The sequence below is a fragment of the Xenopus laevis genome, chromosome 4L (assembly GCF_017654675.1).
Source record: "Xenopus laevis strain J_2021 chromosome 4L, Xenopus_laevis_v10.1, whole genome shotgun sequence".
Taxonomy (NCBI): domain Eukaryota; kingdom Metazoa; phylum Chordata; class Amphibia; order Anura; family Pipidae; genus Xenopus; species Xenopus laevis.
The window spans coordinates 52,397,898-52,469,986 of NC_054377.1; the positions used below are offsets into that span (position 1 = coordinate 52,397,898).

At 41.0% G+C, this 72,089-nt stretch overlaps 3 protein-coding genes across 5 annotated transcripts in view; 1 reads left to right on the forward strand and 2 right to left on the reverse strand.

Annotated features, from left to right (window-relative positions):
• Positions 1 to 6,810: 6,810 nt before the first annotated feature.
• Positions 6,811 to 7,785, reverse strand: LOC121403149 (palmitoyltransferase ZDHHC20-A-like). Its single transcript, XM_041591042.1, has one exon. It carries the CDS (start codon positions 7,783 to 7,785, stop codon positions 6,811 to 6,813), a length of 975 nt encoding a protein of 324 aa, XP_041446976.1.
• LOC108705983 (zinc finger protein 276-like) lies at positions 7,700 to 22,867 on the reverse strand. The gene is made up of 8 exons (XM_041589547.1): positions 22,679 to 22,867; positions 18,086 to 18,272; positions 17,861 to 17,941; positions 17,365 to 17,433; positions 17,061 to 17,178; positions 16,885 to 16,955; positions 15,242 to 15,522; positions 7,700 to 7,794 (listed from the first exon to the last, which is right to left on the reverse strand). The coding sequence occupies exons 3-7, from the start codon at positions 17,873 to 17,875 to the stop codon at positions 15,259 to 15,261; spliced, it is 537 nt and encodes a 178-aa protein (XP_041445481.1). The 5' UTR covers positions 17,876 to 17,941; positions 18,086 to 18,272; positions 22,679 to 22,867; the 3' UTR covers positions 7,700 to 7,794; positions 15,242 to 15,258.
• Positions 22,868 to 69,926: 47,059 nt separating this feature from the next.
• The window catches only part of afg3l2.L (AFG3-like AAA ATPase 2 L homeolog), a 12,620-nt gene continuing 10,457 nt past the window's right edge, over positions 69,927 to 72,089 (forward strand). Inside the window, exons 1-4 of one of the 3 annotated variants that reach the window (XM_018242221.2) lie at positions 69,927 to 70,167; positions 71,246 to 71,333; positions 71,859 to 71,897; positions 71,999 to 72,089. The exon at positions 71,999 to 72,089 is cut by the window's right edge and continues 10 nt beyond it. In XM_018242221.2, the coding sequence (XP_018097710.1) occupies positions 70,069 to 70,167; positions 71,246 to 71,333; positions 71,859 to 71,897; positions 71,999 to 72,089 (317 nt within the window). In that variant the 5' untranslated portion in view covers positions 69,927 to 70,068. Of the gene's footprint in view, positions 70,168 to 71,245; positions 71,334 to 71,858; positions 71,922 to 71,998 lie in introns of all 3 variants that reach the window. The other 2 variants (XM_018242220.2, XM_018242219.2) reach the window with 2 other exon arrangements.

Below are 72,089 nucleotides of genomic sequence, written 5' to 3' on the forward strand. Positions count from 1 at the left end.
ATAAGAAGACTTGAAAATATAACAGAAGACAAGAAAAGGAAAAAGAGCATGAAAAAAAAGATCAGATCGCAATGGACTGCCCCCTGAGGAAGCCGTTCACACGGCGAAACGCATAGGGCAAGGCGGCATAGGTGGAGGATGGTGAGAGAAGCTCCTATTACTCCCAAAGTAGACAGGCAGGCGTTCTATGTGGGACTGGAAGGGAGTGGGGCAGTCCATTGCGATCTGCTACTGACTTGATTATCAAGCAAGGTGCCATTTAAGCCTAAATCTAGGATCTTACGAGGGTCCTGCCATCTGTCCACCTTTGCGTTGTTTTAATTAATTGTTTTTTATGGACACGGTCCAGCACTGTGTGCTTAAACGCAGTGAATTTGTCAGTGTGGTTGTGGGGTGTCACGAGGTTCATGCTTTATGAGTTTATACATTTGTATAATGGAATTATTAAAAGTTAAATTTTAGAATAGCCTGGTTTGTGCACTAGACTGGAGCAGGGGTTCTGAACTGGGTTGCAGAGGGACGGGGCCTGATGTACTTGGCCAGCTGGGTGCACGGCTCCAACCCTAATGTTTCTATTTAATATTGTTACTTTATATACAACCTTGCAGAACAGCCTAGCTCAAGTCTTGTGAAGGTGCACTCTCAATCTAAAGCAAACAACCACCTAGGTGCTGGTCAGAAACAATTATAAATAGATTACCAAAAAATAACAGCACTCCAAGGACTTCATAAGAAAAAATCAAACCATTTATTTCAACGTTTCGGCTCCATCACGCGGGCCGTCTTCAGGAACCAAACCATGAAACGTCGTATTTAGCATATTAAGTAATCGTACTACAATGTTTGTATCAAAAAAGTCGGAACCAAGTTCGTTTACAGAAGACAAACATATCACTGTGTATAGTTATTTAAACAATTTAATACAACGATAGAGGCATTTTAAGTACACTGCGTATGAAGCCAGTGCCGGGCCAAGCCGGCTGGGTGCCCTAGGCAACCCAGCCGGCTACGTTGCCCACTCCTCAAGCGATTGTGCGCATGCGCGGAAGCGCATAGGTGCGCACGCACGGAATCGCGTACGTGGGCTTGCACGGAAGCACACAGAGGATGCTACGGCTGTGGAGACTCAAGCGCACAAGCGTGTGTGGGCGGAAGAGAGCAGGTACGCGCCGAAGAGGAGGAACTGCCAGGGTCGGAGCTAGGGGAAGGCGGAAGAAGAGGTATGTGCCTGGAGCACCAAAACCTTTGCGCCCTAGGCACGTGCCTCTTCTGCCTACCCCTAGTTCCGGCCCTGTATGAAGCCATAGGAGTATGCGGTATACACCTAAACATCCATCAGGGAAATACCCGCTTTTAGGGTTGTTAGTAGGGTGGTGGTTATTAGAGAAGGACCGGGTAGTGAGAGGCTAGTCTTAAATGGTATAAACTGTACCTTTGTCGAGATGTAAGCTTTAAAGTGCATATCATAGCGATATGGAGTCTGCCGTGTTTAGAAGTCGGTCTGAACATCCTGGTGTTGCGATGCCTGTGTAATTACTCTGTGTGGCCAGTAGATGGTGCATCTAATGCTCAGTTAGTGCTCTAGTCCGTTGTTAAAGGACCAGTAACATCAAAAAAATGTTTTAAAAAAATTCGTTAGAATACATTGAAATATAAAGACTAACACAAATTAAACTTTTTAATTGCAAAGCCTTTATTAAAAAATAACTTACTGAAACTCTACTTCCGTTCTTCTTGAGAAAAGGTGACAGGGCGACCATCCATTCTGCAGCAGTTGATTTCTCCTCCCTGGCTATCTCTCCTGGCCGCTGTGCTCTGCCGGCAAGATGGGGCAGCATGGAGGCATGTTTTTTTCTTCCCGAACCCCCAGCCCCTGCACTGAGCTGCCCCGTCTCCCTCCTCCTGTGCTGCCCGATTTTTACAAGGAGATTGAAGTGAGCTGCTGCACCCAGTACTGTAACTCTGTTCTGAAGATTGTAGTTGCACACACAGAGCCAGACAGCGCCGGGCAATACACACAGAGCCAGAAAGTGCCGGGCAATACACACAGTGCCAGACAGCGCCGGGCAATACGCACAGAGCCAGACAGCGCCGGGCAATACATTAGCATAGCACTGGGAATTAGCACTTACCCCCGCAGCACCTACAAGCTCTACCTTCCTGCTGTCACCTTTGACACCTTTCTCCAGTGGCCCAAGATCAATCGGGTTCTCCGTACAAGTCCGCATAACTCTCGCTAAGCGCAGGCTCTTGTAAGCATTTACTCCACTGAATCGGTGTCGGTGTTTCTATTGGCGCATTGAGGCCCAGCGCTGGGAGAGTTATGCGGACTTGTACGGAGAACCCGATTGATCTTGGGCCACAGGAGAAAGGTATCAAAGGTGACAGCAGGAAGGTAGAGCTTGTAGGTGCTGCGGGGGTAAGTGCTAATTCCCAGTGCTATGCTAAGGTATTGCCCGGCACTTTCTGGCTCTGTGTGTATTGCCCAGCGCTGTCTGGCTCTGTGTGTGCAACAACAATCTTCAGAACAGATTTACAGTCCGGGGTGCAGCAGCGCACTTAGATCTCCTCGTAAAAAGCGATGAGCCTGGAGAGGATTTTGCAGGTTGCCCGACGTGGAGACGCTGAGAAGCTGCAATGCGCAGGGACAGATCGAAGGATTGCAGTATAATCACGGCTCCGCACACACTTCATAATCAGCAGGTTATTTATTGTTATTTTCACCACACATCAACGTTTCGGGGGGTTTTCACCACCCTTCATCAGGATAAAACACCCAAGTAACACAAACCCTTATAAGTGCAATGCTCCTCCTTCTATTCCCATGATGCAACTTCTGGTTAACCCTTTATATGGGTTAAAACTTTATACATTTCTATTAGTGATATTTACTCTTTTCCATCCTTATTCTCATATATCATCAGTGTTATACAATCGAAGGATCCCATGGCCGCCTCTGCAGTCCATCATGCTGCCTGAGGAGGAAACTCAACTGTTACTTGGTGGATGAGGCGCAACTGGTGGGCATCAGCAGGGCCAGAAACAAGGCCAACCCGGCTCACGAAGCTGAGGCCACCGGCAACTTGTCGTGCTTGCAATGGCCCGTGTATTGCCCGGCGCTGTCTGGCTGTCTGTGTTGGTCTTTATTTTTCAATGTATACTAACACATTTTTTTTTATTTTTTTTTGATGTTACTGGTCCTTTAAGCGACTAGACCCAGCAACCCATATGGAGGGATATATGCAGTATAGGACTGGCCCACCGGGAAACCAGGAAAACTCACGGTGGGCCCAGGTGTCAGTGGGCCCTTTGGCTTCTAACCATTTGGCCCATTTCATGGTCATTCTCTATTCTCTATAAAAGAGGCTTGATAATGGAAGAATAGAGTATAGTAAGGAGACATAAAAGACTAGGAGAATAAAGAGGTTAAGTGAGGAGAGGATGAATAATAGTTTGGAAAGTGGGCCCATGTTCTAAGGTTTTCTGGTGGGCCCCTGGTATCCCAGTCCGACACTGGATATATGTGAAAAATAGTTGGTAGCAATATAGGTTAACAGTTATTCGTTGCATTACTGTTGTCCGACTGCATGTGCATCCTCTTATGGAGAGCTGGTTAGTATTTACCCTGAGCTGCATATAATTATGGAAACTTAATCAGGTGTAGGAGTCATATACTCTTCTGATCCAGCACAATGGATGCTGAGCATCTGGTCTTTGTACTACAATCAAATTCACAGCACATGTGGATACTCCTGAACTCCCTTTTCTGGGCATTCTGCTAAAGAAACAGGGCACTCAGCTTACCACCACCATTTACCGTAAGGAGACTGACAGAAACACTTTATTACATCATACGTCTTGCCACCCGCCACATCTACTTAAAAGTATTTCATATTCCCAGATGATCCGGATTGTAAGGAACAACACGGACCTGAGCAGACTTCATCAACAACTAGACGAACATGGTTCGGTTCCAAGAATGTGGTCACCCCCAACACAAACTTCTTAATTGCCGTCTGCGAGCTACATGTTTTACACAAAATGAGTTACTGACCCTATTAAATACCAACACAACGACAAGTAATGTGGACTCCCTCACCACATACTCACCTAGTACCAGATCCTTCACTAGAGCTATCCACAACTATTGGTTGATTGTACAGAAGGATAAGACACTACCACCTTCCTTCAAGCTACCTCCACTTGTGGCCTATAAACAAGGATGACCAACTCGTAATCACAGATCCTGCACAATGTTATCAACCCCCTACACCAGGCATGTCCAAAGTTCGGCACGTGGGCCAATTGCGGCCCGTTTTTAAATTTACACCAGCCCTCAGCCTCAGTCATGAAATTAATAATAATGTGGCCTGCCAGCATAGTGCGATCAGGAATTGTGTATCCGTAATATTTGGGCACATTAGTGAACAGAACCCCTCAGTGACTTCTAATATCCTTATAATTTATAGTAGGGGACACATTATCCCATATAATACATGAGTGATACTTAGAGTTCCCTGTATAACTCAGCCTGCAGCTTTGTGCCTTTATATGGTCACAGAACCACTCAGTGACTTCTAATATCCTTATCATTTATAGTAGGGGGCACATTATCCCTTATAATACATGAGTGATACTCAGAGTTCCCTGTATAACTCAGCCTGCAGCCTTGTGCCTTTATATCAGGGGTGCCCAGACTTTGATACACTGGGATCTACTCTTGACACCTGGCCCCCATAAGGAGATCTACCTTGGTAACGTGCGGCAATTTTTTGACCACGCCCATTTTTTGACCACACCTCCTAATTACCATATTAAGTTTACAAAATTTGGCTGGTTATGAAAGTTTAAACACACTCCCTTTCCCTCCATGTTTGCTGCTCATCCCTCTCTTCCCCTCAGTGCTTGTTGCTGTCAGCCCCTCTTCTGTGTCACTGCTTGTTACTGTCAGCCCTCCTTCCGTGTCCCTGCTTGTTGCTCAGCCCTCCATCTGTGTCCCAGCCCTCCTTCTGTGTCCCTGTTTGTTGCTGTCAGCCCTCCTTCTGTGTCCCTGCTTGTTGCTGTCAGCCCTCCTTCTGTGTCACTGCTTGTTGCTGTCAGCCCCCTTCTGTGTCCCTGCTTGTTGCTCAGCTCAGCCCTCCATCTGCGTCCCTGGTTGTTGCTGTCAGCCCCCCTTCTGTGTCACTGCTTATTGCGGTAAGCCCCCTTTCTGTGTCCCTGTTTGTTGCTGTCAGCCCTCCTTCTGTGTCACTGCTTGTTGCTGTCAGCTCCCCTTCTGTGTCCATGTTTGTTGCTGTCAGCCCCCCTTCTGTGTCCATGTTAGTTGCTTAGCCCTACCTTCTGTGTCTGACGTGCTTGCTGCTCAATATCTCACCCTCCCTTCCTTCCATGTCCATGCTTGACTCTGCTCTCCGCCTCCTCCTCTGATCTCAGCCAGCCCCGCATTCCCTTCTCCTATGCTCTCTGCCTGCCCGTTCTCTGCCTGCTCTCCATTCTCCTCTCTCAGCCAGCCCTTGCTGCTCAGAGGAGAAAGGGAATGTTCCACCAAAGACTGTGAGTGGGGCTGTCCGGAGCGGGTTCTGCAGCTCTCACCCGCGTCGGTAAAATAAAGATGGCAGCTGGGCTGCAGCATTATGCTATCGCGAGACTTCGGACGTCACAACCAGGAAGTACGGTGGAAACGTCGGGCAGGTCACGGTCTACCAGGAAAATGATGGGGATCGACTGGTAGACCGCAATCGACGTCCTGGGCACCCCTGCATATGGTCACAGAACCCCTCAGTGACTTCTAATATCCTTATCATTTACAGTAGGGGGTACATTAACCCTTATAATACATGAGTGATACTCAGAGTTCCCTGTATAGCTCAGCCTGCAGCCGTTCGCCTTTACATGGTCACAGAACCCGACAGTGACATATAATATCCTTATCATTTACAGTAAGGGGAACATTAACCCCTATAATACATGAGTGATACTCACAGTTCCCTGTATAACTCGGCCTGCAGCCTTGCACCTTTACATGGTTATGGGACTCCTCAGTTACTTTTAATACTCTTATTAGGCTTGGGTGAATTTGGCCCATTTAGTTTCACCAAAAATTTGCCTCCGGCGCAATGTTGGCAACACACCATTAAAGTCTATGGGTGTCATTTCCATCGCAAAACGATGCGAAAAAATTCCCCCATCCCTAACCCTTATATTTTAAAATAGGGTGTGTTTTATACCCTTTTTACATTGTATTCGTTTATTTTTCACATATGTTTGAAGGGAAACATTGTAGGGCCCTCTCAAAAAGATCCTCAAAGCTGCCCAGCAAAGCTGACATGTGCTGCATTATTGTACAGGGACAGATATAGGGAGTAATGAAATCGACATTATTAAGAGGCTAAATGAGCCGCTATCCCATTATGAAGTTTAGACCTTTAACTGGATCTGTTTCTATTATTTTGGTAAGTGCAAATGTAATTGGTGTAGTTTTTCACCCTAGTTATCTGAGGTGCTGCCCCCTATAGGTACAAAAATGACAAATGATGCAACAATATCAGAGAAACATAAATATTTATTTCAAAAACAATTACAAAGGGGTTCTGTAACAAGACGTAGAATATGTAGCAAAGTTGCAAATTTGTGATGCTGTGACGCTATGAGTTAACGCCTACAAACTTCACTTCCTTCTAAATACTCTTAACACGTCTTGATAAGTTCCGGCTTTTCTCTCTCTTCAATTTGGAACTAAAATTCTGCATGAAATTCAAGCACCATGAACTTTTCTGCATGTTTTTCACTTCTGAGAGTTGTTTTTGGGACTCATTTAGGGGTTTGGCAGTCAATAGTCCCATTTTTCTCTATGTCCTCTGTGGCATCACCCAGTGGGAATGAGGAGCCATCTCCTAAACTGCTGAAGATTGGGATGAACCAATATCTCTTTTTATTGCCAAACACTTGTCTCCAGTTCTTTCTGTAGCCCAAGTCATAGGGATTATACTCACAATGTAAGCCTTCATTAAACTCTAAAAGAGTTTCATTCGTTACAACCAGTGAGTAATGGTCATAAATATACCGATAACAAAAGATTATACAGGAGAATGTACTCATGCAGAACAGCGCAATGGCTGAGCCTTTGGAATCCATGTTTGGCAGTTGATCAGTCCAGAACAGTATGGAGCAATAAAGGGACACTGCACTAGTGAATATAAGCAATAGGGGTACATAGAGCAGGAACAGGAGGAAGAACTTGTAGTTGGAAAATCCCACGCAGTTGTTTAGAAATACGCAATGATGATCCAGTTTCAGTATACAGATGTCACACACTGTACAATGATGGCACCTGTCTGGCTTTATGAATTGGCATTTTCTACAGTACTTAATTGGTGTTTTTGAATCTACATTATAATATAAAGGCAAGTTTTTGGCCGCACGGCTGAGGATTTGCTCCTGCACTTCTGGCCTCTCCTCACTCAGATACAGCTGCTTGTCAGACTCCGATAGGCGGAATGTTTCAGGAGGGACGGCAGGAGGCGTTATAACAACCCGAAGATAACTCCACATGCACAGGAGGAACAAAATGTGGAAAATCACCAGGAAGGTTGCCTTTAGCTCTTGTGATGGAACAGTAAATATGCACAGCTCCACCACAAATATGTAATAGCAGGTAGCAAGGAGCCCAATGATTAGTGTAATCATTACCCTGCTGATCCTCCTCCTACATGAATACATATCTTCTTTGTCCATTTTTTCTTCTTCTTCTATATCAATCTTACAATTTTCCTCTTGTTTTTCCATGATAATATTCTTCAAGTAACAATAAATTCAGTTATAAATAAATGATAAATAAATAAGTAATAAATAAATGATAAATAATAATAAATAAATTATAAATAAATGATAAATAATAATAAATAAACAAGTTATAAATAAATAATAAATAATAATAAATAAGTTATAAATAAATGATGAATAATAATAAATAAATAAGATATAAATAAATGATAAATAATAATAAATAAATAAGTTATAAATAAATGATAAATAATAATAAATAAATAAGTTATAAATAAATGATAAATAATCAATAAATAAATAAGTTATAAGTAAATTCAGTTATGAAAATAAAGGAAAGATCTAAATAGCGACAGAGTTGAAGATAGCTTCTTACTCCACCGCTACCAATCTGTGTAATGACCTTCACGTGTTTTTCCCACAGGTGTTTCTCTCTTGTGTATGACATCACAATGAGAGTAACCGTAGCAACCATTGTTTGGCTTTTCTGTGTATGACATCACAAAGAGCATAACCATGGCAACCAGACATTATCTCTCTTGTGTATAGCATCACAATGAGTGTAACCATAGCAACCATTGTCACACCTGTGTAAACATTAGCCTTCTAAAAGAGTGTATTCAAATAGACCTACTATCTCAGGGTGGTAAATTGCTGTGCGTTACAGTGGCTGACTTGGGTATTACATTTATAGATTCTTTCAATTTCCTACCCATGAGACTTAGTAAATTACCTGCAGCATTAGGTGTATGTACAGAGTGGAAGTAAAGACTTCTTTCCACATTATTTTAACACGGGTGAAAATCAGGGCTATATAGGTGCCATGCCAGCCATCGAATTTTATGGGGCTGATTATATGATGCCTGATGAGAAGGCTGAATTCATTACTTGGTACGGGCAAAACCACAGCTGTAAATTTCATTTTCAATTGCAACTTAAAAAATACTGCATTCAGAATTTTAAAATTCTGAAGGAGGCTTGTGCCTGCTATGGAAAAAACATTATAAACATGACTAATAAAACAGTCACTAAATATAACTCGAATGATGAGCCGGAGGTAATTACGTACACAATCGACCCTTTTGAGTACACCACCTTAGCCTCTGTGTGTATGGCAATGTACAGGTTAAAGTTTTTACCCAAAAACTGTATTGCAATCTTACTCCCTGACAATTACAATAAGAAATATAAACGTTTCTCAACACCGGCAATACAGTGGTCGATGTACATTGCGTACAAAGAGGGGATCTCTATACAACATGCCTGGCCGGTTATGCTTTTGTTAATGGCAAACATATAGCCTTTGAATTTCAAGGTTGCTTTTACCATGGATGCCGTGTTTGTTATTGTGAAGATGACTTTAATAGGGTAACTGGCACTTATTTCAGTCAACTGAACCACAAAACACAATTTTTTTAAAAATAAGGGGCTTTGAGGTCCGTGAACTCTGGGAACACGAATGGCATGCTATGTTGGAATCTGACAAGGACCTACAGTAAAGGCTACAGTTTCCCCAACCTTTGTCACCCTGTGATGCCCTCTATGGTGGCCGCACAAATGCTATAAAGCTCTACCATAAAGTGGCCCCGGTGAACACATTCACTATTACGATTTTACCAGTCTGTATCCCTATGTGAATAAAACAAAAATATAGCCAATTATATTTGAAAATTTTGAGTCTTTTGATTCTTACTTCGGCATCGCTAAAGTAAAAATATATCCCCCTAAAGACTTGTTTATTCCTGTCCTGCCTGTAAAGATGAACGGAAAACTAATGTTTCCATTGTGCCGTACTTGTGCCTCTACGCATCAAGATATGGACTGCTGTCACACGGATGCCGAACGTGTATTTTTTATAGCAAGAATGGTGACTTCAGGGATCCTCCAAGGAATCCTACATATGTGGGGCACCTGTCAGTTTTATGACCTAAGTAGGTACATACCACTCCCCTTTAATAAATCTGCCCCATACTGTCTGGTTCCTGGGAGGTGGCAAAGTGCCAGTTGAATTTCTGCACTGGCTCCAGAAAATGCTTCCTACGTTCTCATTTTAATTTGGCTATTTAACTGTATACAAATTGTCACCCCCCCATGCCTTTCTTTAATTGGACGAGGCTCATGGAAATCAGTATGGCAGTGCTTTTAAGCTGTAAGGAGTGTATGTCTCTCTCCGTTACAAATCTTTCTTTTACAGAGAATCAGAATTCCCAGGTTTTTAATGTATACATGTTTATTTCTGGAACATTAAAGTGAATTTGTCGCCTTCCATGTGAAACGTATTTGTGCCATGATAATCATATCTCCTGGCAATGGTATGTCTGTACCTCAGCAAACAAGAAATGCAATTGGCCCTTAGCTGCCACATTCCTAAGAATTTGTTGTGACAATATACTGGTTACTTTCTCACTGATCATATTATTTAACCCTTTCCCTGCCAGCCGTTTTGTCCTAGATGCGAACATCTACTGCCAAGCAGTTTTTAGATATTTTGCACTCTTTCACTTTAAGGGCCTTTCCTGGCCAATATATTGTTTTTTTCAGGACAACCTGAACTTTCAAAATATGCAAGAATTTTGGTGTAATTCTACTTCTGTAAAAAAATATAGGCTTCTAAGTGTCTAATAAAATGAAAAAAATCACGTTTCACAAAGAACAATCACATATCAGAAATATCATTTATTTAATGTACGAGAACACAGCCGATGTGGAAAGGTCTATGTCTCCTGAACACGGCAATACCAAATATGTATAGTTTTATTGAGATTTCTCACTTGTATAGCTAAAAATCTACAAGCAGTACACTACCAAATTTCCAAAGCACCGCTCCCCAAACGGCATACTTCTGATATCAAGGCCAAACATTCCGCTAACAGTAGGTTTACCCTAGAAAACTACCCATTATTAGAAAGAACAGATTCTGGTGAATCAAAAATGGGTAAATATATGTTTGCACTCCAAACTACCAAGTTGCAATTGTTTGCTAAAGTTATAATGTTTTATAGAAATTGGTGAATTTTTTGAAAAATGACCTTCAAAGCTCTACAGCATCATATCTCCCACACATCATTAGGTATCAATGTAAAACCCCCCGAATATGAAAGCCTGGGGTCCACTGAACAGTTTGATGCCCAATATGAATAGGTTTACCTAAGCATGTGGTATATAGGGGCCCTAAAATGTAGACGCCTCATTTGAGCTATCAGTTCTGTAATTCCAGATATTGGGGGGGGGCGGCAAAGTTAGAAAAAAGTACGTTCACCCCAGAAAACCATATATTTTCTAAAAGTACCCATTCCCCCGAATCCAAATTGGGTATGCATGTCTTTCTACTCCAAAGCACTAAGCCGCAAACCCTTCCTAAATCTGGCAATTTTGGTGCCATTTTCTAAAATCACCTCAAAACTTCGAACCTGCAACATCGTATTTCCCACATACTGTTAGGTATCAAGATAAATCACCCCAAATATGAAAGCCTAGGGTCCTCTGAACAGTTTGATGCCCAATATGTATAGGTCATTTCAGGTACTACAAAATCAACACATTTACATGTTTTGGGGGGGGGGGGCAAAAGTAGAAAAAAGTAAGTTCACCCCAGAAAACCTTATATTTTCGGAAAGTACACATGCCCACGAATCTATATTGGGTATGCATGTCTTTGTACTCCAAATTTGATTTTGGTGACATTTCCAAAAATCACCTCAAAATTTCCAGCCTGCAGCCCACATACTGTTAGGTATCAAGATAAATCACCCCAAATATGAAAGCTTAGGGTCCTCTGAACAGTTTGATGCACAATATGTATAGGTGTACCCAAGCACGTGGCATATATGGGCCCCAAAAGGAAGAGCCCCATATGGTCTGTCATTTCAGATACTGCAAAATCAACACATTTACATCGTTTTGAGGGGGGCAAAGTTAGAGAATGTCACCCCAGAACACCATATATTTTCGGAAAGTACACATTGCTACGAATCTAAATTGGGTATGCATGTCTTTGTACTCCAAAGTACCAAGACGCAAACCATTCCTAAATTTGGTGATTTTGGTGACATTTCCAAAAGTCACCTCAGAATTTCTACCCTGCAGCATCGTATTACCCACATACTTTTAGGTATCAAGACAAATCACCCCAAATATGAAAGGCTGGGGTCCTCTGAACAGTTTTATGCCCAATATGTATAGGTGTACCCAAGTACGTGGCATATAGGGGCCCTAAAATGAAGAACCCCCCCGTATGGTCTGTCATTTCAGGTACTGCAAAATCAACACATTTACATCGTTTGGGGGGGGGGGCAAAGGTAGAAAAAAGTAATTTTACCGCAAAAAAACATATATTTTTGGAAAGAACACATTCCCACGAATCTAAATTGGGTATGCATGACTTTGTACTACAAAGTACCAAGCCGCAAACCATTCCTAAATTTGGTGATTTTGGTCACATTTCCAAAAATCACTTCAAAATTTCCACCCTGCAGCATCGTATTACCCACATACTTTTAGGTATCGAGAGAAATTACCCCAAATATGAAAGCCTAGGGTCCTCTGAACAGTTTGATGCCCAATATGTATAGGTGTACCCAAACATGTGGCATATAGGGGCCCCAAAAGGAAGACCCCCATATGGTCTGTCATTTCAGGTACTGCAAAATCAACACATATACATAGTTTGGGGGGGGGGCAAAAGTAGAAAAAAGTACATTCACCCCAGAAAACCATATATTTTCGGAAAGTACACATTACCGCAAATCCAAATTGGGAATGCATGTCTTTCTACTCCAAAGCACCAAGTCGCAAGCCTTTCCTAAATTTGGCGATAAAAGCAACAGTTTTAACATTTCTGAAAATGTCCTAAAAATATTGCAATTGGCCGCATTTATCTCACCTAATTTCTTACATACAATTGTAAAACACCATAAATACTGATGCCAAGGGTCTACTGAATAGTTTGATGCCCAATATGCATTGATATACCAAGGCAGCTGGCATGTGCGGACCTCAAATGAAAATAGTGCATATGATTTTTCTCCGCTGCAGATTCGTCTTCTGTGAACATAGACCCTTGACTTCATATTATGTGCCTCAAGACCCTCCTAACAGCAAAGACCCCCCAAAACCATATATTTTTGGAAAGTACACATTTTGACGAATCCAACAAAGATAAAAAAGTCTTTCTACACCATACTACCAAACTGGAAAGCTTTTCTAAACGTAGAGGTTTTTACAACATTTCTGAAAATCGCCTAAAATTGTTACAGTTTGCTGCATTTATCGCACACAATGTTTTACGTATAAAGAAAAATCACCCTAAATATGGACGTCAGAGGTCTACTGAATAGTTTGATGCCCAATATGCATAGATTTACCAAAGTATGTGGTGTGTACGGACCCCCAAATGAAAAACATGCAAATTAATTTTCACGCTAGCCAACTAAGCTGCAGAAAAGAGAGCCCCAACTGTGCGTTATGTGCCGTAAGACCCCCAAACTGTAAAAAGACCCCCAGAAAACTATATATTTTTGGAAAGCATATATTCTGGCGAATCAAACTAAGTAAAATAAATCCTTCTATACCAAAGCACCAAACAGCAAAACTATACTAAAGATGCATAAGGAACAATAATACATGGATAAAATTGCAATAAAACCACAAAAATAGCGTAAATCAATGAAATAACAAAATAATTGATCCAACAGCGTAATTAGTGGCCGAAATCGATTATCCAATAGTCATGCTGTCAAAATAACATGTTTTTAGGCAAAACAAACGGTACAATGAATAAGTAAAAAAAAACAAAAAAAACCTGTTTGTGAGTTTTTCTGTATACATATTTCTGCACTAATAAAAGTTGAGTGTGCAAATACATGTAAATAACTGTACAAAAGGGACCAAGTGTGCTAAAATAAAAAAAAAATGAAAAATTCCAATCTTTACTAAAATGTTTGTGTAAGTGTATAAATGTACTGTAAGTATGTGTAAGTGCAGGTAAGTGTGTAAAAAAAACGTGCACTTACCGTTTTTGTAGCAGGAGGATCACTGGAAACAAAGGAGGCAGCCAGGACATTGTTTCTGCTGAGTCACTGCAGAGCAGGAAGTGTGTGGGCGGATGTGCGACAGAGAGCAGGTAAGAGAGCAGGTAAGAGAGCAGCAGCAGCGCTTTTGCAGCAGCGTTTGCCACTTTGAAGTCGGATCTGCGACAATCGTGTCGCAGATCCGACTTGACAGCCCCCCAGCCTCATTGCCCAGGGGGCTCTGAATGCTCAAGGGGAACCATAGTTTTGGGCAAAGCTAAAGTTTCCTGCATGGCCTCCAGATATTTACTGGTAATAGAGATGGGAACTGTATGAGCTGCAGCAGTTTAGGTAGGGTGATGTTTAATACCTCTGATTTGTCATTCTTAATAGGCCGAAATGTTGACAACATTAATGAATACTTATAATTATGGACAATTACTGGAGGATCTTTTTATCCTATTCCAGGGGGAGGATAGTTATTGAAGAGACAGAAGAGATTTGAGGGGTGAGTGATTCCCACCTCTAGATATTTAAGATGGGACTGCTGCTATATGTAGTCAGTTTCATTGAATCAGTTCAACCACACATAGATGGGTAAGTTGATGTTTAATACCTTTGATCTGTCATCAGCATCCCTTTTTTATCGCCTGGCGGGGGAGGATTCAGCCTTCAAATTGAAAGCCTTTACTGGCGGGGGAGGATTCAGCCTTCAAATTGAAAGCCTTTACTGGCGGGGGAGGATTCAGCCTTCAAATTGAAACCAATGCTCAACACACACTGAACACAGGTAATGCTATTATGCAGAGAAATTTTTCTTTTTAAAATAAGTTAGGGACCGCCATATGGGGTTTACCTTGACGTGGTATGGTGGCTTTTCAATTTTATGATCATAACTTTGGTAACTAAAAACCCCTGTTTTGTAAACATGCACTTGCATTTATACTGAATTGTTTGTGAGACAGGGGCCCAGGGAAGTGCATTGTAAGTAGCACTTCCATTATATTTAAATATATTTTGATTTAGCCTTGAGTGCTTCCACAATTTTCCCTCTAATATAACTTACTGGAGGATCTTTTTATCCTATTCCAGGGGGAGGATAGTTATTGAAGAGACAGAAGAGATTTGAGGGGTGAGTGATTCCCACCTGTGGTTGAACTGATTCAATGATTTCATTGAATCAGTTCAACCACACATAGATGGGTAAGTTGATGTTTAATACCTTTGATCTGTCATCAGCATCCCTTTTTTATCGCCTATTCTCTTTTCAGTATTCCTGTTTTACCACACGTTCCCTTCTGCTCTTCAAACACTATTTACTGACACAAGGTATTCTGCACAAAAAAGATATCCCCCAGTTTCCAATAAAGTTTGGAGTATTACAGCCAATATTAATATTACAATAAATAGGCACACAAACCTGTTTCCCGCCTTGCTGTTATGGTGCTTACCGGGTTGATGGTGGCGCTTATACTGTAGCTCTGGGGCTGAAGACCAGGGATGAAGCGAGACGCAAGGGACGTGCGGCTTCGGAGCAGAAGAGAAGTGTTCCTAGGTTGGCGGTCCCAGAAGAAATCAGACCTGTGGCCTGTAACGTGCAGCTGAGCCAAGATGAGTGGATCCAGGGAAAGAGTGTAGAATCTCCAAAGGGATAGAGATGGAGAGCCTGCCCTTTACGTCCGACAGCTGTGTCTCGGTTGACAGTAGGCATCGAAGCTTGTTCTTGTATAGACTGGAAACCATAGAGTGGCAACATTACTGAGAGTGGGACAATTCAACCTTATAAAGTAGAGAATAAAATATTTTGTTAAATTATTCCTGCTGATCAGAGAACATGTTTCTGATTGGGGGTATGTTTGTAATGAGCCCAAGTAAATCTAAACTAGAAAAAGTAAATATAGCAGCATTTAGTAGGTTTCAGTGTTTGGGGCTACTGTGTATGATTTTGAATTAACTTAGAAGTCTTTCCTTATTTGTCTGTAGTTTAGGATTGTAATTAAGGAAACACTTTATTACACACAGACCATGATTGTGCTGCATGGGCCCTTTATCTAGTGTGTTAAAAGTAAATGTATAAAGCCACAAATATGTTGTAATAAAGTCCCAATTGCAGTTATTTCGTGCTACTGTGAGGTTTATCACCTGGGCACCTTATTTGTGGCTTCTTTAGCTTTTGGTATTAAAGCAACAGTTTGCCAGCAGCAAGTTTGTACAAATTCTTATTTGTGTTCTTTCCCTCTATAAATATTCCCTTTCCTGATTCGGCTTAATACATAGGTGGGAAATTGGGCAAAAAATTCACCAAATGAGCAGTTCTTGCCACGCATGCTTACCTTTTGTCCACTCTGTTTTTTTTTCCCTTAGGTGTGACATTAGGCAACTACATACGAATTATGGCTTTTTAACTGTATGCGGGGTATCTCTACTTACCAGGGGCCATTGTGAACTTTTTTGCGGCTGGATTATGAATCCGACACAGATTGGTTCATGCTTTTCAGTCATTTTAAGACAGAAGGTAATGCCCATCAATGCATTTCATTTATTCAGCAAACTCTGGCCAGTTCTAATTATTCATTCTCTGTCTTATAAGTTGTCTTGTGTGTTGCTAATTTAAGTTTATGTAATGCAGACATGGAAATTCAGGTAAAATCAGCTGTTTTCTAATCTACCCACAAATCTATCCTTAGGGCTGCTTTCATAAAAGACATCCTATGTAAGGACTACATGTGTTTTTGTGATCTATGTTGGGCAAAATATGAAACATGAGGTAAGGTAACGTGAGTAACAGCTATGTGTGATCTCTTGCAACTGTAACTTCTCTTTTTGTTGTCCCAACAGCAAATTGCACAGTTCTACCACCAGTCCCTGTACAGGTAAAACAATGACATGTTCTCTTCACATTTAAATGCAGAACTGTGTGCTATAAACAACTTAAAATGCAAAATGACTCTTTAAGCTGAATCTGAGTTATGTAGAATTACATTTTCTTTTCATTGAGTACCTGGATTTAGGTTTAGTTCCTTTGTGTTTTCTCTAAGTAGTGGGATAAGAGTGACTGTACTTGCTGTAAAGGTTTTGCACCAGAGTGTCTCACCTGGTGCACAGAGAGGTGCTTCTGTTGCTTGAAAGCTCGTCTACACTGGTCACAAATGTGGTTTCTCTCCTCTGTAAATAAAAGTGAATGTATTCTCATGTTCCAACATTGCTGCAGCACTGGAGGAATCAATGGTATCCTGCTTGGATTTCACCAGAGACACTATTTCTGCTTACCTGTGTGAATGAGCTTGACATGCCTCTGTAGGTACTGATCTATCATAAATACTTTGTTGCAGCCAGGGTGTGGACATGGTTGCTCCCGCACCTCCTCATGATGTTCCTTAATGTGTTTCTGTGGGGTAGAATGGGGGGCTAAAACAAGAGTTTGTAATAATTTCATTTTGGTGCTTAAGCTGGGAGATATTTGAAGGAAAGTTTCTGTTGTTTCAGTGAAATGGTCATTTGCAAGTACATTTGACACACAGGCTAACAGACTTAACATTTTCCATTGGTATGACAAATGGTTTCCCCCTTTTACCTTCATATCGTCAGAACCTCTGTATACAGCTGTGCAGCCTTGGTAAGGAAACTTGTAGGCAGTTCCTCCCTGCAATTGGATGAAAGAAAAACCTTGTTAACATATCAAGCACAAATATTCAAGTGTCCCTGCCTGGAGTAGAGAATCCAAATACAGTTCCAGATTTATCAAACAGAGCTATACAGCCCTTACCTTTCACTCTTAATTTTCTTCACACAGTAACAAAAAGCGTATATAGTCTTTATATCAATAAAATACTCCCCCAACTCACACAATTTTTCTCTCTCTCAGGTTTGATAAATAAAAGTAATTCTAGTGATGCATTAATATTTCATATGCTCATTAAGTTGATGGTTAGCAAATAAGGTCAGATACAGAGCTATTTGATTGTCTGGTATGGAGCTTATGCAGGTATTCTACCAGAAAAATGAACTAATGCCTCTTTATTTACATGAATTACGACAGAACACAAGCAAGTGGAAACCACTAAAATTACCTCTTGTCTATGCATGGTTCAAAGGAGACCTCTGAGGAAGGCTGCTGTCTGGTTTCTTCTTTGTCCTGGCTCTGAAAATCTCTGTATGAAAGAAAGCAACACTTGGCAAACTCCTCAGCGAAAAAAGCTCTGCCCTTACTATGATTCCACATGCAGCTCAGTGAGTCGCTTGACTGTCATGGTGTATTCTGACAAGAACAGTCAGACGTGTGGGCATGCTCTCACCCATCTGAGAGGTCACTGCACTCTTTTTTTAAAAGGAGGTTATTGAAGGCAAGAGTAGAGTTCCTTCAGTGTTCACCTGAAGACCTCTTCACTCTCTTCAGTATAGGTGGGAAGGAGCAGCCTCCTCCATTTCTGTGGGTCCAACTCACCAGGCTATGTAGACATTCAGGAGTTGAGGTGATTAAATCTGTGAATGCAAGCAAAAGTAATCACAATTCTGGGTGTAATTGTGGGTAATGTGCTAGGCTAGCTCTGGGTTTACTGATTTTTGTGACAATAAAAAGCCCTGTAGACAAACTGGTTGCTCTTTTTTTTAAAATTGATCTCCAACTTGGGAATAGCACTGCTGGCATGCAAATGAAAGCATTCCCTGCAGCTTCATGATCTTACAGACTATATTCCAGCTTTGCGCAATGTGTTTAATGTTCAAATTGTTAAGAGCAAAGTTCATATAATTTATCAGAATGTATAAAATTCCTGTAAGTTTCCTTCCGCAAAAAATGTTTTAAGAGAGTATACTTATTTAGCTCATACAAACAAAGCAACTGAGTTCACTACAAATCACAGGTTATCTTAATGAAACATACTGCAGAGTGCTAGCAAGAGTATCCATATGCAGTTTAATTTTGGCACGGATAAACCCAGCTTTATAAAGGATAAGACGGACTTCAACAAATTTAACATTTTAACGTATGTGTTCAGGCCACAAAGTACAATATGACTGTTTGCAAGGGATCTGGCCCGACCCATACATAATTTCAGGCAAGAATCACCACTTGACAATACAATGAGCCATGTATATGCCATTTCCTATACAATATGTTGCAATGCATGGCAAGGTTTCCAATTTTTAAGCTTTCTAAGTTATTTAATTGAATAATAAAATATAAAATGTAAATAAAAGTCTCACTGAAGATAATCATATTCACCCAACTTTTCTGCTGTGGTGTGTGCCCTTGCAAGACACTGCTCTGCCAGTTTCAGCATCTTTTGGGAATCTAAACTCAGTAGGCCACTGCCAGCTGTCAGATAAAAAACAGATTCAACAGATTTATCAGGCTTTCCTTCCCTAAACTGATGGGTAGAGCAGCATGGCAGTTCCTACGATGTACATATTATGACATCCTCTTGCAGCTACATTGTCTCTACGTCATGCTAAATGTTCATTTAAACAACCCCTTAAAAGAACACATGGGACTATTGCAGGAGTATGTGAAAATATTTAAGTTTGAATGTCCTACACTACACTGGAGATCAGTATGTTCAGATAACCTCTCTGAATGGGAGATCAGTAAGTTCAGTTGCCCTCTTTGGATGGCAGTCAATAAGCACAGATGCCTTTTCTGCATAGGTGTTCAGATCTCCTGTCCTGCACTGAAGTGAATATGATCAGATGTCATCTTTGCGTTGGAAGAAGAGAGATCATTCAGGATCATTGTGAAGTTCTCTTCTACAGGAGTCAGACACAGTAACATGCACTGCAGACTGTTCATTTAGCAATTTAAAGAAACCGTATACACCAATTTTAACATTGATTCAAGGAATAGAGCTGGTGCTGAACATCATTTTTGCCTATTGGTTTAATAACAGAAAATCTTAGTTTTTTTGTTTCTTCAGTAAATTGAAGCTACACCATGTTTAGTCCTTGAAAGGCAGATAATTCGATTTCCAGATAATGGCAATACATTATGGCCTTTTGTTAACAAAACAAGTCACAACAAGGGTTATGGGAGTGGTGCATACAGGTAATAGAATTATCTGATGCTTTAAAGCAGAACTAAACCCTGAAAATGACATATTTCATATAATGACCTTATTGCATCAGCCTAAAGTTTCAGCTGCTCAATAGCAGCAATGACCAGAACTTCAAACTTGTCACAGGGGGTCACCATCTTGGAAAGTGTCTGTGACACTCACATGCTCAGTGGGCTCTGAGCAGCTGTTGAGAAGCTAAGCTTAGGGGTCGTCACAAATTATCAAGCAGAAAATGAGGTTGACCTGTAATATAAGCTGATGCTACAGGGCTGATTATTACATTATCATACTAGTTGCACTGGTTTCTGTGCTGCCATGTAGTAATTATCTGTATTAATTACTAATCAGCCTTATATTGTGACATTTCTATTCTATGTGTACTGCATATTGTGAGCCGGTCCCTAAGATCAGTAAGTGAATCAGCAGAAAAGAAGATGGCGAGCTACTGGGACATCTTTGGAGACATAGATCTTCCCTGCGAAAGGGCTGTGGTTGCCTTGGGCTGGTGCAAAAGCTCAAAACATAATGTGTAATATTTCTACCTTACTTCTTTCCTTAAAGGAGAATTAATAAAAAAAAAAATCCTCCCCCTGCCCTGGGTAGACCCCCTCCCTCTTCCCCAGCCTAACTGCCCCCTCCCCTGGGCAAATGCCCCTAATTTTTTACTCAATTTTCGTTACTTTCGGCACATGCGCAGTTGTTCGGGATCGGAAATTTACTCCAACTGCACATGCGCCCAATATGGCGTCAAGACACGAAGATTACTAGAGAAGAAGAAGATGGCTGCCGTGAACTCCGAGGCCAGAATCTGCACGGAGGGGGTGAGTAAAAAATGAGGGGCATATAATTGACACTCCTTATGTATTCCACATAGGCTCCCTAAGCAGCAAAAGGAAAAAAACGAATAAACCACGTATAACTTTGATAATCACAACTACAAAAAAAAAGGGAGAAGTTTATTTTGAAGATGAGGATATCGTTGCAAAAATCATTGTAAAGCAAGGGAGCAAGCGTAAAAAATATACTAGTTGCTAGAAAGACAGACAAGATGTTTAGACGTACATCACTTTTTGTGATGCAGTTTTCACATTAATTAACAAACACAAAAGGTATAGAAAAAAATCTTTTGCAGGTATGGGGCCTGTTATCCAGAATGCTTGGGACCTGGGGTTTTCTGGATAATGGATTTTTCCGTAATTTGGATCTTCATACCATACATCACTAGAAAATCATGTAAATATTAAATAAACCCAATAGGCTTGTTTTGTTCCCAGTAAGGATTAATTGTATCTTAGTTTGGATCAAGTATAAGGTACTGTTTTATTACAGATAAAATCAGTCATTTTAAAAAATTTGGATTATTTGGATAAAATGGAGTCTATGAAAGATGGCCTTACCATTATTCGCAGCTTTCTGGACAACGGGTTTCTGGATAATGAATCCCATACCTGTACTGCAATAAGGAAGATGTATTTTTCTTTTTTGACAAGAAAATGGGTTGCCCAGGTACAGAAAATGTGAGGTAGTAGAAAAATCCAAATGACTTTACTGGTTGCTATGGCTTAATGCTGCCTACACTTCAGTTACAGAAAATTTAGTTTTTCTATTTCAAAAAGTTAACATTAGCTCAACCCACCCATCACTGTCAAGCCACTATTTTTATTTGGCTTTCGTGTAAACCAGTGTCTCTTGAATGTCCAGATGTGCAAAATATAAAATTGAGACCACTGCCACCATTGAGGTGATTTTCTAATTTTAGTATTTAACCAAAATACATACATTTATAACTGGTTGGCTAGGCCAGTTTGTTAGGCTTCATTTAATCTCAGCTACAGTTGTGCTTCAGTTGTGAACCCTTTAATATTTTCTATATTTTTACATGAATGTGACCTAAAACATCATCTGATTTTTAAACAAGTCCTAAAAGTACATGAAGAAACCCTAGTTAAACAAATAAAACAAAAAATATTATATTTGGTCATGTATTTAATGAAAAACAATTAACCAATAAAAACCAACTTGCTATGCAATGGTTGGCATAGTGTATATTAAGACAAATCACCCTATGGAAATCCATAGGAAGAATTGCCATGATTTCTGGAAAAAGTACAAGTACACCTATCACAGAAAAACAGCTTCACCCATCAGAGGAGTGGGCTAACAGAGCTCACAATCCAGATCCATAAGAGCATCAGGTATTATTCTTACTGGACAGAGAAATGTCAATTAAACGCTTGTTATTAGGGTTCCCAATTGTGAGGCCTGGAGTAGTGACAGGTAACGCTCAGCATGAAGGCAAGTTAAAGTGAGGCTACGATTCACCTGGAATCTGTGGCGGTGAATAATTATTTCACATAGATATTGTGACATTAGGATGATATTGATCCAGTCGTGGGGTTTCTGTTACTAAATGGTTACATGACATAAGGTGTGGAAGTGCACTGGCATGGCTAACATGGCATTAGATGACAAGTGGCAATCCTACCAATTTCCAGCAGCAGCAGCAGCAGAGAAGCAATTGGTGACCCATGCAATGTATTAAAATAATAGCAAACACTCTGCATGGAATAGCACAGGGCCAGGCACATTCTAGCACCTCATCCACAAGTCAGGAGCACAATAAACAGGAGCGTGACTACATAAGGGCTGGATGTACCAAATATTCCATTTCTACAGAGACATACAGGAGACAACAGGGATCCACAGCGTCACTGACACTACAGACATCCAAGTTGACACTTTTATGGCTCCTGTCATTATGCTTCACGATCGGGACTATTCCTCCCCACCCCCGGAACTATTCACTTCCGCTTTCCCATCTCACTCGCTGCAGGTTACCGGTGTCCAGTTGAATTGCACGGTTCGCCAGCTTCATGGCTCTCTGGTGGGGCCTCAGAGCTACATCCCCGAATGAAGGAAGCCATCCGCGTAAACTACACATGTATGAGAAATCTCCCGGAACTGTCTGTCTCAGTGCACAATCCACCCGGTGTGTATAGAGAACACACCTACCTGGGAGGAATTAGGAAGCGCACACACAAGTAAAGTCACAGCGCCACCTGCTGGACATGACATAGATCGGCGACTTTAGATAAAGAAGGAAAGCTCGGGAAATGAACAGTGAATGCTCTCACAGTATATCTTCAGAGCTCTGCTTTGGTGCCCAGGTCAGACTACAGCCCACAGCATTCCCTTTCCTGAAGACCTGCCAGCACTAGCAGCAATAACAAAACTAAGTCTACTAAGACTAATATGTCTTATGTGTATTATGTGATGCATGTGGCTTGGCCCAAAACCTACAGGTCAGGCAGGTTCAGGCTGACCAAACATATGAAATAAAAGTGTGGGTTTTTGCAGGTACCTTCTGGTCTCTTCGTCCGCCAGTACAACTCTTGTGCCCGAAAGAAGAAAATGGAGTCTGTACCTGTTGCCAATGTGGGTGTTGCCAGTTTTATTGAAGGTGTGTAGTAGGTACAGACTCCATTTAATTCTTTTGGGCACATCAGGCTGACTAAATGTCTGCAGCAGGTCGCAGGTGGATGATGGGTCTTATTCGTCACCATCTGGTGGGCCCAGTTAAACCAGACCTGCTACTTGGCCTGCAGGGAGATCTGATTGTGGAGGCCACAGGCAGTGGCAAGAAAGTTAGTGGTGCAACTTGGAGATGTACATTGGGCAGGGGGATTTGTGCCAGTGTCTGTGGCTTCCATGGCTGGGGTTCAGGACCCTCGAGGTGGCAGCACCAGTGGGCCCTGAACACCCCAGTCCAACATTATTAGCCACCAGCCCAGACCCTTCCTGACCATCCCCACCATGTCTCAACCCCAAATATTGACATGATAACAAGATCCATTGTTATTTACTGTATATACTTGCCCACCTCTTCCAGTGCCATCAGAGAAGGGCAGGCACACGTATATAAGTCATCACAACAAGATGACCTGTATTGGGTTATGCTGGGTTAGGTCCGTGTGGGTCCAAACATTTTCTACCCCCACACATTAGTGATGCCAACAGAAAATGATCTCATAAAAGGAGCAATTTGCAATAATGCAAAAGACTTGGATGTTTGAGAGGTTATTGCTTTCCTTGTATCTCAATATTTTCTTCTTTATACTTGTTTACCTTACGTTTGCTTTTTTCTTAGCAATGATATATGCAGTGGCATAACTAGATTTTACTGGGCACGACAGCAAATTATTTTTCAGGTCCCCAACATGTCTAGAGGTTTTTTGACATTGTATATGAATTAGGGCCTTATGGGCCCCTATACCTCCTGGGCCCCCCTGCAACCGCAGGATTTGCTTATACTATGGGGAAGAAGGATTGCCTAGCAACGTAGGTTTCCCAAAGGCCGGCTAACTTGGCCAGATTGCTGGCAGGACAAGGCTTAAACTTTGTTCTCCTCTTTGCTTACTGATGGTTAGTTTCTCAAAGTTTGTCTGACTTCTGCCTAAACCCACTGTTGCTATAAAGTGAGAAGTATTTATGGAAGTATTTATTATGCAATGATGCCTTAGTATTGTAAGTAGATCACTTTTTGTAATTGAAAATTATGTTATGTTTAGTTATCACATGAACATAGGGTTTGATTTTACTGGGGTTGTTCCTATGTTATGTAGGAATGGGAATTTAAAGAGAAAATATACCCCCCTTTTTTTACATGCTTTCATTCAGTTGGGTTCAGTCTTTTACTGGAATGCCAGGGGCCCACCAGAAAACCTTAGGCTTAGGGTCCACTTTCCAAACTATTATTCCTTCTCTCCTCTCTCAACTTCTTTATTCTCCTAGTCTCTTTTCTCTACATACTATACTCTATTCTTCAATTTTAAGCCTCTTTGTTCCCATAAAGGAATAGGGAATGACCATGAAATAGGCCAATAACCACATGTTTAGAAGCAAGAGACCCACTGACACCTGGGCCCACTGGGAGTTTTGCTGGTATCCCGGTGGGCCAGTCCAACAGTGGTTGGTTTTATGTAAAAAAAAGGTACACAAACATTATCTGAACTTCTAGACAGAAATATAAATTTATTTTATTTACACAAACATACCTGATTCCACAGACTGAAGGACACCATGTGATAACTCCAACCAGCTTTATAAAACGTGGCATAAACAATTAAAACACTGTATTGAATACTAGAAAGAGCCAAGAAAAGCAGCAGGCATGTGACTGTATATCTTGTCTCGGGAAGCAGTATTTTAGATATGAGCAGGTGTTTTATGTGAAATTGCAGTAAGTACCTGACCTGTCCAATGGCTTATTATGTTTTATGTAGATCAGGGCACTGTAGCTTCACAAGAGGAAAAGCAACTTGCTGTGTCAAGAACAACTTCTAAATACAGTATGATCTGGCAGGGCCAGAATAAAAAACTATAAGGGTTCCATATTTATCGAAATAATTGGTGCTGCAGTGACAAGCACAGTGGGGCCCTTTGCAAGCACCATAGGGACCCTGATATTGCTCTGTCTGCATGGGAGGGAGAAAACCCCAGCTGCCATGTGTTAGGGCCCTAGCCAGACCCCAGATGACAGCCAGGACACATATATTGCTGCTGACAAATAATAAGACAAAGTGGTTGTTCACCTTCCAGACACTTTTTTTCAACTGATTTCAGATTGTTCCCCAGAAATAAAGACGTTTTTCAATTACTTTCCATTTTCACTGCTTTTGCAAAATCTAAGTTTAAAGTTGAATGTTCCTGTCTCTGGTGTTTCAGTCTGGCAGTTCAGTAATTCAGGAGCAGACTCTAAACTGCTACAATTTTGCAACAATACATTTTCAGCAGTAATCCTGGAGTATTAGCAACTATTGTATCAATTCTTACAGCTGCTCAGCAGGGCCAAAGGTAACAAATTTATCAACCAAATGTATCAATTTAGAACAGTTTACAGGGTCGGTGACCCCCCTCCCCCCAGAGCTGCTTTAGAAGGTAAAAAATGAAACTTACACTTAAATATTAGTAAAGCGGTCACACATAGAAAATAGTAAATAATTGGAAAAAGTCTTTATTTCTGGTGAACTATCTGAAACCAACTAAACTGAAAAAAGTGTTGGAAGGTGAACAACTCCTTTAACTGGCACAGAATGTCTGCCATAGACAGAGCTGTTCCTGTTTAGATAAACAGAAAGCACACGCAGTATTTTCATTTTAAAAAACATCTCCTTGATCACAGTGGCATCGCTACCATTCAGCAGACTGCACAACTAAGGGGGGAAGTTTGGGTGGCTGCAGGTTCTGCTGTCTGGTTCCTGCTCCCCTGGATGCTGCCTCCTGCCACTTACTGGAGGGAGGTGGGGTGCTGTGGTGTGAGGACCCTGGAAATCTTGATTTTAGTGGGGGAGCCTGGCTCACTATAGTTACACTACTGCTTATTTTGTTCAGTGCCGAAGAGCACTCCCGACAGACACAACACAGAACAGACTGAATCAGTTAACACTTGTATTGCCAAGCAGTGGAATGCACTAACACTCTACTGAACTTTACAAGTGTCGATAGATATCACTAATATTAGTGGGTTTTTATTGGTTTCTAATGGAATCCCAAAATGAATGAGTAAATAAGGAGTTAAAGGGATGGTTCACCTTTGCTGTAACTTATAGTATGTTATAGAATGTCAAAATCCTAGTAACTTTGCAATTGGTCTTCATTTTTTGTATTTTATAGTTTTTGAGCTATTTGCCTTTTCAAAGGGGGCTCATGGACCAATGCTTTTTAGGCTACAACCTACAATTGTATTGTTATTCCTACTTTTTATTCCCCATCTTTCTATTAAAGCCTCTCCTATTCATATCCCAGTCTCATTTTTAAATCAGTGCATGGTTGCTAGGGCAATATGGGCCCTAGCAATTGGATTGCTGAGATTGCAAACCAGGGAGCTGCTGATTAAAAATCTAAACTTAAAAACCACAAGTAATAAAAAATGAAAACCAATTGCAAATTTCTCAGAATATCACTCTCTATATCATCCTTAAAGGTAATTTAAAGGTGAACAGCCCCTTTAAGAGAGGAACTGGTGGTGGAGAATATGGAAATGGCCATCTTGGTATACAAAGAAAGACCTGTGAGGATGACAAATGAAAAGAGCTTTGCCCAATTTGGCCACCCATGAATCGATTTAACGCATTATTCTGGGAATCTGATATTTTGCTGCCAGAGAAAAATGGGCAGCACAAACAAAGGGGAGTGATGTTTTGTAGGAATCAGCCAAACAGACATCTGGAACGTGAGAACTGGCATCTAGCTGCATGGGTCATATGTATGTGCCACTTTATGTTGTTTAATTATGTTTTTATTATCTTTTCCCCACAATATGAGCCACACTGGATCCCGTACTGATCCTGAGCTTGGAGTAGGGCAAAGGTGCAGGAATTCCCCTAAGAGTGCAGCACACCCAGTCATTTCAAGCATCACCCACCAGATATGGCCTTTTTTACTAATTCTGCTTTTGATGAAGTGACCCAGAGGTCATGAAACGCATCGAGCTATGCTCCCCCCTGCCTGCTATTTGTGATTTTAATCAATACTTCAATAAAGCTATTTAAGCTTTATAATATTGGTTCCGATGTGGATTTTCTCCGGTTGAGTCCGTACCCCTTCATTTGGATTGTCTGTTTTGCCACGGCCAGAGCGGAATACTCGGACACACCGGTTTCTGCGGAGTAATGCTCCAGGCTCCATTTCTTCAGATATAACGTTACCTTTTCTTTGTTTTCACTAATTCTGTTTACACAGACTATGGCATAGACACCACTTACAAAGACCCACTGTCGGCTGAAATTCAGACTTAAAACTGCATCAGAAACCATTGTGCCCAATGCTGTTACTGATATTATTAGAATTATACTGGCACGTTTTTCCTCTATAGTCCCCTATGTAGCACATCAATCTCTTTATTTGTGTGTAATGATTATTCAGCATCTATTCATCGAATTGTTTTTTTTATTTGGAAGGGAAAATAGCAGGACCTGTTCTACTATCTATGAGAGAATCTCAAGCACCTAAACTCTCAGAATACTTCAGTTATTTATCATTATGTAAATGTTTGACACTGATATTTGTGAGCAATTAATAAATGTATGATTTGCCTTCTGTCTCCAGACTGTGACTCTTTCTGCATTTTGAATGACCTGCCCAGACGGCTGTCTTTTATTTACTTCTATTTACCCACAGAACACATAGCGAGATGGTGGTGCTGATTAGAGTAGTTTCTCTAAAGGTGGCCAGAGATGTTAAGTTTTTTTAAAAGATCTTTTGGTAGGACTTATGTAGGACCTGAAACGATCGTTTAAATGCACAATTTGTCCATCAACAAAAAAGACCAAGATTTCAAGCAATATCGTCTAGTTGAAGCTAGGAATCTGTGGGTAGCTCTCTGCTTGGCCCTGCAAATAATTGGACAATGGATACATTTCCCTGTAACTAATGAAATTTTTTTAACCTGACCGATCGATTTTCTGACCGATGTTGGACCAAAATTGTTAGATGCACGATCGTTTGGTACCAGCTAACCTCACGATAATTTGACAGATTGGTTTGTCAGATCACATGAAAATCAGTCAAACAATCTCAACGTCTGTGGCCAGAGATTTGTTAAAAAGGACACAATTGGGGGCCTAGAGCAAAGCAGCCTTAACTTACTGTGGGATTCTTAGACAGTAGATACATCACTGCACATTTATATTAACTTTTACTATGTTACAGAATGGCCAATTCTAAGCAATTTTTAAATTGGTCTTCATTATTTATTTTTTAGTTTTTAATTGTTTCCTACTTCGGACTCTTTCTAGAATTTAAATGGGGGTCACTGTAATGCTCTGTAAGGCTACACATTTATTGTTATAGCTACTTTTTATTACTCATCTTTCTATTCAGGCCTCTCCTATATTCATATTCCCGTCTCTTATTCAAATCAATGCATGGTTTCTAGGGTAATGTGGACCCTAGATTGCTGAAACTTCATACTTAACAGCTGCTGAATAAAAGTCTATAGAAATATGTCTTCAGTTTCTATTAATGCAAGGATTAACAGGCTGCATCACTATGTCACTTTCCTGACCCAAAATATATCTATCCAGCTCTCGCACACCACAATTCAATTAGATATCTGGTGCTCTGTGGTAGAGGTTCGGCAACCTCACAATCTGTTAGAAGTACAAAGTATCCACGGCACACAGCTTAGTGTAAGCAAGGATCTCCTTGCACGTTTATTGCGGTAGTGAGCAACGTTTCGGGGTCACACCCCTTTGTCAAGCCTGTGGTCATTAGTGCAATCAAACATAAATAGTCATACAATTACAATGATTGGTGCAACAATTAGTGCATAAAATACAATGATTGGTGTAATAAATACATAAAATTTTCATAGAGTTCAATATAAAATTTACATAGAAAATATTGCACAAGGTGAAACCATTCCTAATAAACCAAAGTCCAAAAAATCCTGAAAAGAAGTGAAAAATCCTGAAAAAAAGTGAAAAAAATTTTTTTTAAAAAAATTTTTTAAAGAATTGAAAAACTTGAAAATGAAAAATAGGAAAATGTCCTACATTGATAATAATTATTAAAAAATCCATGAATCTTACCCTACATGATGAAAAGCGCGGTGTTCATTACCTTTCCCTGTATTATATGGGAGGAAATTATCTGTAAAAAGGGGGAAAATAGCAAGATTAGTTATAAAAAGCAGGCAAGATTATATTCTTCATTTAACCCTTTAGGCTGTCTAGACTGCAAGAGCCAAATCCAGTAACACTCTCTTTGATGTAACAACTTCTTAATATCCTGTCCCTGCTTATTCTCCACTCTCTCCAGTATTTGCCAACGCAATTGCGCCACCCTGTGTCCATGAGCTGAAAAGTGTCTTGCCAGCAACATTTCTTTCTTCTCTTTTTTATCTTTTTTATCACTTCTCTCACCTTCCTTTTTAGCTAATTCAGTCACATTGCTTATAGGTTTAAAATTTCTTATTAGTGACTTGTGCTCGTTAAGACGAATTTTAATCGGTCTAGTGGTTTGGCCTACATAGGCCAAGCCACATGGGCATTTCAAGCAGTATATGACATTAGAGGAGTCACAAGTAAAGAAACCTTTTGTCTTATGTTTAGACCCTAGTGAAGGATGTGTTACTACATCACCTGGAATAATGCCATTGCAATGGCCACAATTACGACAGGGAAAGGTACCTTTAGATTTCACAGACTGATACTTATCCCTTTCAAATTTTGGTTTAGATTTAATTAAATCACCTATACTTCTTCCTCTTTTATACGAAAAGAGGGGTGGTGACTGAAAAAGGTGTCCGAATTTCGGGTCAGCCTTCAAGATACCCCAATATTTGAGAATGATCTTTCTGCATAATCTGGAATTAGAATCGTATGTGGAAATAAAGGGAATACGAGTTAATGTAGATTGATTCATAGTTTTACGTTTAAGGGTCTCTTCTCTAGGAATAACCTTAACCTCCTCCCTTACTGCACATAATTCCTTTGGGTCATAACCCTTTTCTGTAAATTTTTGTAAAATTTTAGATGATTCAGTATCAAACAGATCCTCTGTGGATGTAATGCGTTTAACGCGTAGCAACTGACTCTTAGGTAGACCTTTTAACAAACCTGGGGGATGAAAACTTGTGGCCCTCACCAGATTATTTTTATCTGTAGGTTTGGTGTAAAGAGAAGTCGTAAAGGAATTTCCCGTATAGTTAATCAGCACATCTAAAAAGTGTAGTTCACATGGGTGGGCCTCAAAAGTAAATTTAATTGTCCCATGTATACTATTCAGATAGGTGACAAAATCTTGGAGTTCCATAAGGGTGCCTGTCCAAATAAAGAATGTGTCGTCCACATACCTCATGTAAGATTGTATGTGTACGGCAAACTCTAGATTGGAGAAAATAAAGGTTTTTTCAAAAAAATCCATAAAAATATTGGCGTAAGCGGGCGCCATGTTGGCACCCATCGCACAACCTTGTAATTGAAGGAAAAATTCACCTTTGAATTGAAAATAATTTTTTGTAAGTACGCACTCAAGTAATGTACTTAAAAAATTAATCATAAAAGTAGGTAATGTCCCTTTTGAAAGGTAGGTACGGATACACTCAATGCCCTCATCATGTGGGATAGATGTGAATAAATCTTTCACATCTAAAGAACAAAGGAAGAAAGGTTTAGTAGGTATTATTATCTTATCAAGTCTGGAAAGGAATTCAGTTGTATCAGTTAACACTGGTTCCAAATTGGGTAATAGTTCCTGCAGATACATGTCGATATAAATTGCAAGGGGTTGCCAAATAGAGCCTACATTCGAAACAATGGGCCTTCCTGGTGGCTGCGTCAGGCTTTTATGTATTTTAGGCAAAAAATACACTTGCGGCACCTTGGGAAATTGTGTAAATAAAAGTTGTCCAATTTCCTCTGTTATAATTCCTTCCAAGGTTGCCTCATTTAAAAGTATGTTGATCTCGTTTTTATATTTAACGGTAGGATCACTATCAAGTTTTTTATAGTGTATACCGTTACTTAACTGCCGATCAGCCTCCTTGTCATAATCAATGGTATTAAGTACGACAATACCACCGCCTTTGTCAGCTTTTAAAATAGTAATTTTGTCGTTGGATTGTAAAGCCTTTACAGCACCCCTTTCAGCCATAGTAATGTTACATTGTTTCTTACTAGTCTTATTAGCCAGCATTTTAGACAATTCACATGAAACAACGGCTTCAAAAGTATCAATAGCCGCATAGTTACCTGGGGGAATGAAGTTACTTTTTTTACTTAACTTACTTTTCAACAGTGGCAACTTAGTATCCTTACTTGTACTGCCTGTTTTATCCGCAAAAAAAGCTTTAAGTTTTAAAGACCTGGTAAATTTAAACAGATCGATGGATTGAGTAAATGCAGGGGTGGTAAAGGAGGGAACAAAATTTAGCCCCTTATTAAGTACATTAAGTTCAGTGTCACTGAGTTCATGCGAAGAAAGATTAAACACCGGGTTTACCTGCGGTGCTGGCGTCCCCGCTTGCTGGTCGATGGTACTGGTGGGTCGGGGTTTCGATTTCCTGTGGCCCCTCCTGGTCGATGGCTTCCTTGTGCCGGGCTTACCCCTAAAAAAGCCGATGAGCCTTGTGATGATGTAGGGGAGCCATGCTCTGCATCGGAGGACTGTTGTGATCTTCTGTCGGGCGCCATCCATGCGGCCCCACGCTGTTTGCGGTACAAGCGCAATGGTTTCATGAATGGTTTCACCTTGTGCAATATTTTCTATGTAAATTTTATATTGAACTCTATGAAAATTTTATGTATTTATTACACCAATCATTGTATTTTATGCACTAATTGTTGCACCAATCATTGTAATTGTATGACTATTTATGTTTGATTGCACTAATGGCCGCAGGCTTGACAAAGGGGTGTGACCCCGAAACGTTGCTCACTACCGCAATAAACGTGCAAGGAGATCCTTGCTTACACTAAGCTGTGTGCCGTGGATACTTTGTACTTTCCTGACCCACTCTCAGGCCTGGACTAGGATTCAATATAGGCCCAGGCACATGCACAGAAGCCCAAACACCCCAATGAATAGTGGCCTGTCACGTTCGGCACCCTATATCCAGAAGCCAAGCTAAGCTCCCTGGTCTCGGCTCTCACTTCTGCCTTTAACCGCCGCCTTTCACCTCGGGAGGAGCCCTCGGCTAATCTGATGCCGCCGGGTCTTAATTGAGAGAGGAGCAAAGCTAAACGGTTCTGGACTAGCAAAGGGGCACCATCGTCTCACCAGAATACTGGAAGGAAGAAAACCACCAGGAACAGGCAGGCCGGGCGTAGCACAAGCAGAGAATCATAAGACAGGCCAGAATCTGGGTTGGAGAACGTAGAATAGTCGGAGGACAGGCTAAGGTTCAGGATTGGAAAGGTCAGAGTAGTCGCAGACAGGCAGGATCAGGATCAGAGTAATAAATAGACAGAGCAAGGGTCAAAACCAGAACATCAGTTAGAATTCACAATAGCAAGACACCACAGGAACTTAACAAATAGAACCTAAAAACAGGCAATCATATGCACATTGAATTCCCCTTTTATACTTTTGAAATTCACACCCTTACGCTTGACGTCATCATGCCGGCACATAAACCAAGAAGCGAGCCGGCGCGCACGCCATAGGGGAACCAGTACTGAAGGAGGCAGGACGCACGTGGCGGGTGTCCACGCCAGAGCTGCTGCGTGCATCCCTGCTAACCACTAGAGCACCAGGGAAGGCCACTGGACCACCAGGGTAAGCGTCTCTGTTTATTAAATGGCCTCTATGGCATTTTCCAGCAGCTCCTCAGGCATTTGCCAGAATTCATAGATTGCCAGTCAGGGCCTGCCCTCTCTCATAAGGTATCAGTCTGTTTTTGGATCACAGAACCTCAAATCATCTCTTCTTAATATGCTTGTGTCTATAATGTACTAACATTTTCAAAAAACATCTCACCCAGTTGTCTCTACTGTCCCTAAAGTAGGTTTCCTTTGTTGCACCAATGCTTCAAGGTGGTCAGGAGAGTGTCTGTGTTGAGGTGCTGCTTGTCTTTGTAGAACTATAGTGATATTGTACAAGCCTTCCTCTTACAGCCCCTTACAGTCTCTAGTATAGTGTTTAGTAATAAGTAATAGGGGGTTGAATCATGGGCCTTGAGTTGAAATATAATTATAAATTGGAAATTATTTTACATGCAAAATGTTCATAATAATATCATTGATACACTGAGGTAGAAATCACTCACCCCAACATAACAGAGCAAGACTTCAAATACTGAGCAAATGCAGATTGACCAGCATCTCCTGTGCAGCAAATCTCTTTCTGGTCCTCATCAAAACCAAGGAGGGATTTTGAGTTTACTCTTGCATGGCCTGTAGGGAAGAGTACCACGAGCTGAGTGATGTACCTGCTAAACATGTCTGCACTGACATGCCACCACCATGTTCTCACCTAAACAAGTACAGCAAGTCAGAGGGTGGAGAAGTTGAAATATATGAAAAATTCCGTTGCTGTAATAAAGAGTTGATGGGTCACTTTAATGAGTATGGATCAAACTGGAATCATGGGCACACACTGTTGCAAACACTTTAATACACACACCTTTTCCCATGAGCTTGAACCCTTTGTTACTGAAGTCACAGGCAGTGGAATTCACCTATACAAACATTCTAAGGCTTAATCATTCTGTTTGGAACTCAAGAATGAGAAGCAATCACAGGGCCGGAACTAGCAGTAGGCAAAAGAGGCACGTGCCTAGGGTGTAAAGGTGGAGGGGGCCAGTTTTGGCTTGTGAAAGCCAAAGCTCACTGGCGAGAAACAAGGGCCGTCAAGCCCTCCAAACAGCCCACCCTGTCCTTACTAATGAGAGGGGTTCTGAGGACTAGCTCTAGCTGTTTAGGGACATCAATAGGGATGGGCGAATTTTTTCGTCTCGTTTCGCCGAAAAAATGACGCCCATAGACTTGTACGGCGACGTGCGTCAAAAAAAATAAAAGACGCGCGTCAATTTTTTTTTGACGCCCATATACTTTAATGGGCGTCTGCGACATTTCGCCGGCGGCGAATTTTCGGCGAAACGAATTGGGTCAAATTCGCTCATCCCTAGACATCAACACCCTTTCCCTCCCTCCCTTCCATTCGTTCCCCTGTGAATTCTACCTATCTATGTGGGGAGCGAGTGGGAGCTAATCACCCGCCGCCCACCATTTTGCACCGATACCTCGGCTTCTTCAGGGGCATGGAATGGAAGGCAGGGAAAGGGTGTTGATGGTGACTTATTTCAGCGACTGAGCTGTGGTTGAAACTTTTTTACTACTATATGGTATATTTCTTACTACTACTTACTGGTGTTTGAGTCTGACAGCTCAGTAATTCAGGTGCAGACTCTAAACTGTTAACATTTTGCAACATTCAGTTGATACATTTCTCAGCAGCATCTCTGGAGTATTAGCAACTATTGTATCAATTCTAACAGCTGCTTGTAATGAAACCCAGTGATTCTGTTCAGCAGGGACAAAGATAATAAATGTATCAACTAAATGTATCCATGTAGAACAGTTTATAGGGTCGGCGACCACCCCTCCCAGGGCTGCTTCAGAAGCTGAAAAAAAGACACTTGACACTTCAATATTAGAAAAAAACGGTGACACATAGAAAATAGAAAGTCATTGGAAAAAGTCATTTCTGGTGATCTATCTGAAAACAACTAGTTGTTTGAAGGTGAACCACCCCTTTAACAGGACATTTGATCTCCTTTAATGGCCACTATGTGTGAAATATTTTAGGCAAATGTTTATGCTAATTTAGGCTTTATCATATTAACTGCAATCCTATGCAATTCTGTGTGGCAGTTTTGTAATCCATGGACCATAATAAGGTTTAGTCTGAGTATCACATACTTATGTTAGTCTTAATACAGTACCAGAAGCATTAACTGTTTGGGATTTTTTTCAGTGTGATGCTCAAATTCAAGGCTCTTAATTGCATTAAGCCCATATCGCCCTAAAATATTTATTCTCTGAATCATTACAGAATTGCTGAATAATGTAGCCATGAGATGTGTAAAAAAAAAAGTCTCCTTTGTCATTTGTCTCCCACTGCTGTAACATAGATTCCATGTAGATATTGACATATAAGGTGTCCATTCAGTGGGTGATACTCTTCAGGCCAGAGGACAGGACAGATACCATATGAGTAGTCACATACATGTATGGCCACCTTACATTGCTCCATTTGTTCTGGAGGACAAGCCAAATGATTGACACAGCTGGAAGTGAAGAAGAGCTGCCTATGAAGCTCTGCAGTATTTACTCCCACTACTACTAATCACTGGCTGAATCTGGCCATGCATGGACTGAGCTTCAAAATATTTAACCTATTGGCCTACAAGCTTATTTCAGAACAGTTTGGCCACATAGTGTGTAGTTTCCTGTGACCTCCTTTAAGACATTAAAATGTCATATGAATTCAATATACACATTTTGTTTGATGTACGATAAATTATTCTATTCAATGTAAATGTTGTTGATGCCAATATTTAGTGAGGGCTTATTAAATATGAGTAAGTAGGCCTTCCGGTCACAATACTGATATTTATATTTGTTTTGAGAGGTACTGGCCTTGGTATGCAGCTGATGAAACTGACTGGTGGCATTACCAATAAAAATAGATCATACTGGGTAATGATTGAGCTATCAGCACCAACAACAAGTCTCACCCTGTTGACGTTTACTAAATGTTAAAAAGTTTCAGCATCCAGACACCTGTCATTGTCTGTGTGGGAAGCATAATATATCTGTGGTTAGGGATGGATGAATTTGACCCATTTTGTTAAAACTTCGACGCTGGTGAAATGTCTCCGACGCCCATTAAAGTCTGTGGGTGTCAAAAAAATGTTTTGACGCACGGTGAAATTTTTATGACGCGCGTCTTTTTTTTTTTTTTGGACTGGACGCATGACTCCATACAAGTCTATAGGCGTAATTTCTGCGTTGAAACAAGGCGAAAAAATTTGCCCATCCCTATCTGTGGCTATTCTCCCAAATTATGGATATCAAGTTTACTAAATGTTAAAAAGTTTCAGCATCCAGACACCTGCCATCGTCTGTGTGGGAAGCATAATATATCTGTATGTGAGTTTTTTGTACATTTTTACTATATTTTGTATGTTTTTTGTCATTCCTGATTCTCTTTTTAGCTCAAACATAAAGATACCATCAAAGGATGCCAGCAATGATATCTCCCTGTATTAAGCTTAATTAGGCAGAAACAGCCCCTCACATTTGCCTATAGCCTGTACAGAGATAACCTGAACCAATGGCAGCATAGGTATCTCCCTTTACAAGACACAATTCAGAAAGGATGCTGAATAGCCACTAGAATTCAAAACTGAATTCGGTATGAGTTGAGGGAAAGGGTTTATGAACAGTATGGCAGAATCAATCCCTGATGCTGCTCGACTACTCCCATCAAGCTTTCAATTTTACATGGGAATTGTAGTACAGTAGCACCTGGGTATCCCACATTTTTAAGGTAATATGGAGGAGATACAGTCACTGAAGGGTACTGTGACCATATTAAAGCACAAGGCTGCAGGCTGTGTTATACAGGGAACTCTGGGTATCACAAGGAATAATGTATCACATGTATTATAAAGGATCATTTTCCCACAACTGTAAAATATAAGAATATTAGAGGTCATTGAAGGGTTCTGTGACAATATAAAGGCACAAGGCTGCAGGCTGAGTTTTAAAGTCCCTATTGTATTGGACCAGAATATCTGTGACTGTTTTATTTCATTACATTAACAGTGTACATAAAACTAATCTCTCATACCTTTTGCCAGCCGTTGTTCATCTGCATGTACCCCCTTTCGGAAGACATCTTGGGTTTGACGAGCCTCAGTCCTGCTAAGGTTTTCTCCACAGCTTCGAGTTGAAAAGATTTTCTAACCATACACCTACACTCCTAAAGGAAAGACAAAAGAAATGTAACATATGATCAGACTGATCCACCAGAACAGAGATCTGGGCTTAACACTGACCCTCACTTCAGAATTCATCAGCCGGCATATACACACTAAAGGAAGAGAGACAGATACAGGCTAACAGACAAGAGAACAAAAAGAAAACTAGATAAACATTGACATGCAGATTCAGGGTCAGCCTGGAGTAATGGGGGCCCACTGGGACTGCCACATGAAGACCCCTCCAGGCAGTCATGGGGGGCCCCCTCCCGGCTTCCCTCTGCGCAAATGCCGGTGTGGCGTGGGCCTGCGCGAATGCCTTTGCACAGCATGCTTGTGTAGAGGAAAGCAGCAACAAAAGTTTTTCTTAAGGGGGTGCCCGATCAGGGGAACATGGTTCGGCCGGCCCAGTCCGGCACTGTGTTCCGTTATGCTGGTGGTAGTTAAAGAAAAGAAACAAACCCTTAATAAAAAAAAACCCCTACCCTACATAGACCCCCCTCCCCCCAGCCTATCTGCCCCCCTGGCAAATGCCCCTTACTCTTTACTTACCCCTCCGTGCAGATTCTTTCCAGCGGAGTTCACAGGCACCATCTTCAGCTGCTTCAGTAATCGTTGGAATGAGACCAGCAATTCACCAATTTTCATGAGTTTCGGCGCATGCGCAGTTGTCGCCAAACAGAAATTTGCTCCAACTGCGCATGCACCATTTCACCAGTCTAATTACGAAGATTACTGAAGAGAAAAAGATGGCACCCGTGAACTCCGCTGGACAGAATCTGCATGGAGGGGTAAGTAAAGAGTTAGGGGAATTAGCCCAGGGGGGCAGCTAGTCTGGGGGGGGAGGTCTATGTAGGGTTGGGTTTTTTTTTTCATTAAGGGTTTGTTTCTCCTCTAATAAGTTTGGGGATAAAGCTGAAGATGTGCATCTAGGACAGGAAATATTTGTCTGGGATGCTGTACTGTTTCACTGGAAAGACGGACAAACAGATAGATGGATAGAGATACCTTGGAGTTGGGAAAGCTGTAAGTGCTGCAGAACGTGGGGCAGTAGATAACAATATACATACCCTGTTGTCATTGGGTGTGGGGAGCAGAAGCTTCTTTGAGGCTGCAAGGGAAACATATAGCAGCAGTAAGTTACAGAGAGACAAGTACAGGAATTGCTTAGTAATACCAGTAATTCAATCATGGGCTTCAAGTGAGATATTCCAGTGGGGATGCTGGGAGTTGAAATTCTACAGTTGAAATTTCACAGCATTTCATTAAAGAGCCCATCCCTGATGTAATAATTTGCATGTAATCAATACATTTAGGGATTTCTTTAAAATGAAAAGTTTCCATTACAATTAGCAAGTCACTGGACTTTAGTGAGTTGCATGTGTGAATGTGACAGGGACATTACATTGTAAGCTCTACTGGGGCAGGGACTGATGGGAATGATGTATAATCTCTGTTATGAGCTGCAGAATATATCATACTATATATACAGATTAACCTTGACCTGCATAAATTCTTCTAGATCATAGTCATAGAAACAGTGTTTGGGGATAAAGATGAAGGAAGGTTCACAAACTAATCTCTCCCATGGCCTCTGTACTTTCCTGTGTCCCCAGGGGTCTGCTGTCTGATTAAAGAGTCTCCCCAGCGCACAGTGATTGAATCCATGGCCGATGAATGAAAGGTCCCTACAGATATGGCAGCACAGTAACTGCACTGACTCAATAGGCCATAAATAAAAAGCAATGGTCTGCTTAAATAATAACCTATGTATATACTGCACATCTAAACAGAAATAACTGCCATATAAACCCCACTCATCAACAGGGTACACTTCCCCTTTAAGAGCAGGGAACAGAGGTGACTTTACAACTAGGTGTTTGACAGTTGGTTTAGTCCGTTGGTTGGCATTGCAGCGAGAGGTAAGTGTATATTTCCTCTGAGATTTTTTGTCAAATAATGCTCATTTTAGCTATAAAAAGAGGGAAAACAGTTTGGTGATGCCCCCCAGGCTAACAGGTACTGATACTCTCACCGATTTTAGGCAATTTGGAGAATTTTCCTCTAAAATGGACTTTGGAGATACATTTAATCTTAGCTCTGGTTGTGGGACACAGACCCAGGATTTGGCAGGTATGCAGGGCTGCCAGCAAATATACACTTTTTCTACAGCAACCCCATAAGTAGGTAACATTTGGGGACCCCTGTGCCTCACAATAAAATAATTTATTTTTATGCCCAGTATGGAATAAATAGCAATGCTTTTTCCTTTTACACAATAACTTGTATTAATAAGTCTCATGATTTAAGAGCAGGGATGAGAGGTGAATTTACACCTAAGGATTGACAGTTGGTTTAGTCTGTTGGTTGGCAGGGTGATGAGTGTACTTTCCCTCTGAGACATTTTTTTGCCAAATAAGCCATATTTTAGAGAAATAAAGATGGGAAATAGTTGGGTTATGCCCTCCCAGACGAACGAGTGTTGCTCCGATCACAGATTTTATAGAATTTTCCCCTAAAATGGGCTTATGAGATGCCTTTAATCTTAGTACTGGTTGGGAGACACAGACCCAGGATTTGGCAGTTATGCAGGGCTGACAGCAAATATACACTTTTCCCACTTGGAGTCCATAAACAGATAACATTTGGGGATACCTGTGCCTCCCCATAAATATTTTATATTTATGCCCAGTATTAACAGGCTCCTTAGAATTTTGTAGAGTTTTGTTCCTCTGTCCCTGGGTATCTGCCCTGTTTTGTACCAACCTTGCAACTGAATTTAATGGAATACATAGCAAAGTTTTTTCCTTTTACAGAGGGGGGGGCAACAAGGTACATGGTATTGAATACTAATGAATAATAATATTTGATTGCTAAATGTTTCCTATAGCAGGGGGGTAGGGGTGAACACTGGGCAATCTGCACCTGGACAGTGATCTTATGTAGCACCATGGTCCTAGAGGAACGTTGTTTCGTTTCACTGTGTAATGTACAGACGTATATGGATGAAATGACAATAAACTCACTCTTGAATTGACTCTTGATGTACTATGTATTCACTCTCACTGTACCAATGTTCATTTTTAATTGACTGCTATGAGGTATTATATTGTATAAACTGAGGGCCAGTACCTAGCCAGCCAAAAATAAGCAGATCATTGCCTTCCTCTGTATTTTATAGGAAATATTAAGTGCTACATGCATTATCTCTGAAGCTAATTTGTCAATTTATTCTTTTTCCTATACAGATTGCTACAGTGTGCGGATTGCTTATTTTTTTAGCAATTTATCAGTGATTTTGGATGGTTTTTTTTCTGGCATCTCCTTAATTCAGATTTTTACATTTGTCTGTGAACACATATAAGGAGAGCCACAATCTAAAGAGGGAGACCCTCCGGGGTTCCCCGGCCTTGTGCCGGCCCCTGTATTTTAGCCAAAAGCCAAAACATCTCAGGCTTTTGGTTTTTTTTTTGCTCATCTTCTGTCATCTGAAGAACTTCACTTACGAGGTAATCTTGAAAATTTGCTTTCAGGGTTCTTTTATACTACCTAATTCCCCATATTGACCTTATTCCCCTAATATCGCCTGACACCTATGTCCTTACTGAACACCTATTTTGTACTCGCGCTGCTTTCTAACCCAAATCACATGTGACTAATAGAAATGGGGAATGTTATTTTTGGAGGCTTTGCTGCCCACAAGAGAGGCTATTTCACCTTGCCATCACCTTAGAGGTACTTGGATCTGGAACCTATTCCCTTATAAGCCTTGTCGTTATTGTTCTAAGGCTAAATTAAAGGTACATGAGGAAATCTGTGCTGCCAGGCAGCAAATTTCTCAATAATGTTTTTCCCTTTACTAACATGTGGAATATGCTGTATCTTCCACATGAGGTGATCCACCAATATCGCTGGAAACTGCCTTCTGCCTTTGCCCTTTTGGTGTTTACGGTAGGTCGGTTTGCCAACAAATCCATGGTTTAGTAAGGGAACAAATGCCCCCATGTTCCACAGCCCTAAAGTGATGTACAACAATATATTTTTGATTAGAGGATTCCTTTTATCACTCATTCTTTCCTGAATTATTTGTGCTGTTTAGAATTAATTTCTTTATAATTCCTAAATATAAACATCTCTTTTTTTTTTCCATGTAGGAGTGAAAATGGGCGCTTTTCCCTGCAAAACTCAGTGTTTTGATATGGTAAGTGTGATGGAAATATTAAGCCTTTCATTTAATGTTTTGAGCATTGGGAGGAGGCTGCATTGGGGATACACGTGTAACTTACAATAACTGTTATATTCAGTTGGTGGGTATGTGAATATATAAGAAGCAACATGTGGCAGTCTTAGGTTACTGCTTAAGAGGAATGGGGGGAAGGAGCAATATTACTAGGATAATAAGTATTCTATTCAGACACTGCAGTTTGTGTGTCAATGGGATGCATAGGGATGTTACTTAAATTTTTTTTTTTTTTTTTTAATTCAGGTAGCTTTTATTGGCAAATTCAAAATTAGACAATGACACGAATGACATTTTAGACTGCACAGCAGTCACAAAAGCAGAAAAAAAGTGTTTCGTATTCAGTATTACAGATGTTTACAAACATATAAAACACAAAATTATAGTCAATATTAAATATGCTCCCGTTGCACACCTTTGTTATTAAGAGCAATTCGCTGCACACCCAACAGAATACCCACCACTAGCATCCTATTCATATAACAACGAAAGGCTGAATAAAACGCCCTATGTAGGACATATAATTGAACCATTCTCAATTTATAGCATACAGAGACTATTTTAGGAGACTCAAGGGCCTCTTGCCATTCCTCATCTAGAATAATATCCACTGCTGTTTCCCATTTAATCTGAAGAGTTTCCAATGGAGCATCATTACTAGCCTGCAATAACACTGCATATAAACTGGAAATTAAACCCCTAGTGGATGATCTATTTAAATAGGTGAGCAGCTTATTCTCATTGACCTGTATAGCCTTTAAATGATGCGTAGCCATAAGGGCTTGTCGCACTCCCAAATATTAAAGCCACCAATTTACTGGCAATCCGGTAGACTGTTGTAAGTCTCTAAACGTAAAGATGCCCCGTTCAGACCATATGTCCCCTTTTGTAACAAAGCCTTGTTACAACCAAACTTTCATATTACCCATTTGGGCCAAAAGTATAAATTATTCCATAATGGAGTGCGGGGATCTGTATGTTGCTCTTTAGTAATTTGTAGTGCCATTAACCATATCCGGGACATATAACGAATCATGGGATCAACAGGCGACTGTTTCACATTTTTGGGTACTTTTTGTAACATCCAAACTATAGGCTGGTCCTCCTTACCAGTTAGTAATGCCCATACATCTTTTAGAGTTTGGTGGTGTGTGTTATCTAGCCAAGTACTGAAATGAGACAGTTGAGCTGACAAATAATACAAAAACATTTCAGAAAAGGATATCCCGGCATTGGTCTTAGACCTCATTAAAGTTACTAATTTCAATCTACACCGAGAATTAGCCCATATCAGTTGTCTGAATTTGCATCTTCATGCACCAAATTTAAAATGACCCGTCCTAACCTGAGCGCTAATAACTTGGCAAAGATTTTTATATCTGCTGTCAGCAGGGAAATGGGTCTATAGGCATCACAGTATTTATTGTCCTTGAATGGTTTAGTAAGCAGCACTATTGTAGAATTATATAAGGAAGGTGGCAAAAGACCTGTAGCTATGGCTTTATTAAAAGGTTTCGGCAGATGGGGGACTAGAGCTTTATGGAATCTTTCATAGGGAGACCATCAGGTCCGGGAGCCTTATGGGAGGGAAAGAGCTTAATGGCCTCTATTTTAAGTTCTAATCCCTCATCATTATTTATAATGTCCAACCAAATAGGATTAAAGGACCATGTCTGAATCTGAGAATGCAAAGGGGTCCCATTATCCCAAATCACTTGCAATGGGGCATGGTGTGAAATTCCCCTTGGGAGGTAAATGGCCGTACGGATGTTAGGAAGTAAATCGCATTAGTTGAATAATACATTTGTCAGAATAGGGAGGTGGAAGATAAATATTAGTCAAAATAGTTGACTTCATGTTGAGATAGCAGTGAATAAAAACAAAACATCCTTGTGGATCTGAACGTACAGAAATGAGTCGAAAATTCGCTGTCTTTCTAATAAGTGTAGTTACTCCCCCATATATATGGAAACGGAGGAATGAAAGGCCCAACCAACCCACGGTCTTTTTAGAGTTAACACTTTACTCCCTATCAGGTAAGTTTCTTGTAACATAATTACCTCTGATGTATTTTTTTTGACAAAATCTAACACTACCTTTCCTTTCACACAGTCATTAAGACTCCGAACATTCCATGTTAAAATTGAAAGGGGTTTAGCCATAATCTATATTGTTCCCATGAGTTAAACAGCTTATCAGAAGTTTCATGACCATTACGTGTCTGTTGCCTGAGCTACCTGAGAAAAAAATAACAGAACTATTTACAGCCCAGCCCATGCTAACCGCCAAAATGATGGAAAACATTACCAACCTTTCTGCTCAGACCCAACTTTGAGCAGAATTAAACCCTAGAACCCAACAGTAGCAACAATAATGCTGTATTAAGCAATGGGAAGGCAAACCTGGGAAGGGACACCGTAAATGGCGTAGAGAAGGTAGAATCGTGAGGGTTGGGGCTCCGCTGCTCCGAACCACTATAACCAGAACCATTTAGATACACACATCGCCCAATATATACATACAGTATCAGCATTGTGAATACTCATTGGACCCAATACATATATATAGCAATAGCTAAATAATAAAAAAAAATTTAAATTTAAGCTGCCTTTCCCAGCACACTGACAAGTCCAAACAAGTCCCCATATACCACAAGGGATCCATAGTCAGAATAACTGAATATCGTTCATGGACGTAGAAAAGACAAGGAAACCCAATAACTTGTGGGGCAAGTAGACCATAGCAAAATGCTGTCAAAATAAGCACAGCTCTGTATAACAAATTGCAGCCTTTATCATAGAGAAGCTTCCATGTACATAACAAAGTATTAAGCAGTTCTGCGTAGACTTCTGCCCACAAGGTAGCACATACGTAGAACCGTTCATCAGCTGATATAATATAATAACTTTTAAAGGCAATTATGGCCATCCAATTGAGCAACTAGGCTTTCTAAAACAAGTTGTATAAACATGTAGCAGGTGGGCATCACTCCATTCAACCTGCCGATATAGGTTTAAACATTTGCTGCTTCCAGCCACGCAGAGGCATCTTGTGGCGTATTAAAGAAACGCGTAGTTCCATTCGCCTGAACCCTGAGGCGCATAGAGCATAGAGTAAACTATTTTTTGATCCCGAAGCTTTTGCTTGACTTCCTGGAATCTGGCCCGTTGTTTTTGTACTTCAAGCGAGAAGGTAGGGTAAATTGCAATTTTTGTGTTCTCATATAGTAGTTGCCCTTTAACTCTGGTCATTGAAAGTATTGCATCCCTATCCTTCGCATTCAGGATACGGGCTATCAGGGCTCTAGGAGGGGCCCCCGGAATAGGGGCCTTCATAGGAATACAATGCGCCCTCTCTATAATAAAAATAGAGGAGAGATTATTTACCGCAAAAGTTTCTTGCAGCCATTCCTCCACAAAGTGCTCAGCGTTGTCACCCTCGGGCCGTTCCGGAAAGCCGACTAGCCGCACATTATTACTCCTTAGGCGGTTCTCTAAGTCATCAGCTTTAGAATGCAACGGCGAAACTGTACGCTGTAAATCATGTATCTGCTGTGGAAGAGGATTGCAGACATTCTCCAACACGTTAATACGCTGCTCAGCTTCCACAGTGCGTTCACGCAGCCTTTGCATATCTTGCTTTAATATGGAGAACTCCACCTTCAACTCCTCCGTTTTCGCCGTAATAAGAGTTGTCTAAATATTCCTGTTGGCCTTAATTTCCGTTAGCAAATCTGTTAAGGAAGGTTCCAGATTACCGGCAAAATCCGTTAAGGAAGGTTCCGAATTACTGGTAGGGCCCTCGGAAGGTGACGAGTCTGAGGAAAGGGTGCGATGCGGAGCTGCGCCATCTTATGCATGCCTTTCTCCTCTGGCGAACTTTTCCAACTTAGCAGCAGTTTCCGTGGCTTTTTTTGGCCCCATATTGTAGACTTAAGACAGCCAAGCAAAAAGACATCCAAAAGCCCCCTGTTCAGCAGGTAGTTAGGCAAATAACATGAGAAAAAGGGTCCGGAGCAGCGGAGCCCCTCAAGAGAACGTCCGCTCACATAGACCAGGTAGTAAGGCGCAATTACTTAAATGTTTATGGGTTTCTCACAGGTTTTGTTTCACCTTTACAGGACGATTCTTATTCATCGCTTGACCAAGCTCATCACTGGTCAAGGCCAAATTCCCTGGATTTAAGAGAACATCTGGTTATGAAGATCCAGACAGCTGGGGCTGACAGACTCGATGAATCGACGAGCGGCAAGAAGATCTCAGCTCAAGCAAACAAGATCTGGAAGGAGTCAGGGAAGAAGCTTAAAAGGCTTTACTCTGCCCTTCAGAAACCAGATGAGGCGATTGCCCTGAGAGACAATGAGGAGAGCCCAGGTGAGATATGGAAGTTTGTTTTGCTTTGTCTCCTGCTGTCACCCCATGGGTAACACTGAACATAGCAGGGTGTCAAGTAATTTCAAAATTCAGAAATGTTATTACAGGGAAACATCACACTGAGTTGGGATAAAAAAATAAAATGGCCTTTCACTTTTGCAGATGTTACTGACAATCTGGAGAGTCCCTCACGTGGCCCTGTCACTTCATATCATAGTGACAAACTCCCAGCAGCGCAGGAGGCCACTGCAGCTGAAGTGCAAGAGATGTCACAGTGCTCCAGTGACTCTTCTTCACACGTAAGTAGATTGGCTTGTTTACAGATTCAGCTTTCCATTTCTGAAGAGGAACCAGTTCCTGATACCACCGAGGTGGAGCTGATCTCCAACAGGTATGTGGAATGTTTTAAGCCTTCCCAAACTTTTTCTTCTGATACAGATAATGTTATGACGGTAACAACTAATAATTGTTCTTTCTTTTATAATATAAGTGAGGAGCCTGCAGATGGCATGACTTCCCAGTCAGAAGAAGACACACCTCATGCTGAAGTATCTGAGACTGAGGACAAATGGTAAGGTCCATGTGGGAGTCCAAATCTTATATATAGCTATAAGGCCTTTTTTTACTATACAATTGAATTTATACATTTCCTTCTGTAGTGCTGCTAATTTCCCCTTCATACATATGGTACTAACAGGGATGAAAAACCTAAGATTCCAACTTAAAATATAAGTATTAAAAAAAATTAAACTTAAAATTTCTTTTATTTATCCTTATAGTGACTTACCATCAGATAATGTGCAGTCCAGCGAGGAGGGAGAAGCATCTCTTGAAATTCCAGTTGACCCCGCTGATGAGCTCAGCCCAAGGACAGAACATCCGGTACTAGAGCTGGAAGAAACAGAAGACATACGGTATGATACATATTCTTATACATAGAAAAGATCTTCTTTTTCTGTTCATTGGAACTTATGGAATTCCTTTTTACCCTGTGCTGTACCAATAACTTCTACTATTTGTATGTGACACTAAAATTGTGAAAATGAATATGTCCAAAAGCAATGACATTAACTTTGCCTTTATACTCATAGCGAGGTGTCTGTAGATGTAGAGGAAGCCCCATGTGAAACATCGAAGCAGTCATCCCCTGATGACCCCAGTGCTGCTCCAGAAGCAAGTAAGGTGCCAGAGGAACATCAAGAAGCAGAGCCCCCGATGGATGAGGCACAGGAACCAATGTAAGATGAAACAGCAAACACTTACAATACTGGAAGAACATTCTGTTTTATGAAGTGGGTCTAAATCTGCAATTTCCTTTTCAGAGACCTGGAATTCAGCGGTATTTGCCAGAAAGACCTCCGCCGCTGCGCCCTACTAGGCAAAGGTGGATTCGGAAAGGTAATTTTCTCAGTTCCTTAGAAGTATTGGTACATTTATTGTCTCATTCAGGCTAACTAAACGCTTTCTCTCATTCCAGGTTCTCCTTATTCAGCACAATCCCACAAAGAAATATTGTGCTGTAAAAGCCATGGCCAAAGGGAAGATCTACACCTCTGATGACATTGATGGGTTAGTTCTCAGGGAATGATCATTATTCCAACTATTTTGCACCGTGTTCTACTCTAATTTGTTCTTTAATAAATGCTAATGCCACATTTTCATGATTTTCTTTTTCAGAATCTTGACAGAGAAACGCGTCATGCAAATCACCAAGGAGAGCCTTTATAATGTCAATTTATACGCCACTTTCCATACAAAGAATATGCTCTTCTTTGTAATGGAGTTTGCTGCCGGTGGCAGTGTAAGGACCCACTTGCAGAAGGCTAGAACTTTTGACATACCGAGGGCTAGGTAAGCAGGAATGTACTTTCAGTGGGGTTCACATGGGGGCATTTGACGTAAGACAATCATTTCACCAGAGCAGAACCATTAATATTGCCCAGAGTTGTAACAGAAGGAAGTACATGGCTGGGTATCTCGATATTCCCACTCAAAGCTTCATTTGTGGGCTGCTCAGGTGACAGGATTGGCAGAACAAACAAAGTTGTTGCTAAATCAGACATTATCTGGTTATTTAGCCAACTGACTAAACTACTGGATAAACGTTTAATGACTTTGTATTTTCATTATTTTGTAGGTTCTACGCAGCCTGTATTACACTGGGTTTGGAGGAGTTACATGAAAAAGGCATTATACATAGGTAAGCAAAAAAAAGTGTTGGTTTCACAGCTTACGTCTTCATCTGACTAGCAGGAAATACATTGTCCTGTCACATACAGAATAAGATATTATATAACATTCTTTTGTATTTATTACAGAGACATGAAGCCTGACAACCTCCTCGTAGACAGCCGCGGTTATGTCAAAATTGCCGATTTCGGCCTCAGCATAGATGGTAAGTATAATCCACAGTTTCCTATACCATAAATGCACTTTAGAAATGTTCATTTCCAAATGAACCGATCTGACTGCGCTGGAATAGTAGTTCTGTTGTGCCCAGTTCTGCAGTCAGTATGTGTTACTGTTTATAAATAAGCTGTGACGGCCTTCACTTTACTTACCTTTCCTCTCGTGTTTTAGGACTTGCACCCAACGGCAGCATCAGTGGCGCAGTAGGAAGCCCTGCCTATATGGCTCCAGAAGTTGTCAACGGAGAGCATTACACCAAGGCTGTGGACTGGTGGGCTTTAGGGGTGATCTTATACGAGATGCTCCTAGGGAAGGTAAGCAGAGAGCTCAATAATTAGTTTGAATGAAAATGTAAAATTCAGTAAAAATAAGATCTTTCTGGAAGTGCCAGAGACTCTCCTCTTTTATTATTCATTATTTTCTCTGCTTATAAAAGTAACAGCGACGCAGGGATCAAACACATTGCAAACTCAATGACACCAGTACTTTGCACATATGCATCACTGAACCACTACTTTATACATTCTGCTATAAAAATGCTGATGTTCTGCCTTACAGAGACCCTTCACTGGAAAAGACCAGGAATGTCTATTTGATTCAATTATGGAACAGGAACCAGTGTACCCACCAACCCTGCACACAGATGCAAGAAGCCTAATATCAGAGGTAAGTTGTCCCAGTAACATCAATAGATTCAGATCAGCTAATTGTGACTTATTATCCCATATAGGCAGAACACTCCTGTGTGTGTAACACCACTTTTCTCTTTTTAGCTCTTAGAAAAGAATGTAGAAGATCGACTGGGCTCTGCTGTGGATGGGGCTTTTGATGTCTCGGCACATCCTTTCTTCAAAGTAAGTTTCGATTTATCATTACCAATATTTTGCCTTTCATTTCTCATTACAGTGACAAATATTCTAGGATCTATTGTGCTGTACGCACAGATAATAGCTGTATAGAAAGTTTGCGGCTACGGTCCCACCTTGTCTAGCAATGAAGAGTCATCTCCCCAGTTTCACATTAACATTAAGCAATATCATGCCTGGGATGATAATTCAACATTAAGTGCCTCTGAATTACATTTCTTATTGTCTACTTTGCAGGATTTCGACTGGAATGCTATGTTGGAGCAGAAAGCGCAGCCCCCTTTTGTTCCACAACTAAAAGGTCCAGAGGACCTGAAATATTTTGACGAGAGATTTACAAAGCTGGCTCCCAATATAACTCCACCCAAAGGCATCTGCGCTGAAATGGCAGAAGAAATCTCAGACGCCTTCTATGACTTTGCTTATGCAGCATGTTAGATGCAAATAGAAGATGGGAGTCCAAGAAGGAATAACATCATCTTGCCAGGCTAATGATGTAAAAGAACAAGACACCAACACAGCCTGGAACATGGAAGGCAGGATAAAGGGATCAAGTTAGTGGCTGCTCCACAAGTTTACTGTTTCTCCTTTTCCAGGTCTACAGACATCAACCTACCAGCAACCGGGAACTGGACTTTTGGCAATGCCTCCTACAGAGTGGCACATTTTTGAGGCAGTAGGCTGCCATTATGTACATATTGTTAAATAAGAACATACCCCTCACCATTTATCACCCTTACCTACTCCTTTTCTATAATTTTTCTTGTAAATAGTTAAAAAAGTTAAAACATGTTATATATATAAATCTTTACATACACACGCACACACAAACATCTGAATCACAGCTGCCAGAAGGGGCAAGCAGAACATACTGGGGACAGGGATATAGTTGAATACACATAAGCACATTTATGCCGCTCAGTAGACCCTGCATTCCTTTTCATGCCATCCCTCAGACTGTAGAAGCCGGGTTCTACAGGCTGCCTGGGGAGTCTAATGGAATGAAGAGGAATGCAGCATTCACCTAGCAGCTTAACGGTGCTCATGTATATGCTCCCATATTCCCCTTTGCTTCTTTTCCTTCTACCACAATTCCACCAGTGGTGCCTCCCCTTTTATTCAAAACATGGCTTTATATATAGGTGCACCCTTAAGCCACTCTGTAGCCCCTGCATTCCCTTTCACTCCATCCATCAGACTGCAGAAGCCAGGTCTGCAGACTGCCTCGGGTCTAGTAAAATGGAATGAAATGCATTGTTCACCTAGTAGCTTAAAGGCGCTCATGTATATGCTGCCATACTCCTTTCTATGTCCCTCACCCTTTTTGCCTTGATTAAATGTGGCATTGATCCTGGGAGCAAATCCGATTGCCGATAAGGAGTCAGGAAGGAATTTTTCCCTCTAGTGAAGCAAATTGGCCGAGCTTCCGAGGGTTTTTGCCTTCCTCAGGATCAAAAAGCCTAATTTATTACATCAATAAAGCTGTGATTTACACAGATTAACCACAAAGCCTCTCTGTGTGTTTGTCTTTATTCTGGGTATTAAGGGTTGGTTGTTCCTTAAAAAAGACAGGTTAATATGTACAGGGAGAGGCAAATGGAAGCGTGAAGCCAATAAACCCAATACCAATTGGGTTTAGAATCTGCCAATCTGTTTAGAATCTGCTGTGTCGTTGCAAGGGTCCCATTTGCCTTAGAAACCAGTCAGTGAAAGGTGATGAGATGAATACAAACTATTGCTGATGAAAAGGGGTAGTTAGAATATAACATTTGGTGTTGTGTGGCATAAAAATAGCATGTAATCATAAGGAGAATACAGAAGAGAGACTGAGAGTCTTTAGGGTCTGGTATTGTGAGAAGGGAAAGTTGTGCTCACCACTAATTTTTCAAAACATTAAGCAGGGGTACAATGAGGCTGTTACCATAAAATTCAAAGACAAATACAAAAGTCTATGGGCAACAATATTTTTTTGACGCACGGCAATATTTTTTCTCCCATTGGAGTCTATGGAAGTTATTTTTGTGGCGAAACCTGGCAAAAAATTCCGTTCATCACTAATTGGTAATTTTTACTGGTACATTTTGTCATGGGCTGGATAATTCACTGATAACCACTAGCTAAGGACTAGTATTATTCTCTGGCACCAGACTCAGCAGACGCTGGAAATTTAGTGATAGCACTGAACCTTATCTTTTTTAAGTCATTTCACTCTTTAATAACACTTGTTGTCAGTCTCTGAGAATTATTATTGTTCTACCTCTAACTCCAACTCAATAGTAGGAATTGGATCTAGATTTATTCAGAAGAACCTGGCCAAATCACAGTGAGATAGCTATGGCAAGTGCCCTCAATTGGGAATGACTTTAACAGGGGATTGGAAGTGTCAGGAGCAAAAGTCCTGTTTTGGTTTCATATCCCAAGATTGGAGTGCTATCACAGGTCTGTATCACCGGATTGGTGTGATAAAGGGCACAGTGGAGGCCCGAAACGTTGCCGTTTTTTTATGAGATGAATAAATACTAACCACTTTTTCAATTGCAACAGTTGTGCCGCAGGTCTCTTGTTTTGTGATACACTGTTTTGGTTTCATGGCATATTTTATTTTTACCATAAAACTTTTGCTTTGCACCTGTAGGAGTCTTTTTTTTTTTTTATTTGCAGGTAAACCTGGCGAGAAACTCCAGTCATCAATAGAAGCTAGCAGTTTTCCCTACAGTTAGGACCTACACTTACACTTCTGGAAGCTAGTCTCTCTCAATAAAAGCTAGCCTCACTGTTACAGGCTTAGCATTTTATGCCATCCTAACAAACTTAAAAATTGTTTTTAGCACCTGGGATTTTATCTTTATATCTAACATATTCCTACATGCTCCTCCCCTCTATTCCCTTTCTTCCATTTGCTTCTCTCACACCATTTCTTCCAGTACCAAAGTGTCTGCCCCACTTTTCTGTTCTCCTCTCACAACTTTCTCTATATATCCCCTCTATGATGCTTTTCCCTTTTTTCCTCCAATATCTATTACCACTCATTTTAACCTCCCCTTTCAGCGGCATACCTTGAAACCCCCCCCTTACAACAATTGTTTGGGTGGCCCAGTGTATACCCTTACAACAATTGTTTGGGTGGCCCAGTGTATACCCTTAGGCCCCCTCCCACCCGCAGAAAACACACGGCAGCAAAGCACAGAGTGCAGAATCGGCTGGGGAGGAGGAACCATTCAGCAGATGCTGCAATCTGGGCTCTCTTGTCCACCAGGCCCCCACATGACCAAGGGATCTGCTATACTATAGTTAAGCCCCTTCCCATTTTAGCCCTTTTCTCTTCTGTTTTAACTGATCCCCATCCTCTTATTTCTTCTCTTACTTTCCACTCTTTTGTCCCCTTTCATGTTATCTTATACTCTCCTACTTTCTCCTCTTGCTCGTCCCGCTTTCTCTTCTTTTTTCCCTTAATCCCTTTGCCTTATTCCACATCTGTTCCCATTTTTCCATTCCACTGCCTGTTACGAATGGTATCACTAACCCAGAAGAAACCCCAAGGTCCTGGCCTCACCTCACGTTTCTGCCTATAACAGCCGCCTTTCACTTTGGGAGCAGCCCTCCGCTACTCGGATGCTGCTAGGTCTTAAAGTGAGAGGACCAGGGAGAAAGTTCTGGGCAGAAAAGGGAACCAAACATTTACTGAAGGAATGGGAAACAAGGAGTGTGGTCAATGGAGGGGGCTGAGTCAATACCAATCAGGCAGAGCAGTACAGATTCACAGGTCGGGTCAGAAGCACCAGTATCGCAGTACAGTAACAGGTTCCAAGAGAGTAGTCAGAGATCAGGCAAAGGTCAGGACAGTCAGCAAAGTAGACAAAGTCAAGGACAGGCAGGGTCAAGAACAGGAGAATCAGACTTGAATTCGCACCCAGGAACCATAGAAAATAGACCTACGTTGGGCAGTGTGCAATTGAGCATGGGCCCTTTAAATATTTGGATTTCACGCCAATGATGATGTCACGAGTGGCGTGCCCAAACCAAAAAGACATCAGAAAAAGAAGCAGCGCGTATTGGCACGCATGGAAGGAGAAGACTGCGGGTGTCCCTGCCTCACAGTTGTACCACCAGGTATTCTCACACTGGCTTTTTATTGGGCCCCATGTTAGATGTGCTTGATAAACAGGAATAGAATCTATTATACAAAATACTCAGGACCTGGGGTTTTTAGGATAAGGGATCTTTCCGTTGTTTGGATCTCCATACCTTAAGTCTGCTAAAAACAAATAAACTTTAAAGAAAGCCAAAAGAACTCTTTTGCCACCAATATGGATTCATGCATCATAGTCCCCATCTAGTACAAGACACTATTGTATTTTTATAGTATTATTATACAAAAAATTAAATCATTTTTAAAAATTTGAATTCTGGATAAGGGATCCTATACCTGTAAAAAATATCTTCTTCATTTGGAAGTTCTTACTATCTCTTACATAAAGCATTCTCTCCCTCTCTCTGCCGATCCCCCTCAAATTCAGAGGTGTGATTTGGTAACCAGGTGAATGTTATGTCCCAGTTCAGTAACCCATAGCAACCAATGAGCAGTTAGCTATTTCTGGTCTAGTGCAGTTGGGATAATGAAAGGTAACTTATGGTTGCTGGCTTTGCCTTATTCAGTTTAAATTCCAAAGAAGTTTTGTCTGTAAAGAGCGCAGCCACCTAAAAATGTAGTTGTTCAGACTACTAACATCTATAAACAAACAGAAGAAAAGGGGGAGCTACCATACAGGAATGCCCAGTGTGTGACAACCAATAACAACAGAAAGGCAGCCAAACATTTAGGTATGTATATATGTACAGAGCCCCTCGTATGGTATTCCTTATCAGTCAGAAACTACTCAGGGTCTGCCCATGTATGGATTCCTTTTGCAAAATACCAAAACCAGATTGTTGCTACAGGTTCCTATTCCAGAGTATATTTTATACCCATCTGCAAATTAAAGGGGAGTTGACTTAGAAATAACGTTTGATGGGGGAATGTGGCCAGACATAGCATGTAGACAGAAGCTCCTCTGTAAAGCTCCCACAGATAAACTCTAATTCATTTCCCTGGGGTTGATGAGCACAGCAAGCAACAAAACACTGCACAGCTTGCTAAGAACCCCATGATCGTGGGCAATAGCAAAAAGCAAAATAAAACAGCACTTTGTACAACTCACCACATTCTTTGGATCACATTCTAGAAAGGGAACATCTGAAAAAATCCATGTTGCTCCAACAAGTCCTCTTCAGAAGCTTCATCCCCAACCTAATAAAGAAAGCAGGACAGCCACGTATACCAACAATAAAGCCAACCTGTTTTAGAAAACTTTTGGTCCAACTTAGAACTAACATACTTTATGGCACCGAATAATTGATCAAAGAGTTTGAAGCAAAAATAGAAGAACTGGGAGACCAGCCATTTGGAGAACAAAATGGTCAAACTAGTAACAACTTGGCAGATAAATCTAACACCAAAGTTAAACAAATAAAAATAGTACAAGAGAAATAAAGAGGCTTGGAAAAATGCTATAGAAGGAGGTTAAACCGGATCAGTTGAGGGGATTTATACAATCCTTTATATTAAAGATCTTCCCTGAGATGCCCTCTAATCATATGATAACTGCCTGTATCTCTCACAAATGGGGATTACCCGCTAAAAAAAAATCATTAATAAACACAGAACCACCACCATTATCAACAGCCTATAGCAACATTACCCTCCAGCCACCTCAGCATGTAGAAACCAAAAGCAAGTAGCAATGGAACTGTCACAACCAGCTGCAGCAATGACTGAACAAACTGTGCTACTACCCCTTAGACTGCAATTCAGTTTAAAGGAGACCTAACTGCCTCAATAAGAAAAACCCCACCCACTACCCTAGATAGTGCTCCCTCTCTGCTTTCTCCCTGCATAGTACATTATTCTAAAAAGGGTACCTGCAGTTGTTTTGTCTCACCAAGCGAATGGCTCAGCATAGGAGGGCGAACTCTACAGGGCAAAATTCAGCTGTCTTTCTACACTTAAAAGACAAGGGACACTCCTTTGAAGATTGCAAGGTCCAAATCTTGGATAAAGAAGACCGCTGGTTTGAACGAGGTGTGAAAGAGGCGATTAATGTCAAGGTGGAAAAACCATCCCTGAACAGAGGCGGGGGCCTTCGACACCACCTGTCTGCTACATACAATGCTGTTCTAACATCTGTACCCCGGCGGTTTCATAACACTTCACACGTCCATTCATGCAACTCTCACAAGTTACACCTCTTTCTAGGAGTTGAATGACACACTGGATAATCTTATCACTGTATCTACACAGAATCTACACCTCTGTGAATTTCTTCAGATGTCACCTCTCTGAAGAGTTACAATGTGCTATTGTGATTGGATTAGTGGAAGAGTTCATATGCCGAAAACTTCCCACACCAGTCAGTTGAACTGAAGAAGCTGCTCGGATGAGTAGTGAAAGGTCTTCATTGATTACTCAGCAAGTGCAGCCTGCTCTAGAGCTTTTCCAGATGATTAAAATGAGGAGTCTGCCATCTCTGCAGGATGCTTCCTTCAAAAGTTATAGCAAATGACAAGTCTGCTGATGGGCCCCTGTCCTGACCCTTTTGCCCATTTATGAAAATGATCCTGCTACAGTGAATATTATTCAAGTACCAAGGTAAGAAATCATAATAACTTTTATTAATATTTTAGTGGCCTTTTAGGTGTTGTTCTTACTGTGCTGTGAGATGGAATAGCCACGACCAGAATAAATCTCGTTTGGGAAGGAATATTACTGACCGTTTGGAAAACATTGTGCACAGGGCTGCCATCAGGGGGGCACAGCAGGTACAGCTGTACCTGGCCCGGCAGTCATGGAAGCGTGAAGGGGGGCTCGGTGGTTCTAAACTTCCTGGTTTGCCAGGCCCCTTAAGTCGTGAATATTTGCAAGCCTCTGCCACCACCGCAAAGACCTGAAGCCGTCGGAAAGACCAAACGCTGCCGGAAAGACCAGAAGCCGTCGGAAAGACCCGAACCCGCCAGAAGGACTGAAGCTGTTGGAAGGATGCAAAAGGACTCGAAGCGGACAAATCGAGCCAAAGAAGAGGAGAAGGAGCAGAATGAAGAAGACCTTTAAAAGGTAAGTTCCACTAAACACCAATGGGTTTTTGTTTTTTTTTTACTTTCATGGGGGACCAAGGCCAACAATGTTTTTTTTAAACTTAAGGGGGGCTCTGGCCAACAGTGTTTCTTTTTTTTAAGTTAAGGGGGGGCCCTGGCCACCAATGTTTTGTTTTTCTAACTTATGGGGAGCCCTGGCCACCAATGGGGTTTTTTTTAACTTAAGGGGGGCTGTCTTGCTACAAGTTTTCTTGGCAGACTTGTCACAAACTAAATGTCTAACTGAGCACTTCCCCCAGCAGACTTATCAAATAAAACACACACACACTTATCATCATTAAAGAAGAATAATATATTGTAAGAAAAGTAATACAATACCGATTGAAGACAACGCAACGTCTAGCCGAGCTTCCCTTGGCAGACTTCTCAGAGGAACATCAGCTGGGGGACCCCGGGCCCAAATCAAATACATCCCAGAGCACATCAATCAGCCAATGGTCCTTACAAGACCAACTATTCTACACAACACGTCTGCTTGTAGATGAAGTCCCGAAGCCCCCCCAGCTGAGTTCCTTTTTATATTGGTACAATAACAAAGTAATAGATCATTACACATAGACATATATAATAATAATAATGGCTACATGCCCATGAGAATGACCATGAAAATGGAAATAACCATGCAAATGAAAATAATTGCTGTGTATAATTGCTGTGTATAATTGCTGTGTATTTTGATTATAACTATGTGAACAAGATATGAGCTTCCTTAAAGGAAATCTATACCCCCAAAATGAACACTTAAGCAACAGATAGTTCATATCATATTAAGTGGCATATTAAAGAATCTTACCAAACTGGAATATATCTCTTGCCTTGAGCCACCATTTCATGATGGTCTCTGTGCTGTCTCAGAGATCACCTGACCAGAAATACTTCAACTGTAACTGTAACAGGAAGAAGTGTGGAAGCAAAAGACACAACTCTGTCTTTTAATTGGCTCATGTGACCTAACATGTATGGTTTGTTGGTATGTTTGTGAGTGCAGTGAATCCTACGATCCCAGGGGGCGGCCCGTATATTTTAAAATGGCAATTTTCTATTTATGATTACCCAATGGCACATACTACTAGAAAAGTATATTATTATGAAAATGGTTTATTTACATGAAGCAGGGTTTTACATATGAGCTGTTTTATGCAATATCTTTTTATAGAGACCTACATTGTTTGGGGGGTATAGTTTTTCTTTGATAAACATATTTATATGTTTATGAGTCTATTACCTTAACTTCTACTATTCCCTGTTCTCCTGCTAATGATTGAATAACAACTCCAGTTGTTCCCTGGTCTCCTATTAATACTACTCCGGTTGTTCCCTGGTCTCCTGCTAATATCAGTAGATCCATTTTACAACTAAGGAGCCATATTGAATGCACTTGATCACACTCACATTCATACATGGCCTGCCATGTCACATTTGTATCACAGGGGCCCTGGCCACCAATATGTTTTTTTAAGCTTTAGGGAGGCCCTAGGCACCAATGGTTTTTTTTTAACTTGTAGGGACGCCTTGACCACAAATGGCTTTTTAAAACTTTTTTTTATAACTTTTTGTGGGGGGGGGGGGTGTTTTAGCTCAGATGAATGTGTGGCTTTTTAAATGTGGTGTGGGGTGGGATCTGGGATGTGGCTTTGGGTTGTGCTGGGGCGGGGACAAGGGGGGCCAGAAAATTATGTTGTACGGGGCCCCGTGATTTTTGATGGCGGCCCTGTGCAGGGCTAAGCAGTACTTCACTATCAGTGTTCTTATATTTCCAGTGTTGGGGACTTCGGGAGACGCACTGAGGAATACAGAAGAGGATCTATGAGTAGGGATGGGCGAATTTGACCCTTTTCGTTTCACAAAAAATTAGTTGCCGACGCCCATTAAAGTCTAAATAATTTTTTTTGACGCGCGACACCGTACAAGTCTTTTTGCAGCAAAACAAGGCAAAAAAAATTGCCCATCCCTGTCTATGAGAGACTACCTTAGTGATATGCAGTGAATATGATTCTGCCCTGTAAGTAGCCCATATGGATGCGCAATAGGGAATCTAAATGGCAATTCGCTATTAACACTCTCCTCTCTTACAGGAGCAACAGGGATCCCAATATTAAAGTGATGCTACTAATTATACCAACAAACAGACAGCCAGTGAGCTCTTACCAGATAGTACTAACACACTCTGAATACTGGAGGTGTGTGGAGCACAGTCCTCTTGGGGTTTGACAACACTCTACCCAATGCTCTTAAGAGCCTGTATCAAGAAGACATCCCAAGTACCACTGCAAACCAAGATTTTGAGACAACTTTCAGACCATCATTTGTCATCATTTTAAGCTATGAATTGTAATATAAGAGGAAAAATAAATGTGTCAAAAAGTAACATGGGAAGAGTCTTATGTGTTTCGATATTAGGAATACCAGATGGAGTTAGAAGGTGCCCATATGCTGTGCAGCTCTGAGTAACAGGGAAACACACACAGAGACGGAAGCACATTTACACCCAGTGATACTGAGGAAAGAATAGCTAATTCTATGTTACAGCCACAGTTACTGCTTTTTCTTCTTCCACTCATAGCTAAATAAACGCCTCAGGCTAGAGTCCTGCATTGATCCAATTTCTGAAACAAAGACCAAACTAGGACATAGAATTCTGGTTAAAATGGCATGTAGGCACATGGTCTAAATAGTGGCATCTGTGAGAGCTGTGGCAGTGTGTATTAGCTCCACGTTCATGTTAACAGTGTCATGATTGTATTACAAATGTGATTATTACAGTGGACCTTCTCAGGAATTCATAATCGTATGTTTTAGAGTTCATATGGATAAAGTACATTTGTTCCAACATTTACAAATGTAAAGAGGGTACCTTACCAGTTCTTTTTAAAGGGAAAGAATCCTCAGACATATCTGCACCCCTTTTAAAACAGCTCAAAAGCTTGGGTGCTCATGCAGCTGTTGACTAAAGACAAGATTATTATCCACAAGTCCACCTGATCACTACAATAAAGAATTTTTGTTGTTTATTAGGCCTTTGCAGTTTGGATGTCTCCGCTTGGATACATCTCAAAACATTGGCTTCACCAAGGCCCAGTGACCCAGCTATACCAGATTGCCTGCATCTACTTGTATATTATTTGTAAGCTAAGTAGTACCCTGGATTCCACGATTGAAAACAGAGGGAAATACTTTTATACTACTCTGCCTTCCAATGCAAGAAAAATGTAGAATGACACTGAGCACACTAATTGAATGCTGAAAATAAAATAATGGCATTTTTAAGTCTGTAAAACGACTATTATTTGGCTGTATAATTGTATTTAGAGTTGAGAGTGGTTGATAGGACTATGCACTAGTATTATTATCTTCAATCTAATGCTGCTACACATAAAAACCTTCTGCATATAAATGAGTGCTTACCAACTGGCCAAACAAAAGACTTACATGTGTGCAGCCTTTTTGGAGAAAGAAAAGGCACAATCTCTAATTAGTGACTGGTTACTACAACGTATCAAGTGAACAGGAGGTAAAAAAAAAGTGCACTGCTTCAACTGTGATTTCCTATAAAGTGCCATGAAGCTCATTTCCAATATAGGTATATAAAGCAGTATATGTCTTGCGCAAAAATAACACACTGGATGCGCAAGATACAGAGGGATTCCACCTCTAAAATAATGTTGAAGTATTTGTTTTGTATGTGCTTCCGTTTACAAATAAAATACACCAACTTTTGCATCCCCCAAATGTCTCAATAGTCCCTGTATTGTGCAGAGATCCGGAGCCAAAAAGGATCTGTCCGAATGTTATATTCACAATCCCTGTATCCAGCGATTGTTTCTTATCTTAAAAATACAAAAGAGACAAAGGCACACCAATGTGGAATATCGTAAAAGCCGGTATCAGAGACCTGCTTAGTTGGTACTTACAGGACCTCCTGGACACGGCTGCAAATTAGGGTAGACCCGCAGTGTGGTATAGCTGAAAACTTTCCTTACACGCCGTGTCGCCGCTCTCCTTACGATTCCGCATATGTTGTACTCGCTCTCCTTGCGATCCTGCTCACAGATGCATTAGTTGCCTCGTGTCTCACAGTCTCGGCGTCTTTTCATTTACTTCCTGGTTCAACCGTGGTGAAATTCTCTCGGGGTCAGTCAGCAGGTTAAAGATACTTCGTACTGGGGAATCATACGTGCAGCAAAGGGAAACTCAAATATTTGAATATTTCTAATTGCAAAACATAGTAATCACTTACACTTCAGATTAGAATACTCTGCCTAACGCATTTCGTGAATAAATCACTTCATCAGATATAAGCCAGTTGAGCACTAAGGAAAATATCTTGTAATAGTATATTTGAGACAAATAACAGTGACAATGCTGACAATGCTGAGAAATGAAACTCAAGGAAATGTTCCAGTGATACGTACGTGGCAGAACTTTTGCTTGCAGTCTTTCCATCTCTGATGGGAATTCTTCCAACAATGACAGATGAGTTCTTAGTGATAAGTGTCTGTGTATTCTATTGGGAGTCAGAAGATAATCAAATATCAGGTTTGCTCATAAACAATTCCACAAATATAAATAAGGTAAAAAGGAACTCAAGATTTAGACACATCTCTCTACAAGGGTATCCTGCTCCTAAAACACTGAGCAAGGGTATCCTGCTCCCAAAACACTGAGCACACTAAGCATTGTGTTAAATGCCTTCATTTTTGCCATCTTTCCCAGCAAGAGAGGACTGGGTTTTTAATGTACTAAAGCTTAAAATACTGAAAATAAGAATTCACTGAAACCTCAGTAAGTACCAAAGTGGAGTGCTGCTACCAGTGTTACCTGTTTGGTGTCGGGTGCCTCTGGGTGTCTGGCCCCAAAAACTGCCAAGGGCCCAAAATCAATATCCACGAATAAAACACCAATGGCACATCCAATACTTGTGAAACCAGTTGTGGGTTTATTAATTCAGCTCATAAATGGCAAAGTTTCTGGCCACTACACGACCCTTTAGCAAGCCCGTTCCCCATGTTACATATTATAAATATTCGGCACAGGAGTGACAAAACATCCTATGTGTTATTCCCCTAATGGCACCGTAGCATCAAAAAACCCAGCTGTCACTAGCAGTATTCAAATCAATTACTTGAAGCACAGGCAGCAACAAGTGTCTGTTTCTGCCAGTGAAAAAAAACGTGTACGCCACTATCCTAAGAGAACAAATGGAACTGGATCCAGCTGAGTTTGGGCTATAATCACAGCACTGAAAGAATTCCGGTCTGTGTGTATTTGGATATATACATGCAATACCAAGCTATAAATTAGAGCACAACAACTCAACTATTTTTAAACTTATCTATGCACAATCTATCAAAAACATTGTTATATTATAATCCTTTTAAACAGCCATGAATGTACCGATAAATAATGTGTAAAAATTTTGTGTGAGATTCAGTAAGTGTATGTTGGTCTGACGATCCCAAGAGATACCCATGTACTATGGAGATCTGGAGAGTTGGAAAATGCAGTTTGCTAATGCACCCTGTCTGCCAGTGTATAGTGTATCAAAGGGAAAGCTTTGCTCACCACTAAAATTTAAACCATTAGGTGAGGGTACAAGGCAGCCATTTAAGCTCCTTCATAAAGTATCCTTTTGTTCGCCCAATGAGCCAACTGGTCAGGTGCCATAAGGGGTTGGCACACATAGCCAGAAATACAGGCACAAAGGAGAGGCTCAACATAGGTCACATTGTTGGGTAGCGTCGCTGCCTGCCCTCCAAGAGTAAGTAATCCCTACTGACAAAAAAAAGAAAATCACTGTTCAACAGTTCTGAGTGCGGGGGTCCGTGTCTCAGTTGGTATAGCCTGTACAACTAAGTTCCCTGCTGCAAAACTCTAGCCTGAAACCCAGGGGGGGGGACTAACGGTTCTCCCTCGCATCATCAGTGTCATACCCAAGTCTGGCAGCAGTGCACAATACCTGTGTAAAGCCTAGCAAAAAGGAAAATCAATTCATACTCACCGAGATTTTCTTTTCCTGGACTGAAGCATGGCAGTGGGCACTAATGGGTTAATCCCTCTCGACACCTGAAGGACAGGAAATGAGCTAATAAATTCCATGCCTCCCCCCCTCACCTCCATTCTCCACACTGTACGAGACGAAGTTCCCCAAAATTTTTAGGGAGGGAAACATGTGCCCACTGCCATGCTTCAGTCCAGGAAAAGAAAATCTCGGTGAGTATGAATTGATTTTCCTTTTTCCTGTACTTCACATGGCAGTGGACACTAATGGGAAATACCCAAGCAATGACAAAAAAGGGTGGGTAATATAAGTTTATTTAATCAGCAAAGCAGCCTGAAGGACCGAATTTCCAAAGGAATCTCGATCAGCAGCATGAAGATCAAGCTGATAATTTTTTACAAAGGTATTGGCAGAAGACCAAACCGCTGCTCTGCAAACTTCATCGGTTGATGTCTGGGCCCGGCATGCCCAAGACGCAGCAATAGCCCTGGTAGAGTGAGCCTTAATAGATTGAGGACAAGGAACTGCACTGACCCTGTAGGCTTCTGAAATACATGATTTGATCCAGGATGAAACTGTTGATTTAGCCACCTGAGAGCCTAATCTTGGACCTGAAGATAGAATCAGTAGATTATCTGATTTTCTTATTGATTCAGTCCTTTCAAGGTAGGTTTTAACACCGCAAACAACATCCAGAGTATGCCATGATCTTTCTTCCTCTGAATTAGGATTCGGATAAAAGGCAGGTAAGGCTATTTCTTGATAGATATGGAATTCAGATATCACTTTTGGGCGAAAGTCTTGAGGTAAACGAAAAATCAATTTATTCTGACAGAAAAACATGCAGTTATGATTAATCTTCAGAGCTTGGATCTCTCCTACTCTGCGGGCTGTTGTGATAGCTAACAAAAAGGCAATCTTCCAAGAAAGGAATTTGAACGAAATTGATTCCAGAGGTTCAAAGGGAGGCTTGGTAAGGGCAAGCAATACCAAATTAAGATCCCATGGAGGAGCTTTAGATATGATCCTAGGTTTTAATTTCTTTAACGCCAAGAAGAATCTTGCCACTAATGGAGAGGATGCCCAAGCAACTCCCGAAATGGCAGAAAGAGCAGAGACTTGGTTCTTCAAAGTTGCTGGACTGAGCTCCTTCTCAAATCCGGACTGCAAAAATTCCACAATATGTTCTTCTGTAATTTCAACAGATGATCTGTTAGATAAAGAACACCATTCCAAAAATTTGTTCCAATATTTGGAGTATTTCAAAGAAGTGGCAGGCTTCCTAGAGGCCAAGAGTGTTTGAACAGTGTTAGAAGATAGACCTCTTCCCATCATCCTCTGCCTTTCAACTTCCAAACAGTCAATTTGAAGTGGCCTGGATCCGGATGAAATAGACAATCCTGCCTTAGAAGTTGAGGCTGGATTGGGAGTCTGAACGGTCTCCTCACTGCCATCTGGAATAATTGAGGAAACCAAAACCTCCTGGGCCACCAAGGTAGAATTATCAGAACAGATGACTTCTCTTCTCTGATTTTCCTCAGACACCTGGCAATTAAAGGAAAATGTGGAAACAGGTAAGCCAATTTGAAATTCCATTGGATACTGAAGGCATCCACCTGGTCTGCTAGGGGATCCTGATTCTTGGAACAAAATCTCGGTAACTTCCGATTGTGCCTCATAGCCATGAGATCTATCTGTGGAATCCCGAATTTCTTCACAATTAATCTGTATATTTCTGGATTCAATTCCCATTCCCCTGGATGAGGCTGGAACCTGCTCAAACGATCGGCTAGAACATTCATCACTCCTGGCACATGGACTGCAGTCAGATCCTGCAGATGAAATTCTGCCCATACAAGAATCTCCTCCGTCAACTTCATGAGTTTTATACTCCTTGTTCCTCCTTGCTTCTTTATATATTTGACAGTTGTGGAATTGTCTGATTGAATCATCACCGACTTGGACCTGATCACTTCCAGAAAGTGAATTAGTGCGAGGTGAACAGCCTTCAATTCCTTCCAATTGGAGGACTGACTTGTCTCCCATATATTCCATTTGCCCCATACTGACAGATGAAGTAGATGGGCTCCCCAACCTGAGCCACTTGCATCGGTGGTCAACCTGATCCACTGGGGGGAGAAAAGAGAAATACCTTTCTGAAGATACTGTGTCTGAAGCCACCATCTCAACCTCTCGAGAACCGGAGGACTCACCAGAATGTACTGATCGGGTGAACGTTCTTTGCGCCATTGGGTCAGAAATGACAACTGGAGAGGCCTGATGTGAGCCATGGCCCATGGAACAGCGTCTATCGTGGCTGTTAGTTTGCCCAGGACTATTTGACAGAATAGAGCTGTAGTTATCGGAAAACTGAGAAGTTTCTGTACATGGTTTTGAACATCTAAGATTCTTTCTCGAGGGAGAAATATTCGAAAAAGAGTTGAATCGAAAGTGACTCCTAGAAAGTTGATAACTTGAGTCGGAGACAGACAAGATTTTGTTATGTTTATGAGCCAACCGTGATCCTGCAAGGACCTCAACACTAACTTGACGTCGTGTTGAATCTTTTCCAAGGAATTCGCCTTTACTAGAATGTCGTCCAGATATGAAAAGATTTCCACTTCCTGTAATCTTAGAGAAGCAATAAGGGGAGCTAGAACTTTCGTAAAAGCTCTTGGAGCAGACGCGAGACCGAATGGCAGGGCTCTGTACTGGTATTGAATCCCCATGGAATAAAACCGAAGATATTTCTGGTGACTTGCTGCGATGGGAATATGTAAATAGGCGTCTTGCAAGTCGATCTTGACCATCCAATCGCCGGGCCTTAATACTTGTGCGATTGATCTTACTGACTCCATACGAAAGGTCTTTTTTATTATGAATTGATTTAGGAACCTTAGATTTAGAATAGCTCTGAAATCTCCCGATTTTTTTCTTACAAGAAATAAAGGAGAAAAAATTCCTTTCCTTCTTTGGGTGGAAGGAACACGGATAATCACTCTCTTCACCAGAAGTTGATTCAGAATACCCTTGAGGGCAAGCAGAGCCTCCTTTGTTTTTGGAACTGCTGACTTTTGGAAGCGAGAAAAAGGAGGAATTTTTATGAATTCTATTTGGTATCCTCTTGAAATTACCTCTGATACCCAGAGGTCTGTCGTAGTTTGAGCCCAAACAGTTTTGAATTGTGAAAGCCTGGCCCCCACAGGAAACTGAAGGGCTCGCAAACCTTCAGAAGGATTTATTTCTATCAGGTTTGGAATCCTTCTTAACCTGAAAGGGCTGAGGCTTAGTCTTCCAGGATTGCCTCTGAAAATTTCTGCCTGGGCGGTAAGCTTTGACATCTTTAAATGAAGGTCTGTTACCCCTGAAAGTTGTTCTTCTCTCTTTCTTATCTTGGGGTAGAAAGGCTGATTTGCCAGCCGACGCCTTAGAGATAATATTCTCCAATTTTGGACCAAAAAGAAGATCTCCTTCAAAGGGGAGGGAGCAAAGGTTATGCTTAGATGGTGTATCAGCAAACCAATGTCTGAGCCATAGAGATCTACGAGCTGCCACCACCAGACTCATATCCTTAGCCGCCAACTTGAGGATATCCATAGAAGCTTCAGCACAAAAATCATTTACTAATTGAATCTCATGAAGGGAATTTAGAATTTCCTCTCTGCTGACCTTTTGCTGTAAGGCTTCAACAACGTTATTTAACCAGATCTTATTAGCTCTAGCTAAGGAGGTAATAGCCACACACGGTTTACAAATAGATCCTGAAACACTATAGGCTTTTTTAAGGATGGAGTCCTGCCGTCTTTCCATAGGATCCTTTAGGGAGACCCCTTCATCTACAGGCAAGGTTGTTCTTCTTGCCACCCTGGTGATCGAAGCGTCATCCTTAGGGGGTAATACCCATTGTTTAACTTGATCCTCAGGAAAAGGATACATCTTTTTCATCCTTTTAGACAGAAAAAATCTTTTATCAGGAACATCCCATTCAGATTTAATTGTGGCTTTGACAACATCATGAATATGAAAGACACTGCTTTTTTTGGAAGATTTGAACATCAGGTCTGGTTGGGAAGAAGGTTCACAAGGAACATCCAAATTAAGGGTTTTCCTCATGGCCAGAATTAAAGGCTCTATGAAAGATGTATTAAACAACTCATCATCTGAATCCACTTCCCCTTCCTCTTGTGAATCAGAGGAGACACTATCGTCAGGAATGTGAACAGCTAAATCTGCTGTAGCATATGAAGTGGATGGTTGATTGGCAGAAACTTTAGCAAGTACATTATCTGTAACTTTTTCAACCATGTCAGACATAGATTTATTAAAGGAATCCTTCATCCATGACATGAAATTATTGAATTGCTCAGAAGACTGGGAGGTATTATTTTGATCAAAACAGCTCTGACAAACTTTTTTATCCTGAAGTGCAGGCAAAGAGCAGAAAATACATTCCTTTCTACAAGACTTCTCCCTCCCACGATCATCATCTCTTCTTCTATCAGAATGCCTATGATGTGGACTCCTTAAAATAAACAAAAATATTCATAATGAATACCAAACATATGAAAAGTGCAACAGCACTCAGATAGGGGGAGACCCCTTTGCAACTCACCCACTGGCAGCGGATCTAGATTGTCTAGAACTCATGGGTCAGCTAAAACATAAGCAGAATACACCCATAAGTAAAGGTAATACATACCAAACATCCCCAGTAGGCAGATTACTTACTGCAGTTGTGGAGGCAAATAGTAGCAGGCTCAGGGCATAAACAGCCAAAACAGCGTCTGGATAACAGGCAGCAAGATGGGGAACACAGACGCTGATTTAAAAACGCTGGCGCCAAAACACAGCGTGATGACGTCACCGGCGCGTATCCAAGCAACGCGTCCAGGAAGAGCTCTGCAACCGTCTTACTGCGCATGCGCCTAACGGCTTCGCGTCTTACTGCAGCTATGGGCAACGAAAGGCCATTATCTCCTAATGGAGATCTCTCCTAAAGACAAGGCTCCGGAGACTTTGAGGCAAACCCCCTCTGGTGCCAGTAAAAGGTGATAAAACACTTCCTTCACTTCCTTCGTCGAGGACAGGAAAGAGAATGGAGGTGAGGGGGGGAGGCATGGAATTTATTAGCTCATTTCCTGTCCTTCAGGTGTCGAGAGGGATTAACCCATTAGTGTCCACTGCCATGTGAAGTACAGGAAAACTACATTCTAGGACTCATTGAATGGAACTGCATTAGGAGACCCTTACCCAAACCCACCCTTTAACCTAACCGCTGACTATCTATTTCAGAATAAAGGTGTTTATACCTGTATCTGATTATTCAAGTGGCATTGCCTATGGGTAAACTAAAATGTTTCAATATTTCAAAAGAAAAACAAGACACATATACTGATATATAATATATATATTTTATAATATAAAAAGTTTTAAAACCACCCCAGAATGTTTGTCCTTATGTTTGTCTATAGATATCCATGTGGGCTTCCAGCCCTTATATTGAAATGTTGCTAGATTGCTCCAGAATAATTAAGTTGCCACATAAATGGTCTTTAATGAAGCAATCTTATTTATTTGTGCATATACAGTTGAACCAGTTTAGGATTAGATTGTTTCCCATATTTATTTTGCAGCTGTTGGTATCCAAAAGCAGAACAATTTTAGTTTAGAACCTAGGCAGAGCACCTCAGGCCACATGGACTCCTTATAGTTCAATATTTGTGAGTATTTTTTTTTACCCAACCTGCACATCACTAGAACAAATGTTGTAGTCACTAACAATTTCAATGAATGGGGGTGTGTGAACTGTGTTAAATAAGAAGGACCTTAATTTGAAGCAATGATACCCCTCATCTGAATGAATAGCTCTACCCCTTCCAGTACTCTTTATGAGCATTTCTAATAGTTGGATATTCATAAATTTCAACTACCCTGGTGTTTGCGGGGAAAGTCCCGATTTTGATATCACATCCCACTGTCGTAGATTGTTGGCTGAATATCCTCTTAGGATTGCCCTTCTATCATTGCCAGTTTGTTTCTGAGAGCACTACGGCAACTAAAGGGGACCTTAAAAAGCGGTAAAATCTTTTTTAAATAAAACATGAATGAAAAATTCTCTTTATTTAATAAAGCATCCATACCTGTTATAAACATAAATAAATATGTTTAGCTGTCAATCATGGATTGCCTGCCCCCCTCTATGCCTTACGCATCTCAGTACTTTCCGTTCTTCACTTTCTAGATGTCACTGCGCTCCTTACATTCCCCCTACCTCCTCATCATCTAATTGTGGAGCCAGTGCATGGGCATCAGGTGCCCCATTCTGGAACATAAACAAGATTTTGGAATGATTCAAGTCTTGCTTTAATAACTGTGTCCACAATATGGCACCTGCCTGCTTGTTGTGATTGTGCATTCCAAGACTAAAATAGTTTTAAATAATAGTGGAGGTGAAATGTATTTGCTTGATTAACAACATAAACATTAGCATTTGAACAAGGGAACACTGAACTTAACAGATGGTCAAACATACAAGATTCCCTTTGTAACTTATGTAGTGCATTGTGCCTTGATTTGAAATAACACTCGTTGGTAATTTGAGATCAAGAGAAATATTTGGGATGAAGAGAAAATGAAGGTTAGAGCAAGGAGTATATAGAATGTGAGGAGGTTGCTGTGACTTATATGTACTTCTGTGCAGTACATGGCTACAGGTCTGTGCCTTGATTATTTTGTGTACAACACCGTTGCTACTCATCGCCCAGTTCCTCAGAAATTATAATCCTGTTATGGGCATAATCTGAAATGATGGACTAGCTATTGAGCATACCTGGAAACAAATGGCCAGCATAAAGACTGGACACATGGTGGTAGATTAGATAAATGTGTAATTGTAGCTGTGTAACCTGAGCCTTTTCTCCTTTGAACGGCTGTCCCCATTGTTACACAGCATCTTCTTTATATAAACAATAGTAGTGTTTCTTAAGCAAACACAGCAGTTCTACTATTAAAAAAATTAATTTAAAGTTGCTTAAAATAAGCCATTCTATAACATTCTTAAAGTGATTAACCACTACTTTAAATGGTGAAGATGTGAGAATTAGGAGTGAAGAATTAGATGAGAAAAAAACAACGCAGTATGGTAAAAACTATCACAGCCTGCCGTCCCTTCTAAAATCTGTAGGCCAAAGTCATTCAATTATTCTGGTTCGTAGTTACTTTTTCACTGACTAAATATGAAAGCAACCGACCTACCTTTAACAAATTGTAGTTGTGCCTTTACATAGCTTGCGCGTGTTATTTTCTTCCCTACGTTCTTATATAAATATGTCACGAACTATAATGTAAACTCCCCGATTTATACTTTATTTCAATACTAAACACGTATCTTTATATGGATACGAAAACTATAAGCACTTTTGCTGCGCCATAGTAATCGCATAAGTAAAAAAAAAAGGATAAGGAATAAATTTACTAGTTCGCAGTTTCTACCCGGAATGCTATAGAAGACGGACGCATAAGAACCCCCACGGAAGGACCTCTGCAGTGTGTTTTCTATGGGCCTGTAGAGAATGCGCTTTTTTGATTGGTCGGAAACCGGCAGGCACAAGAGAGAGAGACCAAAGCTGTCAAGTGGAGTGACATTGGTTCAGTCCCATACAGTGAAATGACTGCCGGGATCGGGCGTCTTGTTTCTGCAGGAGTTTTTGGAGTGTCTCGCAGGCTACGACTCTGTAGTTTGTACGGCAGAGCTGCTCTTCGAGAGGTAAGAAAAGGGAGACTTGAAACTGGGAACAAACTCATTAGGAGGAGAGGGGTGTTTGTCATCAGGCAGCCATTCATGGAATGAGGCTGGTTTAACAGACCTTCAATATGCAAAGAACTTACCGAAGAGAGGGATGGTTCAATCTACCGGAAGATCTCAATATTTGTAGAGACTTGTGCCCACTGGTCAGTGCTGCTGATCCCTATAAAGATACGTCTCAGCTGTGATGATGTAGCTCACCCTAGGAGAGAATTTTTAGTTCTGTGAGTGACCACACATTATAGTAATTGTGTATGTCTTGTTCCTGCATGTGTACATTTGCTAGCTTGGTGCATGTGCTACTATAGGCAAAAGCTTATGTAAACACAGTTCTTTTTCTATGAAGCATGTTGTAATTGAAATTGTATATTGTTTTAGTGTTATACATCGCTTATTCCATAACGTTTGTATATTTCATTGTTCTTATGAAATATTAATTCTTTGGTGACACCATTGTGCCCTCCTCACTTTGGCTGCGGATAATAAAACCTCCCTGAGGCCTACAGTGGGTAGCTTTGTCATATACGATTCAGGATAGCATGGTTACATAATAGAGATCTGTTTGGTTCTTATTCATTGGACCCCAGCAGGATCTGCATATTTTAGCCCAGATTTACCTGCAGCACACCCTTCTACCCATATTCGGCGGGAAAGATGGTTTGATGTCATCATTGGTTTAAGGAATCCGTGTCGGACTGGCCCACCGGGATACCAGGAAAACTCCCGATGGGCCCAGGTGTCAGTGGGCCCTCATGCTGCTAAAGTTTTGGTTTATTTCATGGCCATTCCCTATTCTATGAGAACAAAGAGGCAAAATAGATGGAATAATAGATTATAGTATGTAAAGTAAACAAACTAGGAAAATAAAGGTTGATTGAGGAGACGAATATTAGTACTTCCAATTTATCACCCTTCTTGTGATCTGTATGTCCGATAACCTGACCTATTATAAAACTTTGTTGGTACAAAACAATGGTGTTGCAGACCCATTCATAAAGAGATGCTAAGTGTATCTTTTATGTATTTATGTTTCTTTCAGTGTTCAAGTAGAAGCATTACTACCCATATCTGCCAGTCTTGGAGATGGAATCCATGTTTGTCTTCTGTCTTTTGTAAACCACCCAAAGGTGTGTGTTCCTGACCTGCTCCTGCTATACAAAGAGGGATAGTTAAGTCTTGTATGGATACTGGTCAATATTATTATTGCTGTTAGAGAAGGATTTATGTATATAAAAAAAAAAAAAGAGGCGTTGCAGTTCTTGTTATCGACTCTTCTACATTACTTAGATGGGCAAGTGTCAGTAGAAACATTTGCCTAGGAAGCCTAGGGAGTCCCCTTCTCAAGTGTTCCTTTGTTGAACCACAGTGACTCTGACATATTTACACGGTGCTTTACAAAGATTATAAAACTTTCACAAGTCCCTGCATCTGCACATTGTCAGTTTTATTAGGAAACCATTAACCTGCCTTTATGGGAGGAGTCTGGGAGAAAGTATAATATCCACTTAGACACAGGGACAACATACAAGCTCCTTGCAAATAGTTCCCAGTCTAGAATCAAACTCAGGACCTTATCAATAGGAGTTTTTCCATTTTTATCTGCCACAGTTGATTTGCCTCTGTCTTGATAATTATTTTGTCTTCTGCTACAGGTTTTGAAAAATACTTTCAGAAGAATGAGAAGGATTCAGGTTCGAAGAATGGCAGTGGTGAAGGTAAACAAAGATCAGTATTTCTGTAGTACAACCACTAGAGGGAAGCAGACCTAAGCATTGTTTTTTTTGGACTTTAGGTAATGCAAAGGAAGAAGAGACACAAAGAACTAGTGGGGGCCCCAATAACAGGAAAGATGGAAATAAAGAGGAGTCTGCATGGTGGCGGAG

Excerpts from the sequence above, each read along its gene's own strand:
- LOC121403149 (XM_041591042.1), bottom strand. The coding sequence starts at position 7,785 with ATGGAAAAACAAGAGGAAAATTGTAAGATTGATATAGAAGAAGAAGAA.
- LOC108705983 (XM_041589547.1), bottom strand. Across the intron at positions 16,956-17,060 it reads TGTCAAGCTCATTCACACAG|AGGAGAGAAACCACATTTGT; the intron begins GTAAGCAGAAAT and ends TTTTATTTACAG. Across the intron at positions 15,523-16,884 it reads AGCACCTCTCTGTGCACCAG|TCTATACAAGAACAAGCTTC; the intron begins GTGAGACACTCT and ends TATGGTTTCCAG.